We start from the raw sequence: 70,442 nt of genomic DNA, 5'->3' as shown, positions 1-70,442 counted from the left end.
ATTTTTATTTTTATTTTTATTTTTATTTTTATTTTTATTTTTATTTTTATTTTTATTTTTATTTTTATTTTTATTTTTATTTTTATTTTTATTTTTATTTTTATTTTTATTTATTTTTTTGTTACTGGTGGCAGGTTCTTTGGATATATACAATAATAGGATGTTAGATAGAAATGGCATTCACTGATTGTCTACAGAGTAGACAGAGAGGAGAATGTGAAAAGGACAAATTCAGCCTCCGCTTTGGAAGTGAGATAAATATGTAATATCCAGGGTTCCCTGGTAAGGATATGCAACTTGGAGATGGAACTGTCAATCTTTCTGCTGGGTCTGAGTTTGTGACACATTTAACGTACAAAATAAAAGTTTTGCCATTTCAGAGTACCCTCATTCCCATTCTAAGTACAGTAAGAATGTTATGAGTACATATTTTGGTAACTTTGAACTGAATTTGCAAATGGTTTTGCTCCTTCAACACTTAAGTGATTTGAATTGGTTTTGTTCAATTCTTTGACTTTGTTCTAAGATACTCACTTGATTCATTCTTGGACAATAATTGACTGCAACCTGGTGTCTTAATTTTAGCAGGAGTATCACAGATGGTACAACTTCAGTGCAGGCAGACTTTTCAGATTTACCTAATCAGCTCAAATATCTTGTAGTGAATGGAAACCAGAAGTTTCCAAAGGCTTAGAACCGGCTATAAAAGCATTGATCTACTTGTCAAATTTAATCCCTTCTCCAAAGATCAGAGAAGTTACAGATTCTCAATAAAACTGTCAGAAATTGCTTTTATTTTGTTTTAACATATTTTCCTCAATTGTCATTCTTAGAAGCAATGGAATTGTCCTTCCCCAGCTCCTAGACAAAGAAAAATGTCAGCTTACACAAAATTTTCAACGTGGAAAATTTCAACACAAGCTGTCACTCTCAAATAAGTTATAAGTGCACTGACAATGGGTCTTAAAATCTGGCATCCAGTACTTTATGTACTTTCTGGGTTTTGAGCAGCCTAACATGTTTGTACATTATCTTAGTATCTGAGTTGGAGGGAACCCAGAAGGATCTGAGGGACATGGTTTAGTGGGCGTGGTGGTGATGGTTGATGGTTGCACTAGATGATCTCAGTGGATTTTTCCAATCTTAATGACTCTGTGATCACTGAGTCCAACACCTGGCTCCACACAGCACCACTTAGCATGCCTGCGCTGCTCTGGGCTGAACAGACCAAGAAGCCTCAGTCACTCTTTCTATGTCTTATACGTCTTGCCCTTCCCCGTCTCTGTAGCTGCACTTTGGATGCTCTCGGATAGTTTTATGTCCTTCTTACACTGTGGCACCCAAAACTGCACCCAGTGCTGGAGATGAGGCTGCACAGCACAGAGTGGAGTGGGACAACTGTTCCCCTCATCGGCTGGCAATGCTGAGCCTGATGTACCTCGTTGGTTCTATGGCTGCAAAGGCACACTGCTGTCTCATGCTCATCTTACCATCAACTGAGCACCATGATCCTTTCCTGCAGGGCTGCTGTCCAGCCTTTTGTCTACCAGTCTGTACGTATTTTCACAGCTTTTCACTTCCTTGCGTAGAACCTCATACTGCTCTTCATGCCACTGGTGACTGCCCATCCCTGCGTCAAGATCTCTCTGCGAGACCTTTCTACCCTCAAAGGAGTAAATGTTGTCTGCCAAGGCTACTTAGTATACTTTGAACATACAGTGATTGAAAAGAAGAGGAAAGAGTTGTGATACCTTTGCAAAAAGTTGTGCAGGTCTCATTTCTTCTCTGGAAACGGTCTGAGGAGCTGTTGAAAGTACACCAAAGGCATGTAGCTGCCAGAGAAGCTTTTCTTGATGAGTCATTATCTTAGCCTGCCTTCAAATGTTGTTAATGAAAGTAGTGATTTTGGGCAGCCCAAATCTGTGTCCATCACAACAGTCAGCCTGCCAGGCAGCCAGTCAATAGGTGAATGTGACCCCCTGCTTGCAGGGGAGCTTGCTGTGGAGAAAAAACTTTCTTTCACTTGCCATCAGAGGTCATAAGGAGCAACATGTTTAAAACAATGACTCTGAAACACCCTTGTTTTAAACTCTCTCTAAAATTCAAGTAACATCACTAAACTGTGCCCTGAACTCAGCCATGATTTCCCCCAGCAGGGACTCAGCTGCTCATGCTCATGATGCTGCAGGGTGACAAGTACTGGGCTCAGTCTCCTGCCCCTGGGCAGGCTTCATTTGTGATGCTGGGGAAATTGCTGCATAATACTTGCTGCAGTCACTGTAGGAACAGTGATTCCTGCTGTCTGACTTCTCCCTGCCGTGTCCAGGAGCTTGTCCAGGCAGGACTTCTGTGGTGTGGGTACAGTGCTGGGAGGTTGGCATTGGTTGGTATCTCCAGTGTGGCCAAACACTGGCAGGAGTGCTCAGGCTGCAAGCAGCTGCAGGTCCCTCCCGTTCCGCTCCTAAATGCCTGCTGTTAAGCCACCGCTGGAGAGGAGCAGCAGATGGGTGATCAGGTGCATTCAGATTTTAATCTCTCTCTAAGAGGGATACACAGGCCTTGAAATATTCTGTTAAGCAAATGACTGCTAATGAGGTGTGAAGTTCCTGATCAGGATATATGCCTCATTCTGCCATTTGTAGTTTTCTCACCCCCCCACGCCCTCCTGACACTCCGTTTTTTTTTAATTTTCCGGTAGGCATCAATTAGGTGAGGTCCTTTCATTTGAAACGCTGAGATTTGTACTTGGCCTGCTAAGGCTGTCAGGTCTAGTTTGCTGCTGAACAGTTCATGCCTTAGTGCTGGACAATGCATGAATGTTTAAATTGCTTGAAATGTCTAATGGAATTATCCTCAAATTACAAATCAAAATAGGAAAGGCCGTCTCTGGCTCAGAGGCTCACTCACTTGGATGTGTCTGCTATACTGCTGCTTTTCTTTATATTTTCTTTTCTGCTTCCGACTGTGGCTGTGTTAAATGAAACCTTAAATACTGAAAGCATTTCTGTGTGCGTGTACAGGGGGAAGTGATGCCGAACTTAGAAGGAAATTAATTCACGTTCTGGCTCAGACTTCTTTTTGTGCTGTACAAAACCCAGTTCAGGAAATTTATACCAATGCTTAGGAAAGAAAATCAGCCAGCTGTTATTTACAAAGAAACTTCCTTTCTCCTTTAGCCACTGTGATATATAATGGAAAGTACTTTCAGGAAGACAAATATATATACCAATTAAAATTTTTTATGGATGCTCACAGATTAAGGAAACCAACAAGCCAGAAAGAGGAGTTGGTGTATCTAGCCAATACTTATAAAATCAGCTTGTTGCAGCTTTGCCATCTATACAGTCCGGCAGAAACTAAAGCCTGTAGGATTTTCTTTTGTAAATCATTGAGGAAAGCAGAGCTGGGTCTCCGAGGACTACATTCGTCCTGTCCAGCCACTGCTCCAGCAGCATGGGAGGCTGATCACAAACTCAGGTCAGTGCAACAGTGCATCTTTCACGGGTACAATATACATGTGTCAGAGGATAGTGTCATAATATGTCAGGATACATCATAAGGATATGATACTGCGCATTTTCTGATATAGAGTAAAGGGGGGAAGGGGAGGTTTGACTACTCACCCGCAACCTCAGTTGTGTGCTGCTATACCTTAACTTATTCAGTGACTGAAGTGGCAGAACAAAGGGGTGCTGGTGCTGCATCCTGTGTGCAATAGCTGCACCATCCCTCCCTCTCCCTAGAAATTCCAATTTCAGGGGCTGGATGCTTTACCCAGGCATTGTTACCTTTATTTGTGTCTGAGTAAGGAGCTGTTGCTGGGGCTTACACAGTGTATGGATGCTACTGGCAGGATGGACTGGGGCAGGAGGACACCGTGACAACTGCTCAGATGCTCAAAGTAATTGGAAGGATTGCTAGTCCACACGGTTATGCCAAATTGTGCTATGATGCAAAGCAGGAGCAACATGACAAGTGTTTAAATGCGGCGATGAGTGCTTTTGTTCTAACTCTGAGCAAAAATAAAACGAGTTCAAAATATGCCAGGAACCTCAGTATTAATATTCCCAGTACTTTTTTCCTGAATGCTAAAAAATTAACTAGATTCAGGTCATTTTCAAGGGCAACTCCTCTGTTAGATTGCAATTAGATAATTGTTTCTGTGCTATAAATCTGGTTGAGGATCTAAAAGCTATGAAAGGATTGTGAGGCCTAGATATTATCTTTATTAAATGGAAGATCAGCTTGGAGGGTGTATTTTTGATAGAAACGAGATAGCTAATTGTAATATTGACACATTAATAACCTAAGACCAACACATTAGGATTTTTAAACAACTGATAGTTTTGGTGGGCGACGACTATACCCATGTTAATCAAGCATGCCCAAATCAGGGCCTCTTTCTGAAATGGAGAAAGTTGTTATTTGAAACTAATTGTACTGGACATCTATTAAAATGATGTAGACCTTGGCAATGCGTGTGACCAGATGAAATCATTGAAATACACTTGATAATGATTGTATATTACCAAAATCACATAATACACCACATCTCCCTCATTATACTCCTCTTGCTCCCTCTCCAAATAATATTAAAACCCAGTAATTTAATTACCCTCTTGGTATCAGAATGCTGGTTCCTAGTGATGGAGCAATGAAGGAAGAACACACCAGACAACACTAGGCTTCACAGCATGGCATGTAACTTACTGTGTCTCCTATTTAGTAATATTTTCAGCAATGGTTGAAACACCTTCTCTTTCTCTTTTATTTTTTTTTTCCTTTTTTCCTTTTTTCGTTCTTTTTTCATTTGGAGCAATCCTGCACTGTTCCACTCTAATCAGATTTGCACTAAGTATTCCTGTAGTTCACCAAAGAGCACCAGTGCTTTGGTTATATTTTAAATGTGCTCATGACCATTTCAGAAGGACTAAAGCATAGAAACAGTCATAGAATATGACTGTTGACAGAATATTGATAGAATATGACTATTGACTATACGACATAGAATATTCATAGAACAGTGAATTCCTGATTGATGTTTTTATTACAAGAACTTGAGGGTCTTCACCTCAATTTCACCAGGTCTGTACCCTACCATTATCTGCTGAATGGTCTCCAACTATTCTCTTCCTGTAGTGGAAGTCTTCTCTTCTCAGTGCAGTGCTTCTTCCTCTGCTACAGGCTGGAGATGTGGATACTGAACTGGCAGCTTTGATGTCTTAAGTCTTTTAGAAGCATTTTCTTTTCCCGTGGTCACATGGAAATTCTAATATGGGTCTTTCTTTCAAAAAACACAGCTAATGATTAAGCCTCCTGGATGTTACAGTGTATCATACAGTGCTTATTGCTCATTTTATATTTGTGTTGGTTTGAGGTTTGTTCAAGATATCTAGTAAACGGGGTTGTGAAATTATTCACAAGGGACCTTGAGCTCTAGGAATTCTACAGACACGTCTTTGTACCATGAGGAAATCCCATCTCAGGAATTAAAGCTAGCCAAGATGATTCCATGCTTTGAATAAAAATCATCCCACACAGGGCTGTATACAGATGATCTTGTTCAGGAACCTGAAGGTACATGGGGAGTTACTTCAGGCACAGTTGTTTGAAGAAGCAAGAACCCCAGTGTGGGATAAGGGTAAGAAATGGACAGGACTAAAATCTTGCAGCAAGCACAGGACTGAAGCTGAAACTGAGGGGTGGATGAGATGCACAAGAACCCAACCAGACATCAAGAGCCACAAGCTATGCTGAAACCAGAGCAGAAAGCACATTTAGGTGAACAGGGTTAATTCAGCAGTAGGAGAAGTGCTTAAAGGGGCACCACAGTCATTCCTCCCTGCAGCATTTCTCTTCACCATCTCCCAGTGCTCAGCTACACAACCACAGGACACAGGAAACTTTTTACAAGTACGTTTTTATTTAAAATAAAAATTAATTATGGTGCCTTTTTAAAATAGGGTACTGCACAATCTGTATTTGCAACACAGTTTTTGGTACAGAACATACTTGTTGAGCAATATCCTTGAATACTAAATATACATTAATGGCTTGTTTGAGAAACATGACAACATTAATTGTTTTTTGTTGTTTTTTTTTTCTTTAGTCATTTAACCACTGTTACAGATTTCCTATAAATAATATTTGTTTTCATCTGTACATGTGGTACACAGTCAAGAAGGCAGATCTTAGAATATTTACATTCATGCATTGATTTAAACACTATTTTGCAGTTTAAAATAATATATTTTTGTTTGTACAGATGCAGGGAGCATTGTAAATACATATCTAACACAGGCCTGATTCTCCATTGCTTGGCAGCATCTATGGCCTTTACCTGGTTGGAGAAGCAGGGCCACGCTCGCTTCACATGCTATGCATGACCAAATGGCATGCAAGACTGGATTAGGTCTCTATCTAGATATATATCAACATATTTATATCTTAAACTTGATAGAATTGTACTTTTTCCTTCCATGTCTTTTTTTATTTTTTTATTTTTTTGCAACATCTATGCAAGGTGGAGATGCTCTCCTGGCCACAGCCCTATGGCGGGTCTGAGCCAGGGAGAGCTGCAGGGCTGAGGCTTCCTGCAAGACATGGACACCATAGCTTCACCTACCTGCTGAGTGCTGAGGAAACTCAATGCTTTGTAGCTCAGGCCCTTAAAGTGCAGTCTATGCTTGTGTTGGTACTTAAAAAGAAATGTTGAGTTAATGCTCACCCTCTGACTGAACAAAGTGTTTTTCTGCTTTGCAAAGCTGTCTGGTGGTGGTCAGAGGGGTTGGAGTAGAGCACTATATGCTTCTGCCTAGAAACAGGCTACCTTTGTAACTGCTGAGGATCTGGCTGTTTTGTGAATGGAGCTGTGCAGGACCTTTCTGCATCTAAAATTAAACTTGCAGTGCTTGTAAAACTGTATTTTGAATTGCCAGTTCCCCAGACCCAGGGGCACTGCTTAGTGGAGCTCCTATCCATCAAGACCTTTCCTTTCTCTTTGTATTTAACAATAGTACGATAAGGAAAAACAGAAAGCTGTTTCAGAAAAGCTTTCTATGCAGTCTGTAGAGTATTCAGACAAACCCTTAAACCACATAAGAAAACTTCAGAAATCGTTCCCCAAAGACACTGCCTTTCTGGCCTCTCTTTTCTGAAGACTTAAATTTGCTTCCAGTGTACTTTTCCAAGAGACTTTCTGAAGATCACCTTAAACTTTTGGTGCAGTGTAGTCAACTGTACCTAGATGCCCAGGATTCTACAGGCAATACTGCCTCACATGGAATTTTCTCTCTCTCTCAGCCATGCAGCCATGTAAGTGCTCAGAGCAAATGACTAGAGAAGCAGGGAGGAGCAGCTCCCAGCTTATTTGCTACTGTTCTTCTGTGACCAACAGACTAAGAAAACATACAAAGGAATGTCTATTTATGAAATGCTTTGGGCAGAACAAATATTATGTAATGATGTTCCCAAATACATTTATTTAATATCAGCATGTTCGATGTTATGGCATTGTAACTCTGCCTGTGCAAGTAAGGTGTGTATATGTCTCTCAAAATACTGCCCCAGAGCTGTTAAGTATTTTTATCTTGATTATACAGATGGGTAAATTGAGGCACAGAGAGGCAAAATTACTTGCTAGTAAACAGCAGATGAATGGCAGAGTCGAAAATAGATGCTAGTCCCCATGTGTGACTCCTTGAAATGTGCTGCCTCCCTTCTCCACACCAGGTTTGAACATTTCTGTTCCACTGAGAAGCACTCTGGGGCCAGCGAGAGGTTTGCTCATGGGTTATGTCATGTATCAGGATTTTCTGTCAACGAGGCCATTTTTACCACTGATATCACTGAAAATAAGATAGTATCCATTGTTCTTCTCTTTAGACTTGTTCTTGCAGAAACAGACACATTTTGGGGAACATAATGAGCTACAAGTCCCTTTTGTGATTCTGGCTTTACAGAACATGCCTTTAAAGCTTTATTAGGAAATAAATAAAATCAACATCCTTTAGGAGAAAGTGCTAATCCTGAACCTGTATCATGCTAAACTCATCTGCATTCACACTTACTTATACTCTCAGCTAAACATGCAACCAGTCTCAGACTATGTCACATTTAAGCAGAAAGTACTGGAGTAAAAAAAGGCAAACATAGGTAACTACCAAAATAAATGTTATACCTTAAAAATATTCTAGAAATATACTTGTAAAAATTTTATTATAGTATTTAGATGCTAAGTGCTTTAGGCAATCAACATTTGGGATACTAGACTCAAAATGTAAATTCTGTCATCTTAATCTCACTTTGGACGTAAGAGCATATCACTGAATCTTGTGCAAGCACACAATGTAAATATGGAAAGGAATGATCATACTCTTGGGCAAAGGGTTATTTCTTCCCCTTAACTTTTATAATTGCCTTCACTTCTCAAGAAAGTCTAGCTTTTAAAAAATAATTTTATGTAGCTAAACTTTTACATAGTGATGATAGGCCAAAAAGCTAAATGAGCAACTCCACAAATTTCTCAATGGCCTACATAGCAGCATTTCATTTTATCACTGAAAAGATACTTATAATTGCATATACTCTACTGGTTAACAGGTGATAGAAGATTAGAGATAGGCCTGAGCTGAAAATGCTGATTTGAACATCCTGGAGTTTTTTTCAGGGAAGGTCTGCAGAACGTTGTCTTCCTCTAGGCCAAATGCAACATCCTGGAGGCAGACCAAATGCAGACAGGAATGTGTTCAAAATCAAGATCTGGTTTCTGCAGTTCAGGCACATCCTTGTGTTGAACTGAAAGTATCGATGTGTTGCATTAACGACAGAAGCGACGGTCGAGGAACAGCCGTGTCCCAGAGCAAGACTGAGTTCGTGCATGGGAGTTACTCACAGACATGAAAACCAAGTGGTATTGGTGCTTGATGTCCAGACAAGGAGCAAGGTACACACTTGTCTTTCACTGTGTCGTTACTTTCAGCACAGAGGTAAACGAAGACGTGTGTGTTGATGGGACACAAAGGAAAGCTTTCAGGAGATGGGGAAAGACCAGCAGCTTGATCGCCTTTATCCTACGTGTTGCTTACTGAGTCTAACCTGAGATCCTACATGAAATGAATTTGGGTGGATTCAGCTTTGCTTTGCTGAAGTAGTCAGCAATCCATGCCACGAAAAGTACAACACTAAGCTATTATGCTGAATTTGGCACGATTGCCAGTCTCTGACAAGAGAGACTGAGACTGATTTAATGTGAGCATAGTCAGCTTACCAGGCCCTCAGCAATGGTCCTCCAAGCCAGATCTACAACATCCTCAGTGGATCAGTTCAGGATACTCCACACTTTCAGGAAGTAGAACTCATCAGTGAATGAAGAGGACTTCAAAGGGCTGTTCATCTTTTCAACACAATCCTGCCCAAATACTCCAAAATGTAAACAAAAACTTTCCTGTAAGGGTTTCTCTGGCAAATCAGCAGGGGGCAAACACAGAGAAATGTGTAGACTTTCACAAATAAGAACTTCTTGAAGATAAAGAAATGAAACATAATGCAAAAAAGGAGGCTGATTACAAAGTACTAATGTTGAAAGCGCCTCTTAGTAATATCTTTCATTAGCAATGAAAATGGCTAAACTAATGTTTTTTCTTTTGCCTGAAAAGTCTTCAGCCATGGAAATTGCATAGCCATTAGACCACGCACAAATTTCCTGGGATAAGTCACAACTTCATGCACAATTTTTGGTTCCTTGATAGCTTAACCCATTTTTTTCCTTTTTTTTTTTTGTGTGTGTGAGTGTGTAATGAAATTATAAGAATGATAAGAATGAATGAAGTATAATCATACAAAGTTGCAAGGCCCTAGGTGAAAACACTGCTCTGGCTGGAGAAGCATGTAGGTGACAGCTCCACCATTGACTCTCAGACTTATTTATAACAAGCTGCTTTCACTCCAGCAGATCAGCTTTTCCTCTAAAGACCCAATTTACAGATATTTTTATGGACACTCTATTCAGATTAAGAAATGGGGGAAGAAGAAACAGGAAGCATCATGATGTTGCTTTCATGAGATGCAGCATGTGATGCTTTGTGATGCCCTTTCTCTGGGCAGCTCAGATCTACATCCCTTGGAGATGGGGATTATCCTCCCTTGGAGAAGCAGTAAGCCTGAAGAGCAGCCTGCTTTTCTCTTCTGAATCACTGATACGTGCACTATTTCTGAAATGAAGTCCCTTGGCCACAGAGCTCTTTTCGTTGCCTTATTTCACCCACCTTGCATACTCCATGCTGTGCTTTAAAAGTTTACCACCTCCTGAGAGTCAGTGGGATCTCAGGGATTATACAACAGCATTGTTATCAACTGTTCTGTTGTTCTGGGAGGAGGTCATTGCATATTCAGCTCGACTGGTTCCATTTTCTTCTTTTCTCATGGGTTTCCTTAGGTGATCCCAAGTTCGATGATGTATAGGTAGGGTGAGAAGAGAAGAAAGGACAGAGATAAACATCTTATTTGTCAGTACACAAAAGCAAGGATTAACACACCAATTTAAAGGTGTGTTATAACACTGACTTTCTATTTTCCCTTTCTGAACAGAGATCAAATCAGCAGTTAAATTTTGTCAAGCCTGATAATTCACCTGGAAGGAGAAGGGTTTGGTCCTAAGCTGCATGCAGGGCAACCTCCCAGCTCTTCGCTACCTTCAGCCCTGGAATGGAGGCGCAGGCTGAGGCTCTGCATTGGGCCAACCCTAGGCCTTTCTCCTCAAAGTGCTACACCATTCAGACAGTGTCCACTGAGGACCCAACTCACTCAGTAGTTCAGCCACTCAACCGTCATCATAAGGACTCCTGTGAGTAGGTATAGATTTGTAAATCTGTGGTGACCACCTAAGCCTTCCTTCACCATCACTGAATACAAAGGGGTACTTTAAAGACAAGATTAAGTTCAACTGAAATGCATACCCAAAATTAGTCAGATGCTTTGTACCCAAGGCATCCCTGTTTCTCCACACTGCCTGTGAAGGAAACCTCGTTAACTAGCTCAGATAACTCCATGTAGGTGATGAAGCTACCAACCATCGGCACCATTTTGGTAACACATTCCAGGTTCAACAATACTAATTGTGAGGTGATCCAGAAAACGCCCAACAAATGCAAAAAACTACCAAGAATCTGTGAATCACTGAGCAAAAGCACCTTCTTTCTTTGGGATTTTAAAGAGAATCTGAAGGGGGAAGATCTGAGCAAAAGTCCTGTAACAGACAATGCTACTTCCTGTAAATGTTTCCCCCACAATTTCTCTCCTCAGAAGTGGTGTGACCTCTATTTTAAACCAAAGCTTTAGACATGGCAGGAGGCAAAAGCTTTGTGCTTTACAAAAAGGTATCTCACGCATTAGTGCCTTGAGTATAAGATGCTTGTAAGTGCAAAAAGAGAGATCCATAAACACGTAAAATACATTTCCTGCTATTATTCTTAACGTTACTTAACGAAGCAAACAACAATTGATACAAATAGTTAATGCTGTTTAATTTTAGCAGATTAAAGCATTAGTGAATGGTATATGGAGAATGATTACAGGAAGGTAAGTTTGTTTCTCTTGTAATCTTGCAGAAAATATGTTTGACTGAAATGTCTTACTCCCCTCTAGCTGGTGAGAGTTAAGGCTTGTTAAAATTAGCTGTTGGTCCAGCTGTTAGTGAAAATGGAAGGGAAGAGGAACTTAAGAATTCTGTTGAACTCCCTTTTATCTGTTTACATGCTGTGCCTGTCTCGTTTTAGAAAAAGCTCCTGTGGCTCTACTTATGATGCCATTTAAAACACCACACCCCACTCAAGAGACATGGAGAATCTGAGGCAGCACTTCCCTTACTTTCCCTCAGGAAAAGTGTTGCTGCTCTTTTTCAACCTTTCCTTTTATTTTCCAAATTCCTTTTATTTTCCTGTTCCACACGTGACAATTGGCTTTATGGACAGTCAGACAATGAAGACATTTTGGCCACTATCAGCTCTGTCTCCTGTTGGCCCCTTTTTTCTTCATTTTGTTGTCTTAAGTGTTTCTGCACCCTTCTGGCTACATTTGCTTTCCCTGTCTAGACTTCTTTCTTAATAAACTTCCTCTCATGTTTATCTACTTTTTTTTTTTTTTTCCTAGAAGTGATTTCAGGAATGAACTCTTCAGTCCTCCTGAAACCGCTTTTCCCTTCTGCCCTCTCCTAGCTTCTGTTTTTCCTGCCCAAGAGCAGCTGTTTTCTCTTTCACTTCCTCAGAATGTAGTTGAGCGATTCAGACTACTCTCTGACAGCAAGACCTGTCTGGAGAGCCTGCTGGAGAAGCTGCCCTTGATATTGTATGGCCTGCAATGGAATGAACTGGAAATTTGTTCCGAGCCTGAAAACAGTGGAACGGAGATTTTATCAGGATTCTGCTGCCTTTCTGCAGCTCCCACATGCTCCTCTGCCTTATCAGCCACTCAAGGTTAGTGTGAGTGAAACACAGCAGCTACCTTGGGGCTCAGTGAAATGGCAGTTTGAGGCACTTATTCTTGGCTGAACCAAAGTTCAGGCTTGCAGAATGCTCTGCTTTAACTCCCTCAATTAATTTCCAAATGCATGACAGATATAGATTTGGGGTCCCACTTGTCTCAGTTACACCATTTAAATCATGAGCTTGACCGTACTTCATGCATTTATTACACTGATTAAAACTGACTCATGCACTTAGATAACCAAAGACTTCTTAGTATATTGCTGCCTTTTTGCATTAGGGTTCTAGTTCTTTTTGTGTCTTAACTCTGTGTGTCATTATTTCTTTTTCCCCTAAGATTTTATTGACCCAACTACACAAGTATTTCTATTACACACCAAGGAGAACCCTATTACCCTATTTTCTGCCTGATAAGAAAGGTTATACACAACCTTCCTACAGTAATACTTGAAACTCCCTTTCAGATGAAATACTGTGGCCCTATATTTATGCATTTCCATTCCAGTGTTGCTCTTCACTTGCATTGACGGATGAGTCAAATTAGTGAGGGGGAGAGCGCAGGGAACTATTCATACCTGACATATGCACTTGGTGGCAGGAGAAAGAGGCTGTTTGCTAAGTGGTTTGCATTGCTTTGCAGTGTGATTTGCTACACACTGTGCTTTAGCAAGCAAATTGTTGCACTCTTCATGCAAAACAACTGTGAATGAAAGATAACTTCAACTCTGCAATATACGCCTGAAACGATGCACCAGAGTCCACAATGACCTCTCCACCATGTCTGCATTAATTTGAAAGAGTCCTAAAATCAAGAAATCATCAAACAGCCATTTACTAGAGCATTTCACATGCCAAGCTTCAATTTCTGGTGAGGTTCTGATAACATAACAAGATAAACTTTGTTTGAAAAAAAAAAAAAAAAGAAATCACATTGGCGTATACCAGCTCTCTGTAGAGTCCTGTGTAAAGGTCAACATAATGATGCACATTCAAACAGGATCTGTATGTTCTGACTTTAGAAAAGATCCCCCTCAGTGGGATTGGAGAGGGAATTAGTAAAAAGTAAAACTTGCGGGTTGAGATAAACACAGCATAGTAGGAAAGAATATACAGAATAACTGATGCACAACAGATATAGTTATATATATATAGGTATGTATATATACACACACACACACAGAATAAGTGATGCACAACACAATTGCTTACCACCTGCTGACTGATGCCCAGCCAGTCCCTGCGTAACATCAGCCAACTCCCCATGGCCAGCTCCTCCACTGTTTTATTGTTCAGCACTTTGCCAGATAGTAAAGAATATCCCTTTGGCCAGTTTGGGTCATCTGGCCTGGTTCTGTCCCTTCTCAGCTACCTGCGCTCCCCCAGCCCTTTTGCAGGCAGGGCTCTGTAAGAAGCTGAAATATCCTTCAACTTTGTGAAGTTGCTGACAGCAACTAAAACATCGATGTGTTATTAACATTATTCACATCCTAAATCCAAAGCACAGCACACCAAATCTAAAACACACCAGCTTTTATGAAGAAAATTAACCCTATCTCAGCTGAAACCAGGACAGCAAAACATTTCTGGGCACCTGATTGTATCTAATCAGTAAACTCAACTGGTATGTTTGAACAAAAAAATAACATATGTGACTTTTTTGATAAATACATTGAAAAAAAAAGTGATAAATTCACCTCCTGCTGGAGCTCTGATACTCAGCACTGCCAGGAGATACCTGCCTTCACTTGAGATTTTCTGAAGGAAATGCCTATTCTGCTTCCTACAAAATGGGAATGGAGCATCAGTTTTCTTTTAAAAAATGCCTTCAGGCACTATGCCTTCCCTGCTGTACATTGTTTGAGGAGATGTCCAAAGCTCAAAAGACCACATTGCATGTCTATTCTTTCCTGAATAGTGGTACAAAATTGTAAATTGTATTTAAAATGTACAATAAGGAAAGATAAATAGCTGCAAACCTGTTCTACCACAAGCACCACAGTGACTCTAGAGCTCTTTCTGTTTTTGTATATGCAATGACTTCAAGGCTGCTCTCCACAAGGATGAATATTTCATTAGCTATCAATACACAAAAATGAATGTTTTTCTGTAATACTGGATATCATACAACACACTCATATGCTTTATAGGATTGGTCTATCCTCATGTGTACAGTGGAAATACCCATGCTGTCTAGGTAGATGCAGTGATGCAATAGCAGCAGCATCTTCCTGGGTTAAAAAGTTTACCAAGAAATGGGGTAGATATCTGATATGTGTATTTTCACACAGTCATGCTCTCTGTGCTGGGCTGTTAGTAGTTCCTGTAGCATCTAGACTTTGCTGCTCCAGGCAAGATGATATGTGGGCTATAGTCATCAGAAACATCCTCATTTGTCAGATACAAGCATGGAAGAATAAATTTTACATTTTTTTTTATTCATTTACTGGACCATCTTTCTCAATAACCAGAATTTTTATAAGAATGCCAAGAAAGTAAATAGAGGGTGTTTACATTTCAGCACTGTTGGTGTTCATCAAACAGCAGCTTGATTCATGCTGGGCATCAGCCATCAGAGATGATTCTGTTCCCATAATAGCAACTGCTTTGCTAGTACATAGCACGCTTGCTTTCTAAGATTGGTTTGTGAGCAGGACCCTAGCTAGAGGGACTCAGTACACTAAAAGAAGTTGTTTTATGGGAAACAGCTGTCAAATCTAGAAAGCTTGTGCATGGCTGCCCATCAGGAGCCTTTCCTCAACCAATCTGGACTGGCCAGCCTGGTGGGATGGATCAGACACAAAGGGCTCATGCTCCGAAGTAAAAAGGAAGGTCACTTCTCTGAGATGGTTTTCAAGCCCATAGAAAGAGAGTCATATTCCGACTTCCTTTGACTGCCTCAGAGAGATCAGAAAAGTTCAGTCTGGATATTATTTATTTGACAGTGTAAAGGTAGAAACCAAAGAAGTTGTAAAGAAGAAAAATTTTTGAAACTTTACGTTTTCTCTATTCAATTAGTCATATATGGACCATCAGTCTGTCCACAGCACAGGCAGCACACTACGTGTAGGAAGAGGTTATTGGCTCAACCACTTCCCATGTACAAGGCAAATGATTTACAGCTATAATAACGAACAACTCCATCTGGACAAATTACTCAGTTAATCTCCTACATGGAGAAGGAGAGAAGACCTGTACAAGAGAAAACCTGTACAAGTGCATATGCTAGAACTGGTAGGAAAAATGGAAGAGACACTTTCATAGCGCTGCAAGTCACGTTGCATTAATAGGCTTTGATCTAGCCCTAAAACATAATCTCTTAAGCAAGATTTCTTCTTTTCCGGATGTTCATATGAGAATTTTCAAGCCTGCAATTTATGGCTAACTCAGCTGTCACTCACAGCCACATTTAGCTGACTGATGTCTGGAGTATATTTAAGCAAGCCCTGCAGGCATGTGGGCGATTTCCACTTTGGGGTGTTTCACACTACCCTGTGACAGTCAAATCACCCTCACTGTGCACAGATTGAATGCTTAGTCTTCGCTGAGTGCTTCTCTCAGGAAAAAATATTCCCATATGGAGCTGCTCTGCAGCCGTTCATCAGCACTTAGAGGCTCCCTGAGCTCTTGGAAAAAAAGCAAAATGCAGTGGGCAGGGCATCTGCAGCAGAAGCGTGCCTACCCCAGCCTACTGGAGACACTCAGAATGCATCTGATGGGAGAGTTTGGCCTCTTCAGATGGCAATTGCTGAGCCACACGTGAAGATTAAACAGTGGAGTTTAGTCTTCATTTATTTTAAGCAGCACAAAGCCAGTGTAATTCCACAGGCTTTGGTGGACTTCAACAGGATTTGTTCTGATGTACCAAAGGAAGATCTGTCTCTGGGAGCCTAAGGTGATGCAATCACCTTTCCTACTCAGCCTTCATTTAAGCTAAGTTCAGAATTATGCTGCTTATGTATCACACAAAACCTATCTTAAGAAGCATCTTTATTACTGGACTATTAACTGAGGTAACTGATACTTTCAGTGACCTCTCGTGTTACATCCATTCTTTGCACTCTCTATAATGATCTTTAAAAGGTTTTATTGACTAGTGAGATATGACAGCTGACGTTATCCATTGGGTGTTCTCACTGTGAAATACATAATCGATGTGTTTTGATGACAAAAGGAAATAAAATGAATGGGCCTAATGTGAAACAATGAGCTCATGCAGCTGACCTTTCAGCCTGGCAAAAAGCCACTAAATAGAAAAAAGAAAATAAAAAAAGGAAGAGATGTTTAAAGCATGAAATCAAGGCACCTTACTTTTAACAAAGCTAAAACACATCTGGAGTACGGCCAAGGCCATGGCCAAGCAACACAAAAACTGTCTGGTGTTGCCAATACGTATGTAGTGCTCTGCTAACTGAGATTGTAGGTAGCTGTTGTGTTAGTCAGAATCTGTCTTAGCAAGTCTATAATTAAAGAGAAAAACTAGCTCAAATTTCTGTCCTAACTTCTTACGGAAGACAATAAACATGCTTGGACAATTTAATCTAATGAGAAAACAATACAAAACAAAAAAACAGGATGGGAATGGTTTCAGGGAATACCAGAAAAGGAAAAAGGCTGTTTAAAGGGAGAAATAGGAATAAGTATGCTGCCCTCAGAAGAACTGGGACTGCAAGGAGCAAAAGTGACACAGGTTTAAGGAGACTAATACGTGTACAGAAGGGATTTGTTGTGGTTTAACATGGCAGGCAGCTATGCACCTCACAACCGTTCACTCACTCTCTCCCAAAAAGAGAATTGGAAACAAAACAGAAATTGTTGGTTGAGATAAAAGCTACTTACTAACACAGAAAAGTAAAATGGAAAAAAAATATGCAGTGCTATATGCACAATGCAATTACTTGCCACCCAGCGCCCAGCTAATACAGCACAACTGCCTGCTGACTGATATTCTGCTGCCAACACAAAGCTCCTTGCAGGTTTGGTCCTTCATTGCTGCATGTGTGTGACAGCTCCCTGTGACCTGCACAAAAATAAGCCATGCACATTCCCATGGGTGAGGATGTGAAGCAGCAAACCTGGCTCTGATCCTCTGCCACTTGCTAGTATGGAACCATGAATGAAAGCCAAAACTTCAGATCTTCTTTCAGTCCCCCAGCATTTTCTAATCTTTCTGGTATAGATTCATCAATCTTTATTACTGTTGTGTGCTTTCTGACCTCAAAGTGCTTAACATTAAGAAAATCTGAAGAAATGTGCTATTCAAATGTCCTCAGTATCAGTCCTGATTAAAACATTGCTTGTTTTATATAGACAAGACATCTAAACATATATGTTGAACAAAACATGAGAACTGCCTAATTGATCTGCTCAGCTGTGATGGCCAGTAAAACCAGGTATAAACTACTACTTAGCTAAGTTCCCAGGTAGAAGTTGTCCTTACAAAAGGATATTTATATGGGAAGTGGAGGAAGGGAAGCTGCAGGAATTGGACCCCATGTCTGCAATCTAGCTGGCTGTTGGTGTGCCAGGCCAATGGGACTGTAAATATAGGAAAAAAAAGTAGGGTTGGAATAGTAAGGATGAAAAAAGAGCAAGAGATCATTGCTCTCTCACAACCTCTGAAGGACATTACACCTCTCACCACCCAAGCAGTTATAGATACTGCCATTCCAGACACTGGACTTTTCCATCCCCAAAACACAGTTGATCTGTGCTACTTAGTACCCAGATTTTTTGCTGAATGCAGATGGTTATCTGCATATTGTTACCCTGCTATTTGATCCCTTGAAAATGTAGGCAGCAACCTGAATGATAGACTAGGTCCTGAAAGAAGAGTAGAGTTTCACATAATTATTTAAACAGGTGTATTCTGTGCACATGAAACAAAATTCTCAGCCTATTCCTTATTATGAAAATGTCTTTAATAGAAGACTATCTACAGGACAAATTAATGCAAGGAGCTGAGAAGACAGCTAAGATGTGTAAAATAAACTGACCTTAGCAGCTCTCTGTATCACTTTGGATTTCAGGCAATCTGTCTCTGTTACCAATTAGAGTAAAACCAGTGATTTCCAAGCAGCTTCTCCTCAATTTCTCCAGTCATCAAGAAAAGTCTGCAAAGCCAGATCCTTCTCTTTGCAAGAAAAGTACAAACTCCCAATGAGCTGACTATACACAGTGGTCTCAGCTTTTACATGTTCCAGGCGTGCAACTGGGAAAGTCTATCCAGAGGGAGAGCAAGCAGCAAGTCCTGTGCACCTTGATGCATGCACAAAGTTTTGGATTTATGTAGTTCAGGAGCTAAGTAGGTTCAGGTAAATGTAACTAAGGAAGGATTCAGTTCAGCCTGTCTCTTGGTCACAAGAGCACAGGGCTGTCAGGGTTAAGAGCAACTGAAGGGAAGATCTAGGTTAGCACAGTTACCACTTCTTGGGGATATTAATGCCTTTCACAATGTTTTGTACCACTGCCTCAGAAAGAAGACACCAAAGGTGGCACTGCACATCTGGGGCCTCTTTGCAAGAATGTTTTAAGGCAAAGGCAAGAAAAGGAACAACTTTATTTTCCTATTCTTGACTTGTAAACTAATGAGATCAGACCCTTCATTTCTCTCTGTGCTTTACTCCACTACCTGGCTTAAGCTTTGGGGTAATAGATGCTGGAATGCTCCTAGAATAGGCCATCTCCAAAAATGCCTTCTGACACAGATATTTAGCCAACAGCTCTCAAAGCCAGACAATCTGAAAGCATATTTTCCAACCTGGTGGTACTGGAGAGGGTAACCACACACCTGCTGACTGAGGAAACACTTGAGGAATGAGGCAAGTGTGTGGCAGCAGCAAGGCAGGACCATCCCAACAAGTGCCATCTTCACCCATGCTGACCTACTGCACATCTTTTCTTTGCAGCAAGGCCCTCCCCAAAAGGGAGTTGAGTGCTGCTTAGCAACCCAGGAACTTTATAAATATTTAGTACTGGGGTGCAGAGAAGAAAGAATAGTTGAGCAAGAATAGTTGAAATCAGACTAGGTGAAGAATCTGGCAATAGTTCTTGCTAAACTTCCTGGGGTTGTTGACTGCCCAGCCCTGTAACTTGACAAGATTCCTCTTTGAGGCCTGTTTGCCTCTAAAGGTGTCAACAGCTTGGATGAAAGTGATGGGAAGAACTGGTGCTTTCCTGTGCCATGGGCAGGACTAGCTTGTGGTAGCCCCAATGCAAAGCAAAGAGGTCCAGATAGAACATATTAGGGACAGTATTGGACCTACAGAGGAACTGCTGGGGCTTCCCTGGGGAAGGCTGGAGGCAAGGTACCCTTGCTTGTGGCTGGGTTCAATCCTGGCTGTTTTGGCTCCTATTTCCTTGCTGTGGCAAGAGGGAGAGTACCAGCAGTGAGGGCAAAAACTGGTTAGTCAGCTAGAGACAACCAGATATGGCTTGAAATTCAGTAGAAATAGTCAAAAAGAAACACGGGGTGACAGTGATGAATCAGGTCCATACTTCTCTGGCTTTCTCTTCCTAAACTGTTGGGTTTCAGAAGTCCTGCAAATCCTGTGTATGATGAGCCCATAGGGAGCTGCAGCTGTTCCTGCACTGGAGAAATCAGGCTCCACGGCTCTGACTCCAGATGCGCAGCAAATCCTCTGTGGAAAGGGACAGGGAGTGATAAAAGCACACAGCAGGTTCCTAAGGGATTCTCTTAGCGTAGAGGGAATTTCTGTGTAGTACAGTGCTGGAGTAACTGATTCTCACCCAAGCACCATGGGTACAATTTCCTTTGCTCCGTAAAACGGATTGTTTTGGGCATCCCAGTGTGCTACTACTAGGTTTTTGCAGACTGTAACAAACACAGACCTTCAGGTACCCTAGATAACCCAGACAAAAACTTTCCAACTTTCCACGTCCCCGCACACTGTGACAGGTACACCTGAGACACAGCTGTGATTTTTCATCTGCAGAGTCAACCACAAGAGCCCTCATATCAGCTTGCAGAAGTTAAAAAAAAAAATCAAATGAATTTCTAAGGAATAGAAATATATTTCTTTGCCTTGTGGAGCTTTGAATATGCAGGAGTCTTGAGTTTAACACTTGTTTTAAGAATAGTAGGTGAAAGGAGAAGATGAAGGGATGAAAAACACATTTTAAACCGTCATGTTTATACATATTACTTCAGAAGCTACAGCTTCAAGAAAAACATCATGTAATAAAAAGTTATTTTAAAATCATTCAAATTAGCAAATCTTCCATTTCAGAGCTCCAGTATCTGCCTGTATCTTTGACTTTGTGCTGGGGTAAATTTTGGGAATATTTCAGCTAGTACAACTAGATTAACATGAGCATCACACAGGTGAAATGCACCTGTAGTTCCAAGTTGTGCTAAGGCAGTAACTGTAAAATACTTTCATCTAGTGCAGGATTTCTGCCCATTTGATGTGCAGCCTAATCTGCAGCAGAAAACATAAGAATAGCAGGTGAAGAGATATGCTTCACCTATGAAGCGTCATGCTGTAGATATCCACTTTATACTATATAGATTAGACCACTCTTCTATATTCTCTCCTCATATTGAAAAGGACTGTTTTGTTGCAATTAATAATTATTTCAGACTAGACTGTGCTTGATCTCAGTACTTCTCACAAGACAGAGCCATACAGAAGACTATACAGTGCCTTCTTTTTGGGAGTGCAAGCAGTACAAAATGAGGAACAGAGGGCCATGGTCTTTACAGTAGGCCACACACAATGGCTCACTACAGATCCTGCCTCTGCAGGATGTTTTCCCTTTGCAAGCACCTGCCTTATTTTGTTTAACAAAGTCAACCTCCTGAAGCCTGCTCCAATTACCAAAACTAGACCTTGCAGTACACAGGGCCCATAAATCACAGGGCAGTGATAAGTATCCTAGAAAACACCTGAGCAATGAATTTTAAGACAGTGTGACTATGACCTATTATTTTATTTCAGCACAGTGTTTTCTCCTATTTATTTCTTGAAGGTGAACTCACTACCTATTTTAGGAATTGCATATGTAGGCATTTATGGTACCATTCTCTCAGGCTATAAGACACAGACTAACGTGTAGAGGCTTGACAAAGTTATGGAGTAGTGACATTTTATGTAAAATTTTGTGTGAAACTTTGCTACCATCAGCCTCCTTTATTTGCTGACTTAGCAAGAGATCTCTTTGCCAGTGAAGTCTGTGGTACAGCTGAGCACAGAGGTATCTGTCTCAAAACCCTGCACAGCCAATGAGTCACATCTCTAGGCACAACAAGAGGCTCACAGGCCATCTCAGACCATATGGGTGTTCTGGAGAAACTAAGTCCATGCTTTTCACCTATTGAAAAACACACTAAACATCTCATGTCAGGTTAGCCTGTGCATTGGCTGGCACAGAGACCCAGGTGCTCAGTGTTGCTGTCTTCTTTGAGACAGCTCAGTATCTTAGTTTCATATAGACAACCAGAGATTTATTTTTCTCTTTTATGTAAATGCCTCACTCCCCTCATGGTAAAGCACTGACACACCAGTGAGCTGCAGAAATAGGATTACAAAATGCCAATCCCTTTCTCCCCCATTTCAGCTGTTTATTTACCAAAATACTCTCATAGATCCTCTTTGCTATGTTTACTTCTCACTTCCCTCCAGTCTTACTGGGTTCAGGTGCTTACATGGTAGAGAGATGCTGAAAAAAATCCCAGGAGGCAGCTACCTCCAGAGTTGATTAAGAGGAACAGAGCTCCACTGATTGTTTTTTGAAGCTGCACTGATTTAAGCCAGTTTAAGATTTGTTAGAGCTGCTTGCATTCATGGTGTACTTGCACACATCCAGTCCACAAACCATGTAATACTGAACTAGCCTTTCTCCCTCCAGTCTGTGCTATTTGTCCTTGTTCTCCCTGGTTTTACTTCTTGGTGACTGTGCTCCAGGAAAAGGGAATCAGGTCTTTAGAGGGATTAATGCTGGAGAAATACCAGGAGGTAGTCCAGATTTAGAACCAGATATTTGCTTACTCATTCAGACATGCAAAGTGTTACAGAAAACCCTGACTTTGAGAGCACTTTCTTCACCCCTGAAATGAGAATTCCCACCACCTATATGAGTCTGAGATCTGGCCTATAGTTATGCCTGTTTTAGAAATCTGCAGACAAAAGGTGTTGCAGACAATGATGGCTGCCTGAAAGTGCAAGACATCCAACCAATCCTTAGATTCTTTTCTAACATTCTTTGAGAAAGTTCCTGAAGAGAAAACTCAGATTTTTTTTTATTATTATTTTTGAAGAGGAAATATCCTTCTATCATCAAGACCAAAGGGAATAGCTGTTCCTATACTGCAAAACCGGGGTTGCTGTCACCAAATGTACAACCACATAGTAGCACAACACAATTGCTTCACATTTCTAACCCATACAGCTACGGACCCCATTATCACATGCAGAAATTTAGAGCCTTTGAAGAACTGCTCCATTGATATCGTCCCAAGAGTTTAATATGTCGGGCAGTGCTCTGAGAGTTAAAGCTGATTTTAATATTTTGGTATTAGTTCCTTTGTGGACCAGAAAACACAGGAGTGGATTTCACCATTTCTTATGAGCATTTCATATCAGAGAATATAAGTATTTCCAGGAGAGATGTAGGGATGGAGATAACAGCAGGCTGGCTTGGTTTCACTAGTTATTTCATACAAAGAAGCAGCAATTTGCTAGGTTGTATTTCATGACAAAAATGGCTTAGTGCCAACAATTGTTGATAAGCCAAACTCTTAGCTTACAGAAGGGAAAACTCAGGAGAAATATTTTATACAGATCAAATAAAAATAGAGCTGAGTTGTGATACCTTGAGGACAGGTACTTCTTGTCTTCCTGTACCAGAAAAGCAGACAAGAGAGTTGAATTGGGTCTGGCTCTTTGAAACTGGAGATTGTAACTTAAGCACAATAGCATTTTTCTACTTATTCTTTCCCCTTTAAATTTGACTCTTACCGAAGAGAGGGATTAGTACAACAGATTCAAGTTATGTGCAAATAAATCTCTGCCTGTACTCTCCTGCTAAGACATTTAACACTTGCTACACCCTACAATCATATAATAGTTATTATTTCACTCTTCAGCATCTGTTCAGTGCTTTTACTACTAATTAAACTGAACCTCGTGTTTTAGGCTAAGTAGGATATAGACATCTCTGATGACCAGGCCATAAACCCCACTTCATTTGGAGGACTATTAAGCAGAGAAATATAGAATCAAAAGTTTGTACAGTTATGTTCTTTGCAATACATAATCCATAATACTTAAGGAATCGTCACTAGGAGATGCACACCATATGTTTACTATGGTTTAATTCAGACTGGCTGATAGTACAAGTTTTACCCATGTATAGATGTACTTTCCAAGCAGCTCATGTTTAGTGTCCTCTTGATATTATTATTATTTTAGTTTATTTCTTTTTTTGCTGATGGACTTGTGAGAATTTTTAAATGTAGGATCCAAAAAGGATATTGAACCATCTGCTGCTGGCAAGCCAGTTTTCATGCTTACTGGTGCTTTCAGTTTCTGCTGCACTGCAGCCTTTCATCACAGTGAGAGTTTCCACACATGAAGATGTGGACTTCCCCCCAGCCCTTTCAGGAAGAGATAGAAAATTCCTGTCTAAAAATTCTGGAAGGTAACACACAAGGTTTTACGAAGCATGTGCTTGGGTAATAATCCTTGCCACTTCTGCATTTACACTGCTAGTTGGACAGCAGGTGTTGAACCTAGCTGACACCCATGAGATGTAGGGAAATGGCTTCGTATCTGTCTCAGAGCAAGGCAACTAAGCAGGAGAGGGTGTCAAGAGTCAGTTTACAATGGGCATTGTAAATGGTTCCTGCCTAACAAGCTTTGCCACTCTCCTGGTCTCCTTTGCTGCCCTCTCAGAAGCCAGCTAAATGGTAGCAGGGAATCATAGAATGGCCTGGGTTGAAAAGGACCTCGAAGATTATCTAGTTCCAACCCCCCTGCTATAGGCAGGGGGGCCAACCACTAGACCAGGCTGCCCAGAGCCACATCCAGCCTTGCCTTGAATGCCTCCAGGGATGGGGCATTCACAATCTCACTGGATACAGTTGGAGGAGTGCCTGAATGGGATCAGTGTATAATAAGCAATCAGACAATTTGCTCCCTGGATGTGGGAGCCAGATCTGTCAGACACTGCAATGACAAATATCACACTTCCAGGAAATGCAAAGAAACCAGGGTCTGGGGGGACTGCAGGGGAGAGCTGCTGTGATGGAGGTGTAAGAAAGGATGGGGCAAAGCATGGCTACAGAGCATGAGACCAGGAATACACTGGAGATACTTGGTTTCAGTGTCACCCAGATTAATATCCTAGCTCCTTCCTTAGCCAGCTCTACCTCCCAGCAAAAATAAGAGTGAAGGATTTCTCACACTAGCTAAAACCAATTCAGCTCAACAATATGTGTTAATACTCTGTATTGAAGGCAGAGATGCTTCTCTTGTGAAGTGTCTTATCTCACTTCCCAGGGCTTATCAATAGGTACCCTTTACAATAGATCAAGGAACCTGAACTACTGAGGGATGCTGCCAGGCACTTCAAGGCATCTGTTTCAGTTGTTTCAGAAAGGACTCATTGATGAAAAGCAATGCTCTAGTTACTCCGTAAAAAAAAATATAATTAATAAGATTTTCCTTATAGCCATCCATCCCTCAGCTGAGCACTTTTCAGCTGAGCATTTGTCAACAGTGTGAATGCCAACAATAAGATAAAAGAGGAATTTTCACTTTCTGAGCCTAATACCAGCTCAAGCTGCAGACTTGTATGGTAATATTCTCACCACTGACAAATAACTGGTGTCTTCATCAAGCATCTGCATTATCCTTCACTGACATGAGGCACAAGAGAGTTGGTTATGTGAATTCCCATAGCCTTTTCCAGGCAGCTCTAAATTTGTCTGATTTAATTTCTTTTCTGTATTTCCCATCTACCAGCAGCAGAGAGCAAATCTGAAGAGTAATTTTTTTTGCTAAGCTCAAGTTGCCCTGGAGAGTTACTGCTCCCATCGGCATATTTTGCAGCCTTGGCAGAAATCATTCATAATTTGGCATTTGGCAGACAAATGCCATAACTGTTGTTGAAAAAAACCTCAACTTCCCATATGGTACTGGACCAATCTCCTTTGAGCAGACCAGGGTACATTAGGAATTACAAGCAAGAAATTTTGCTGTGTTACTTATCCAATTGAACCCTGGTTGCAGTCCTCCATAGATGATTTTTTTAAAGTGCCGTAGCCAGAATGAAAGCTTTCCAGGTCCTCAAAACAAATAACCATTCATTTAAGCTATACTAGAATAGCAAAGATACATATGTAAATTGGATAAGGTAGTAGATACAGACTTCTATTTTCTTGTTTGAATCCTCCCTTTTTGATGCTCTCAGATATACTATCCTCCAAATCCTGCATAATTTTTTTCAGACAACCAGAAGGTACATACAATTGTGATATCCCTGCTGGGGCTCATAGTCTTGCCATTGCCTTGCACACAAATAACTTTTCCACAAAAATAATTTTCTTTTCCTGTTTTTTCACCTCAGAAAGATTCCTTAAACATCCCAAAGCTGAAAAAATATCATTTTTCCAAATTGTAATTTGGATGTCACTGCAGCGTTGCATAAGAGTTATGGATTGTATCTTGCATGGTAAGCTGAGTGACCCAGCTGCAGTACAGTTCCTGCCTGAGACATCTACAGTATGAAATAGTGACACAATGAAAACCCAACTTTGTGGCATTCTCAGGGTGCTACTAAGACCAGAAGGAGAGAAAAGAAACTCATTCGCACAAAGCACTTTCTTTTCTAAATCTATGTGATGAACTCACAGACAGAGCCTTCATACAGAAGCTATCAAGTTTTGACTTTTTTTCCCCACCAGAAACTTGAAAATCCTTTTGTAAAGAGATGCTCTCCCATTCCATTTTTCTGCGTAACTGACATTAAAGCTTTCTAACTGCCTGGAGTGTCAACAAGTACATCCATTACAAAGCCAGTACAGAGGAACTGAGGTGGTTACTTCACACAGTATTGTTTGTAGGCCTCACATGGGCTTTTAAATTAAAAGAAGTAGGCTTTGATTTTGATTGTGTGTATCAAAGCAAGAATAAAAAATAAGAGAATCATCAAGAGTAAGTCAGAAGTTGAGTCTCCAAATGAAAAATTATACAAATTACCCTAGATTTTGGGTTAGAAGAGCTTGCATCAATTTGAAATACTGCAATTAAGAATGAGTTTGGGCCAAAAATCTCACATTCCATGTATGCATTTTGAATTTATGCCTATTGACATTATTCAGCATCCTACAACATTTTAACTTTGGGGAGGTTGACATTAACCCAAACACTGTGACTTTGTCCCATTTCTATTTTTTCCTCTCCTCAAGCCCATGTCTGTGCACTGAACTTCATCCTTTACACAGACAGGAAAAGGTACATAAAGTAACATTTTAATAAAAACACACATTGACCATTGGGTGCCTCAGTCTGCATTTTGCCCTTAGGACACATTTGAAGAAAAAAACCAAGCCAAGTCTTGGGTCGGCTTTTGTAGGATTACATTGCCCTAAGCACATTTAAAAGCATCTGTAGTCTTACCTTTTTATAGCTTTGTAGCAAATGATGACAACTACAAAGAGGAACACTAGTGTGGCGCAGCATACTGCAATGATAATAACCAGGCCTGGCCACCAGGTCTCTTCAGTGGGACAGAAGGTAGACTTGGGAGCTGTAAAAAGAATGTGGAAAAGCACATGAATTCTCTCACATAAGCTACAAATAGATCCATCTCAGTCACCCACACAGTAGCACCATGCCAGGGCCACAGATTCATACAAAGAGGCTGCTTCACAGTTAGGACAATTTATTTTTTTTCTCCAGGCAGTCAGTCCCCCTATTTGGTACTAGGTATTTCTTTCATAGTCTCCAGAGGACTAAGTTCTTGTGTGTCAGTGCTGCCCACAGCCTGGTGTTCAGCACAGAGGAGAAATCCCCAGCTCTGTTACCTGCAGGAAAACTCTTCCTTCCTCCAAGATTGTCATCTGCTGCTGCATCAGCAGCAGACATCATGCTGATAAGGATAGGCTTTCAAATCATATTAGGGTAGGTTTATAAGGGAGCAGTAGCAGTGCCTACCAATCAGTATCGCAGCTGCTATCATTGTAACCTTGGAGAATGGAAGGGGAATACATTTTAAAAGAACAGGAATTTTGCTGCATTTATTAATTGCTCTTAGAGGACTGTGGCTGTCAAGCTTCTTTCCTATTCTGTTGCTGAATAGCTAAGAAACGTTAACATTAAGAAATGGTAACTCGTGAAAACAAGCAATCATTATGTTTTTCTTATTCAATTTAGGGCTAGAACTGTGCATTTAATTCTACTCAAAACAAGCAGTATTTTTAATCAGACTGGTGGCATTTAGCTCAAACTTTTTTCTCTAGGGCCAAATTCCTTTTCCCACATTTTCTGGGACACCAGTTCCTTGAAGGATGATGAGCAGTAAACAAGGCCATGAGCTGTACTGGTTATTGCAGAGGATGAGGAGATCCTTTCCACAGTGCACTTAAGCACACAACCATCACGAGATGTTGGGTCTCCCTAAAGAAAGTTAATCAGTTAATGGGAATGACTAAATCTGCATTTTCAGTTAAGCAGAGGAAATAAATATAGCAGAAGGCACTTTTTGAATCTAATTATGCAATCTGATAAATCATATATTCTGTGCTTCCTTTTATACATATTACAAACAGCTGCACAAATTAAAAAATGGCATAGCACCTGTATCAGTTATTGTGAAATGAAATCCTCTGCACTTCTGTGTTTGTTGTTTAAAAGAAACAGTCACATACTTTACTGGGTAGAATACTGAAGTACACAATTACTGCCAAGATTTTTTTTCCCAGTGATATGACTTATAGAAGAACTGGCAATGTGAACCCTGAGAAATCTCCAGGAGCACCTTAGAAAGGGAATAGGTAAAGAAATCCTGGTTCAGCGAAGAAGCAGTCAAAAACTGATATGGAGCCAGGAGTTATCGTTTTGCCAGAGAAAGTTTTGTCTTCTTCTCTGGCCTCACTCTGGCAGTTCAATCCTTCAGCTTAGTCAGTATCAATCAGAGTTGATGGTTTGCCCAGGTTCCAGGTATACAGAAGGATCACTCCTTTCCTATCCCAGAAGACAGTGTGCATCACTTTAGCCAGTCGAGGACTGCAGCTTGAACTTTATTTTGTATGGAGAATTCACATGTGGCCAGTCCATGGATTGTTATTTTGACAACATCTTGTAGTGGTCACACCATGTCTTGTCTCTGGTAATGATGCAATCCAGGAAACTGTCACCTTCAGTCTCATATTGGTACAGTGGGTCCTGACAAACGTGCATACAGTGTTCTTCCTTCATTTGTATGATCCTCCTGGTGCAAGCTTTGCAGTATTCCAACATTGTCACCATTGTTTCCATCATGTTGAAGCTGATATTCAGCCCAGTACACAGTTTCCTGGCCTTAATCTGCACTGTTCTTATGTATGTGTGTATTGTTTTGTTTTCTTCAACAGAAGTGAAGAAAGAAACTGAGAAATCAAGTGAGTTTTAGAATGAATGGTTCCTGTTTCCTCTTCTGACAATCAGTCTACTTTCAAACCATTTCAGCAACTAAATTTTTACTTTCTTACTATGATGCTAGCTGCAGGGATTGCACTATGTATTGTATTGTGATATGACCTGATATTTTATGAATGATTTAAATATTGTTATTTTCTAACATTCCAGAACAGAGAGCATTTTAAAGATAAGAAGGTGCTGGCGTGCAGGAACATACATACTCAGGGCCAACTCTACCCTCCTAATATTGCCCCAAGAAACAAAAATAGTTCCACTGACATAAAATGAAACAACCTGAGGAAAATGTTCTTTTTCTCCTAGGCCCTGAAGTGTTGTTCTGCACACTGAATAAACCACTGGGTATAAAATAGTAGGAAAGTCATGATGTTTTAAAGAATATAAGCAACATAGGCTAAACAACTGCAGGCCATCATCCTGACAGAAGTCTTGCTAAAATATTGAGTATTTCATTCAATTAATAAGATATTAAAATAAATCACTGATGCTAAACAGCAAGGGTTTAAGAAAATACATCTTGTCAAACTAGCCAAATATTTTCTGAGGAGATTACTAGTTTGGTAAATACATATATTACTGTTGGTATGATAACCTTAGACTTTGGAATAGCATTTGATGCTGAGGCTATGAAACTATAAAGCTATACAATATGTTTGGCATACATAAATTGAGCTAAAAGCCAGGGGTCTGGTATGCCTTAAAATCTTAACTATTTTACTGAGAAAGTTTGTTAGCAATTCCTTTCTTCCCATCAAAATACAGGAATAGATACTGTTACAGTTTGTAAATGATTCAGGAATGTACTTCACTACAAGTGGAGATAAGCATATTTAGGCTAGAAATAGGATAATTATTATCATCAAGGGTAATTATCCATTACAATACCCTATCAACTCTGGTGAAATATTTCACTGAAAAATTTAGTTTAAGGTAGACTGTTCATTTCTCCTAAAATAAGTCTAAATCCAGCTGCAGAGATTGATTTAAAATAACAATCAAGTCAAGAAAATGACAATGCCTTTTATTCTTCTGATCTTGAAAGTCAGGATGTACTACTTTCGGTTAGGTTTACTCTTAGAGGGACTTCATTTTCCCTTATTCCAAACAGCACCAAAGACTAAACAAAGACAGTATCAACGCCATGAATCAACAGACCCATTTCAGACCAACTGTGGGTGGCTGCAACCAACTTCTTGAAAACAAACCAATGAAAATGTACACTTAGTGTAAAGGCATCCTGAAAATCCTTCAAGCACCAGAAAAATCTCACATGCTCTTTCTTTGACTAAATTTATCTTGAAGTCTCAGCATTAAGACAGCCTCAGTTCTACTGTTAGCAAGCATTTATATGTATATAGGTCTAGTCAGAAATGGGAATATCAGGGAAGATTAGCTCAGCTACAGAGGGCTTCCCTGAATGTCCAGACACAAAAATAATGGAAAGAAAATGGAAAGAATATTTCTATGAAATTATAAAGAAACGTCTACTTTCTTTTTAACAAATCTCAGAGTGGGTCACTCTCAAAATTGTCCTGAGCCGCTTAAAACAAAATAAAACCAACCAACCATACAAACAAAAAACAATAATGAAGCAATTTTTAGTCATGTCTTCTGAATCACCATTAAGGGGCAGCGTGTACGATATAAAAATGACACACACTGTCTGCAACAGCATATAGAAACAGGACTTGAAATCCTTGAATATGTCCTCAGTATTCATCTTCAGTGCTCATGGCTGTGCTTTACAAAGCTTAGATTTTGGAAATCCTGTTATTTATTTTGATGAGGAGTGTAACTTCCCATTGAATATTGCATGTAGGCTAATTGCTCTTTGCGTGGGAACACCACTACGTCAAAAAGCAGCCTGCCAAGAAGGAGTAAGGGCTGCTTTCCATCACAGAGACCACGTTGAGCCTCAGCTCTCCACAGCACCAGTGAGAGAAAGGAGGCGGGCAGCGCTCACCCCTCCTGCCCTGGCCATCACTGCCAGCCAGCCTAACAACACAAAACAAAACAGGGATGAGCCAACAAACAGACAAGGGAGCAGTGACCTGTCTCCCATGTGCAGTCCCGGAGAAGTGTCTCTGGCTGGGGTCTGAGTGTGTCAGTCTGCCACAGGCTCAGTCCCAGGCAGCTGGTGAGTGCACGCTGACATGATGTGGAAGGGTGACAGTGACCCCCTCACCTCCCTACAGCAACAGTGACTTCATGACTAAAAAAGGAAGAACGCTTTCAAGATAAATCAAAACTGGTTATTGTTTTTCCTCCCGCTTTTATTTCTGTTCTTGCAGAAAGGTCAAGAGTGCTGGTGTAATCATCTTTATGAGACATCTGCCCGTTTTTAATATTGTATATTCACCACAGACTAAGCCCAGCTATCTCTACGCCTGCAGCACTTCTTTTGCTCCTGCAGGGCTGCCTGAATCAGCCATGCTCTTTAACTTTGCTGTCTTGAAAGCACACTGGATTGTGTTTTGAAGGCAGGCTCGTATTCCAAGGGTCTCAAGTGTTTTATCAATCTTGGTTGGAAACTGAAAGTAACTGGGGATGCAGGCCTTGTGTTTCTGCTGACCCATACATTATGTCACATATGTTAGGGACCTGTTGATCTGCTGGATTAGGCAGGATTAGGTTCTAGCTTCATCTTCACTTTTATTTGCTTCTCATTTTGATAAATTCACTAATCTGCACTTTGGTATCTCCATTTATAAGACAAGGAGAAGCCACTAGTTCCTACAGCCATTATGGCACTGGGATGCAGAACATCTCTAGCTGCTCTGGGCTCCTCAGATGAAGGATTTCTTACCTAACCTGGGGCGATGCAGAGAGATCTGTGAGTCAGTGTAAGCTCAAGTGTCCCTGGCTTGGTTGCTGCATTTTGTCACGTAGGAGCAGTTACAGATGTGTTTGGATAGCCTACGTGATAGGAATACACTATGTGCACCCAGGGCTGCTAACAGGGAGAGGCAGCCAGCACGGAGAAAACAAATCTCTCACAAAGAGCCATCTAATGAAATTTGTGGTACTATTATTCTTTGATACAAAAATAGACCTTCAGCTGTTATTTTTAAAATGGATTACAGGAACAGGAGTAGGTTGTGTCCTCTTTGGGCTTTATCCAATGAAAATCCTGGATTTGAGGGAGAACATTTCCTGGGAGGATGAGGGAAATGAGTCTGAACAGAAGATGAGGGCCTTTGTGCTCCCTCCCCAGAGCAAAAAGCATTTGTGCAACACAGTGGGTCTTCTGCTTTTATTCCCACTCCCTCTGCCCTGCACCAGAGATTCCTTGCACAAGCTGAGCCTGTCAAGGCAAACATTCACATTTGGGATACTGCATGTGTCTGAAATGATTCATTCTGAAGATACAGAAGCTATAAGATATGAATGGATGCACTTTGCTGTCTCCCTGGCAGGTCTGAAAATCATCTCATTGACTCAATTCACTCACATCAACCTCCTTATTGCCAGCAAATGCTAGCAGGCTATGCTTGAGCAGCCAGAGGGCAGGTGAGGGAGCACATCAAACCACAGGCCAGCAGCAGTGCCGGGATCAGCACAGGCCTGCAGGCTGGGCCAGGCCCTCCACAGCTGGCTGGATGTAGCCTTAGGGACAGCCTGCAAATAGCCATTGCCTCCTCTGCTCTACCACCAGACTGCTCAGCAGAAAGACAACCTGGACTTAGCCACATCAGTCATAAGGCCATCTCATGTTCATAAGCAAATCCATCTAGGTGGTGGCTGGAGATTATCTAGTCCGACCCTGTATGGGAACTGCTGAATCACGGCCTGAACCACTGATTGGTCACCTGAGGTGAGCACCGAGTCAGCCACAGGGCCACGGGTGAAGGTGATATACCTGTGTGATTGGAAGGGGTGGAGCCTGGCTCCACCTCTCCCAAACCCCATTTAAGGGCTGCCCACCACCAGGGAAGGATCTCTTCTTGGAGATCCATGTGGAGTCCTCTGCAAGCCTTGTTGTTCTGAAGGTCAGTCATCCTCTCTTTTGTATTATTTGTATGCTGTCTATACAGAACTACTCAAAATATGCCATCATCTACACTATTTTTTTTGTGAATTACCATCCTTGGGAGTTATTTACCCCACAGACCCACTGCTAAAGCAGGTTCCCTACAGGTGGGTTCCCTACAGGTGTAATGAAATGACATAGAGAAGATGCTGCAAGCAGACTGTCTTGGGAGAACAAGATGGTGCATGGATTTTTAAATGTCCAGTGTTGATGTTGAGGGGTGCAGCACTCGGGATGTGGCCACTCAGCCCTGTCACTACTTCTCTTGGATAAGCAGAAACTGCAAGTTCCAAAAGAGAGCACTACAGTAAAGTACTAAAATCAGTACTTAAAACAGTGAATAAAATCCAGCAAATGCAGTAAAATACAAGACTCCCAGAAAACTGTGAATCTGAGGACTTTTCTCCTCAAGCTGACAGACATGCTATAGCATACTTGAAGAGTTGGAGAGGTAAACTGTGCAGGATGATCAGCACAGAAAGCGAGATCCATTAGCAGCCATCATTAATTTGAGAGACTGGGCCAACACAGCAGGAACGTAAAGCAGGAATGGATGACAACTTCACTAACAGATGAAGTCAGCTTGGGACAAGTTCATCTCCAGTAAATCCAAACACCATGGAATGGATTTGGATTATGTCAGTCCCCAAAGAGCACTGACCTAGAAAGCTGCTATGCTGTATCTGTTTCCTGAGATGCTGCCATAGAGAGCAGACATCAGAAGATGCTGCCCAGTGAGGAAAGACTGAAGAACTCCTTTACTTCAGCAGTGTCCTATCCCACCATCCTCACCTCTGGATTATGGCTGCAACTGTATACAATATGAATAGACTAGCTTAAACAAAATAAATTTGCAGTAAATTTTGATCTACACAAAAATTCCATTTTTTTTCCTCACTTTTCTTTCCCTTCTTTTTCCATTCTTTATAGTCCTGTGCTTTTCCTGCTGCTTGTAAACCAAGGGCTATTTACAGAGAGCCATGAGTTAGCCTGGTAAACAAGTGCTACTAGGCAGTAGTGGTATTCTCAGCAGAAAGCCTGTCCTGATTTACTGCCTCCCCCAAGAAGTTAGGTTAAATAATGCTGGTGGAAAATCAGCTATTCCTGGAGCAGATGATTCTTCTGTTTATTGCACTATGTTGCAGACAACTTTATATCACACAGCTGCTAAGTGCATATGTTCCTACTACAGTTTTAGGGGGGATATTGTTATCACTATGCAGTGGGAACTTCTGCTATAATAAAAACATGTGGGATAATGCTGGAGAAATTCCCTTCCCTGCAGTTTTCACACAGCAGATGCTTTCTTTCTGCACTCCCAGTACACCTTTTTGTTTAGTTCTCTCCCCCTTTCTAAAAATAATTTCCTTCTGAAACAAGAATCATGCTGAGTTTTGTGCATAGTTTTGGAGGATGAAACTTGATGGAAGAAAGGAGCAGTTCTGCAGGAGCTTTATGTAGGTTGTGGGTGATAGAGGGGTACATGGCTCATTGCAAGAAGTAGGACTGTAACCTCAGGAGGAAAAAAGCTGAGCCTGAATGTAGCCAGGAACAAGAGAGGAACTGTGTAGGATTTCCAAGCATGGAGCTTGATACCTGAGCTTTAGAGGTCATTGGACATAGATGCATTTGGGTTTGGGTTTTCCAGTAGATTTCAATAAAGCCTCATGTTGCTATGCTGTCACCACTGGTCTCATGTTCTCCTGCTTTTCTCTTGAAGATTTAAGAGCCCTATGAAAAATGAACTTGTCACTAGTAACAAAATAAAAATAATACCATATGAATATACTGGTTGCTCAGGCATAAGTGAAGCACACTGAGATGAAGCGGCTTGTCCAAAGTCAGTACAGCTTGGTGAAAAAGCCAGAAAACAGAATGTCTTTTGACTCCTGGCCAGCCCTACATTCTAGACTTCTCCTTGGGAGTCAGATGAAAACACTGGATTTAGTCATAACTGCATTATCGGTGGAAGCAGCCAGATCTCTGCCCCGCTGATGACCTGCCCAGAACTTCTGAGTGGTGGAGACCCGTGGACAGCATAGCATCCAATAGATTGCTCAGGAAGGACTCATGCTAATCCTGTAGAAAATTTGTACTGGTTTTAGAATCACTGTAGTGGAAGAATGGCTTTTCAGGACAGAGTCCTATGTGCTTATGGCAATATAATGATGCAGAAAGCAGAGCAACCAGAAGAATGTTAAAAAAATTAGGGAAAGTCTGTGCTCCAAGCAATTAACAAGCTGAGGACCAGATCTGCCAACTTTAATCTTATTAGGTTGTTGATGAAGCTGATGACCCCCACCAGAAGTGAAGCACAACCCCACAAATAGGAGCTAAACGTGGTTTCAGATGCCAAGGTCCTTTGGAGAAGAGTAGAGTTACTGAGTATGGAGGAAGAGTCTGTTTTCTAAAGCACGATCTAGAGAAGCAGTTGCACTTAAAGGCCTTGTGGAAAAAAGGCTTTTAAGGAGATTACATCATAGCTACTTTCTGTGTTAACACTCTGCTCTGGCATTTATCTTGACAATGGGCGCTCACGTCAGCTACTGCCCTCTGATCTTACTCTGTCACATGTTTTTCTAACCAGCAGTCTCCTGAAGAGATGCTGTTTCTCCCTCTCTGTCTGATTCTCCCTCAGCAAAAGGATGGAATTGTTTTTACCCTGATAAATCACACACTATCAGTTTCTGTGCTAAGCAAATTAGAATTGAAGTCTGTGGCTTGCATGGCAGCCTCCTTGCAACAGTACAGTCATTCTGGAAAGCCATATGGGTAGCATCTCATTTCCCAGCTGTCCATGACTTAGATCAGCACCAGGATGCAGGATGACATCCTATATCCATGACCCCTATAGAGTCCTAGTGCATGACAGCCATCATTCAGGCAAAAGTTGCTGTACATGGTGGTCTGCTTTTTGAAATGCAGGAAGAGTCAACCAGATTAGTGGGTATCTAGTGCCTCCAAGAAACAGGTCACAAATGTGTGAACATATTCTGTTAAATTAATATTCTGGAATTTATTTCAGAAGGTGACCTGATTTCTGCAGGTTCTGAGCACTCAGGTGCTTTAACTTGGGTGCAACTTAGATATGCAAGCTTCAGTTTAGCCTTCTGAGTTTTATAACGCAAGAGTCAACCTCTCTTTTCTTAGGTATTGACCTATTGGAACAGAAATCCCTTTAAGGATGGATCCAGCCTCAGCTCTTTCCTTCCTTGTTCAGTGCTTTTGTCCAGATCTTCACCCTGATTCTCATCCAGGAACAGTAGTCCAAGCTCTCCATACTGTTCCAAGGTGTAAGAATAAAAAGTTGTATGTTTGCGCAGTTGTTATTCCCTTCTCAATTCTGTAATAGGGTAAATACTTTTTTCCTTTACAAGTGCTACCCCAGCAACCAGCTGCATTTCCTCGATTTCTTCACCAACCACTTATTCAAGCGAGCACAGCAGTGAGGCAGTGGTTTAGGGCAGAACAACAACAGAACAGCCATGACCTGAAGACAGTGATTCTCAGTTCTTTAGAACAGAGGCACTGCTGAGAGGCACAGACATACGCCAGTGCAGTACCATCCACTTCATTGCACAAACACACAGCCCAGCTCTCCAGTGGCAAGCGATGTGCAGAGAGCATAAGCTGTGCTTCAGAAGGAAAAATCAGTGCCTGTGATCAGATGCTTGCCCTAGCAAACTGTGGGATCCCCTCACATTCAGGAAAGAGGCCTGAAAACACCAAACCATCGTGCTCAGTCTGCCTTTGCCACTTCAGTGCTTTGATACCTGAAAGTGTATTAGCAGATTTCCACATCAGTACTCAGCAGCCACACAGGCATGTAACAATAATAATTTTCAGTGTTTGACATCCATCTCAAATCCAAAGTTTACAGAGTTAAGTTTCACACATGATAGCACTGAGAGTTTGACGGGTTTAATGCCTTCCTGAGATCCAACCAGCAGGTTGGAGGTGGAAGGAGAACAGTGTTCATCTTTCAGCTCTTGCAATGAACAAGTCTTCAAAGGAAGGATGATGTACACTGAAAAACAAACAGCTGAAACATGGTTTTAGAAGTCTAAGCCCTTACACTGATGACCAGTCTTTTGCCAGAGAATGATAAATGAGATACTTCAGGACTGGCGGATTCAATCCCACAGAAGAATGACAGATTTTCTTTGTATAGTGTTCTATACATACAGGTTAAATTAAAGACAAGATCTGCACAAATTCTTCAGGCTGAGCAGTATTCACTTGAGTAGTGCCATCAAAGACACTAAGGCTATGAAATACGAATAAAATTCAGTGTTACTGTTATGATTAAGATATTATCTCATTGATACTGTCTTTTTAAAGAGTTCAGGAACCCACAGACAATAGCAAAGATTGGACAAACCTCACAGCTTGGAACTGATGTAATCTCAAAATACATGCCTTCAGGGAAGTCAGTTAGAAAACCACCTTCAGCCATGTGCAGACTCAATTTCCTATCACAGACTGTAGAAGACTTGGAAATACTTGGGATATTTCCCTCACATATTAGGAGCAACAGTTTCTAAGGCACTGGTTTGTGTCCATCTCTAAAAAAATAATGGATTGTGTGTAGGGCACTCAGACACTATATGGAGAGTGGCTATATGTGACATATACTTTAGATTTATGACTACAGATGGTTTTAAAGAGTTTACTTAAAAAAAAGACATACTGCAAGTTATGTGTCTGAGTTTTAGGGAACATCTGATTGACTATATAGCAGATACTTCTGTTATTGTACACCACTTATATAAACGTAGACCTCCTGGTACACATAACACAGTTCATTTCTTTTATCACTTCAGTGGCTCAGTTACTGCTGGAAGGGCTACAACTGTCACTTGACGTTTTTCTTTGAGGAGACCAGTTATTTCCACACCCAGTGCACTTGAGTTCCTTTTCCAAAGTGTGATTGCATTTCACTTAAGCTAAAACTGAATACTTGATCAGAGCAAAATGAAACTAAAATATAAAGTGCTTTCCAAACCAGAAGTAAACTTAATCTCAATAAGATAAAATTCCATTTATCACCTGACAGACTCTCACTGAGTATCCATAAAATCAAAGATAGTTAAAACGGCGTTTACAGCTTGTTAACAGATCAGGTCATTCCACCATGCCAAATGGCCAACAGGAAATCCTCATATATCACATGGAGCACCCTGAAAGCCAAAAGACAAGGCACAGCCTTTCTCACAGTCACAAAAGTAAGTAAATTGGTTACTGCTCACTGTCTGCACTTTATCTTCACGCAGAAATCTAGACCTGCATGAGTAGGCAAGCTCTTGCAGAGATGTTGTTGACCATCACTTTATAATGAAGCATACAGAACTTGGCATCTAGTGCTGAAGAATGAAGACAAAACACCTACAGCTTGCTAAATCAAACTGAGGGTTAAACTGAAACCTCCCTTTGCTCCGCTGACAGTAACTCCCCTTAACAATGGCTATGAAATAAGATTATATATTACATCCAGAAGGAAGCAAAAACGTCCAGTGATAATTCAATAGAATTTGTCCCACTAGCACCTTAAACAAGTCCAATTTGATTTGCCAAATAACAGACCTATGAGTAAAATATTTTTTGCTAATGAACTGATGAAATATCAGTCCCATTTGAAAGACATTCTTCAAAATGAAAAAATGATTCATTTTTATAACAATTAAGTGTTCATAATTTACTAGCAATAATATGCGTGTATGGGAACTGCTGAATCACAGCCTGAACCACTGATTGGTCACCTGAGGTGAGCACCAAGTCAGCCACAGGGCCACAGGTGAAGGTGATATACCTGTGTGATTGGAAGGGGTGGAGCCTGGCTGCACCTCTCCCAAACCCCATTTAAGGGCTGACCACCACCAGGGAAGGATCTCTTCTTGGAGATCCCTTCTATGTGGAGTCCCCTGCGAGCCTTGTCATCTGGAAGGTGAGCCATCTTCTCTTTTGTATTATTTGTGTACTGTCTATATAGAACTACTCAAAATATACTGTCATCTCTACTATTTCTTTTGAAGTACCATCCTTGGGAGTTATTTACCCCACATATGTGACCAGTGCAACTGTTAAAACTGTCTCATACAATTATTAATTATAACTGTTGGCACTGGTATCAGTTATTAACTGATGTTTTTATTACATTAATGGACACTATGTACTCATTCTAGTATATCAACCCAAATATCCAGACTGCTGCTTCCTTAATCTGCTATCCTAACTTAAAAATTACTCATAAGTTGCAATAATATAATAATATATATAATATTATATAATATAAGTAACACAAATCTTAGTTATCAATTTAGTAAAAAAGAGAATGCACAAAAACATTATGAGAACATACTCTTCTATAGATCTGCTTTACCAAGGTCATCTGCTTAGCCTTTGCTGCCAGTATAGCTTGTGCTAAATAAGAGTTAACTTCTAGCTTGACAAGATGAGGCATAACACCAGATTGCCATGGGCATGGGAACTTACAATTACTTGTAACTTAACAGCCTCTGACTTGTCAATAACTTCACTGAAGATTTGTTATCTTCTTAATCAATGAAATGGTTATTGGTCACGTACAAATGGACCGCCATCCAGCCAGGGAAATAATGTTTTCAGTTTTGCCAAGTCCTTTTGCTTAAAAAAATATTACAAAAATCAGGCTATTGGAGTTCACATCTTGAAACAGAAGGGATTGCTCTCCTGCAGAATGAGTTTAATATCTACTGCTTCTTGTTTCAAAATTAGACAATACTTTTAATCTATAGATAAAAGAACTGATTTCTGCGCTGCAAAATCTGTCCTGAGGCTCTTACTTTTAAATACTGGAAGATGTATGAAAGAGTACATTTTCAAGAGAGTGGATTTTTCCATAACATGGATTTATTACTGCATGAAAAATTCAAAACAAATCTGCAAGGTCCCAGAGCAGCAGGAAGATTCATCACTTGCCTAAATAAAAATTAGTCTTGACAAAACATTTCAGAATTTATTGTGGTGAAAAAACTCTCGAGTTGGGAAGGGAATGGAAGCTGGAAATAAGTGTGATCCAACCAGTATTTTACAAAGAGAGTCAGAGTTTACAACAGCCCAATATGAGATATTATGTATACAATTGATAGGAGAATCCTATTAATAGCATAAGCATTTTCCAGTCTTACCTGCTTCCTAGTCACTTCAGACTTAATATAAAATCCCAGATGTCCAGACTATATCAAACAGAATATTTCACTGCTGCTTAAGAAATTTGCTAACCCTGAACATTTTTGTTCATTTTGTCTCAGATATGAGAACTAACTTGTATTCCTACACTAGAAATACCTCTACTACATGCAAAAAAGATACTAGGATTCTGAAATCTTTGTCTTAGATATTTGAATGACCAGTGCCTGCACTGCTAGGCAGGTGTCCTGATTTCAGCTGGGACAGAGATGATTTTCTCCACAGTATATGGTATGATGTTATGTTTTGGCTTTGGGAGAACAGTGTTGATAACACACTGATGTTTTAGTTGTTGCTGAACAGTGCTGCACAGAGCCAAAGACACTTTCATGCTGCCCTGCCAGTGACGGGCTGGGGAGGAGGCACAAGGAGATGGATCAGACAAAACCAGTATAGCTGACCTAAGCTTGCCAATGGAATATTCCATAGCATATGGCATCGTTGAAAGGGGGGGCAAACTGGTTGTGCACTGGTCAGCAAGTGGTGAGCAACTGCATCGTGCATGACTTATTTTGTAAATATGTACATAAAAATAACTATCTTTGCTATTGTTTTTTTCCCTTCCTTTTCCCTGCAGTTCTCTCTCACATCCCACTGGGAGCAGGGAGTCAGCAAACAGCTGTGTGGTACTGAGTTGCTTACCATGTTAATTTTCAACAGCAGGAAATCTAAGCATTGCATTTCTGATTTAGGTGGGTGAATTCTTCTAAATTCTACCTTAGTAGCTTAATCGTTTTGTTCTCTGTGCTTCTGGGGAAGGCAGTGTCTGCAGTGTGAAGACAATATGATGGAGACCTGGACTTGTGCCATCATCTGTGTCTTCAGGTTGTATGGCTGGATTTCAAAGCCTCAAAATCCTACTTCAAGTTCTTAGGATCGTAACCCTTCAGTAAACTAAAAGTGTATCTGGGAGAAGACAAGAACTGAATTTGGTTTTGCACTGTAAATTATAAACAAAGCTCTCACACAGGAGTATAATTCACAGTATAACAGCTGTGTTACCAAAACTGAAAGGGCTTCCCTGTTTCAGCATCCTGCTTGTATTTAAAATCACTACCTACATCAATGTGCTAGAAGAATGTTCTCTCACAGTAGCTATCATTACTATAAATTTTTTGGTGTAGGAGTCTGTGCACCTCTGCACTTCTGATGTTACTGTAGTCTTCTTCCATTATTGCTCAGTTTAGCTAATAGGCATGTTGTATGCATTATAGACAAAAAGATCTTTCTCCTGTTAGGAAATTTTTTTGTTGTCCAAAATTATATTTACATCTGCTCTCTGCAAAAGTGCAAAGCACTCCCTAGACAAAATACCTATACGGAAGGAAACCTCAAGTCAGAACTGTCTGGGATGCAAGAGCTGCACCCAAATACCTGCAGCAAATTCTTTGGCACTTCATGTTTTAAGCCATGACATGGTTTTAAGTCATGACAGGAGGATTTCAATGAAGCTTTTGCAATCATGACTTCCCCTCAACTCCAGATGTCTGCCAAAGCCAAAGGGTCCTTTTGGCACTGTGTAGGCAAGCCCACCTGTGTTTGTGTTCATGTAGTACAAGTGATGTTGTGAGAACCAGGATCATGTTTAGCAATCCTGCTTAAACAGCCATTTGGAGAGAGTGCGTAGTTTGAACTTCAAACTCATACTTTTGACCCACGGTGACTCTGCCTATTCTATCACCAGGATTTAGAATCTTAGATCACAGAAAAGCCTAAGCTAAAGCCATTTCTTATTCTTCTATGTTGCAGATGTATATGGTTTTCATTTCTATGAGAAGTTCCTGCTGTGAAAAGCTGTGTTGCTAGTGGTCAGCAAGTGAAATACTTCAATACTAGTTGCTTTAAAACTTACTCAAAGTTTAAGAAGTTCCAGATTGTTCCTATACTTCAGACTCCTGCCTATTACACACGTGGGATCACCTGTCCTTAAAAATCCAAATGTCCTTGGCTTTTCTACTTGCACTGGAGGAACACTGCACATTTTTTGAAATTAAGCGATACATTTCTGCTCATACAGTTGCCAAAAAGTTGCTCCTTGACACAGTTGGTCATTTTTGTTTTGGCATTTTCAACAGTCCAAATAATTAATTAATTAGGTGCATTAATTTCAAGATAGAAGATTTCACCTTGAAAAGCCAAATCGTACAATTACAGCCTGGAGATTAGAGTCCTCTGCAATGACATAATTTACTTTGGCTTTGCAGTGCAGCTTGATTATGCTTTATCTCAATTGAGAGCTTAGGACTTTCATGATGTTCAGAATTGGTGTACGTATTTCTACATCCAGCAAATCAAAGGCTGGTTCACATACAGACTCAGTTGTGCTAGTTCTACTCGCATTTCCACCACTAAATTTCAACTGAAACAATATTTGGTCTGGTACTTCCATCACCCAGAGAGGTGATGGCAGTGCCATGGACACCTCCACCCAGTGCAGGAGATGGATAGAGCGGTGACAGCAGATGCTGCCTACCAACAAGTGAGGTGTTCATGCTGAACTTCTTTTCCCTTCCCTGATTCATCCTCAGTAAGTCACTTCTGAACTGTTTTTTCCTCAAAACTTACACAGACTAAAACTTATACTGACTGCAGTATTTTTCTCTACTTGGATGTCTACCGTCAATCCTCTCCTTTGAAAGCCTGGCTTTTTCTTTCAAATTATGTCCTTTCTTCTTTTTAGTGGCCCTGGAGAATCCTGTGTGCTCACAAAGTATTTAAAGGTTGACATCTGCAATGTTTTAGATTTGGAAGGGTCAACTTCATTTGAACTAGCTTAATCTCATGGGTCTGAGAAGCTGGGTTAGAAATGCTGCCTAAACAAGTACTCCATCCACCTTGTCTAGCCTTGGCAAACAGCCAGGAACCAGGAGGAAAGCAGATGAAGGGAAATAAGAAACAGTTAATTAAAAGCCAGATTCTGAGAAACTTTAGCTTCTCTAGGTCATCACAGCCACATCTAAGGAATTTCATTGGAAGTTCTTATCTTCTTTGCTGTCAGCATCTAAACTTGGTTGGCCTTAGGCCACTCACATTCACATGAGCTTTCCCTTCACTTCATTAACCAGCAGTTTTGTAGGCATGGGTTAAAGAGCAGGCTGTTGCTTGCATAAGGAGAGAGACTGTGGAACTGTGAGGATGCCAGACTGCTTGGTGGAACTGCAATTGGCTCAGCTCTCCAACAGTCCCCACTAGTTTTTTGCACAGCCCTCAGCATCCTAGCTACTTCTAACATAGGCTGAGGTTCCTCAGCTTGAAAACTCTCAGGAAGGCACACTCATATATATACTGAACAAGGCACCAGAATCTCAGTGGGACACCAACAAACTGCACCTGGCATGAAACTTAGGAAATTCAAAGCTGAAAGACTCATGGTGAAGACTCTTGTGTACCAGTGTATGGAAAGAGATACTGAGTCCCAGCCTAGCAATACTGAAAGAATCAGCATCCACAGAGGCTAATGTGGCCAACACAGCCTTCATTTAGACACTGAAAAGCAGAAGCATTCACTTCAGTAGATCAGGATTCCTCTGTTTAACGTAGATATGCTGCTGCAGAGCATGGGGAATGTCCCATGAGAGCTGCAGTGCAGGTACAGAGAAAGCAAGAACAGGGTTTGGAAGGGACATCAGAAATGTCAGTGGTCTGTATGAAGGTGTTAGAAACATGGGAAAAGGAAGCCCATGATTGTGGCTGAGGGAAGACAAGAACAGCTTGTGTTTTCTTTCCTGAGACCAGGAGTCTGGGTGGCAAAGTAATTATCTGAATTCACCAGTCTGTAATTCAGTTATCCATGTTGGGAAATATATGGACCAAATGATCTAATTTAATTTCCCGTGCTCATATTGCTGTATGAATGATATGTCTCCTCAGGGCGCAATGAAACACAACCCATACATTACATACAAGCACGTTGGTGTTTCCACCATCTCTCATTTATTTAGACTGACTGCTAAGTTGCATGTGATTCTGTTTATCTTTTGTGAAAGGAATTAGCTTACTATATATCAGAATAAACATAGAATTTATCAGTAATTATACATGAATTCTGGAATTAGTATTTAACAGACTTTGTATAAATATATCTGGAGGAGGCAGAGTTGAGGTTTGTCACTGGATGAACTCGTCAATACTGATATGTCTAAAGAGATACTAAATGCACTGTAATGGCTCCCAAAAGTTCTGAATTCTTCTCAAGCACAATAAAACCCTTTCAGGGATGAATTCAGCTGCTCACATACAATGTTATCCTGTACATCCAAGTATCATTTGCTGAGGTGGGATTAGAATGTGTGGATGATTGCTTCCTGACTCAGCTGGTGCAAGAGCCTACCAGGGGAGATGCCTTGCTTGACCTACTTTTCACTAACAGGGAAGGACTAGTAGGGGATGTGAAGGTTGGAGATTGTCTTGGCCAGAGTGACCATGAAATGGTGGAGTTTGCTATTCTGGGTGCCGTCAAGAGGGTGACTAGCAAAACTATTACCTTGGACTTCCAGAGGGCAGACTTTGACCTGTTCAGGACACTTGTTGCAAGGGTCCCTTGGGACTTGCTCCTGAAGGGTAAAGGGGTCCAGGAAGCCTGGATGCTCTTCAAGATGGAAATCTTAAAGGCACAGGAGCAGGCAGTCCCGGAGTCCTGTAAGTCAAGCCGGAGGAGCAAAAGACCAGTGTGGATGAACCGGGATCTTTTGTTGAGACTCCGAGAGAAAAGGAGAGTCTATGTCCTCTGGAAGATGGGTCAGGCTACTTGGGGTGACTACAGAGAACTGGCCAAGATCTGCAGGCAGAAAATTAGAAATGCTAAAGCCCAGCTTGAAATTAGGCTGGCTACTGCTGTAAAGGAGAACAGGAAACCCTTTTACAAATATATTAACAGCAGGAGAAAAACTAAGGAAAATTTCCCTCCTTTACTCAACGAGGCAGGCAATATAACCACAGATGATAAGGAAAAGGCTGAGGTTCTCAATGCCTTCTTCACATCTGTCTTTAATAGACAGGACAGTTATCCAAATGGTACTTGCCCTGACCTGGAAGTCTGGGACGGGGTGCATAATGCACCCCCTGTGATTCAAGCAGAGACGGTCAGAGATCTTCTCCTCCATCTGAACTGCCACAAGTCCATGGGGCCAGATGGGATCCACCCAAGGGTGCTGAGGGAGCTAGCAGAGGTGATTGCCGAGCCACTTTCTGCCATCTATCAGCATTCCTGGTTATCTGGAGAGGTCCCACAAGATTGGAGGCTTGCCGATGTGACTCCCATCTTCAAGAAAGGCCGTAAGGAAGACCCGGGGAACTACAGGCCTGTCAGCCTGACCTCGGTATCAGGGAAAGTTATGGAACAGATGTTATTGAGGGAGATCACACGACACGTGCATGGCAATAAAGGGATCAGACCCAGCCAGCACGGGTTCACCAGGGGCAGGTCGTGCTTGTCCAACCTCATCTCCTTCTATGACTGGGTGACCAGACAGGTAGATGAGGGAAAGGCTGTTGATGTAGTCTACCTGGACTTCAGCAAGGCCTTTGACACGGTCTCCCACAGTATTCTCCTAAGGAAACTGGCAGCCCGTGGTGTGGACAGGTTCACTCTTCTCTGGGTGGAGAACTGGCTGGAGGGCCGTGCCCAGAGGGTAGTGGTTAATGGAGTTAAGTCCAGCTGGCGTCCTGTAACGAGTGGTGTCCCCCAAGGGTCAGTTTTGGGGCCCATCTTGTTTAATATCTTTATTGATGACCTAGACGAGGGAATTGAGTGTACCCTCAGTAAGTTTGCAGATGACACAAAGCTGGGAGGATGTGTCAAACTGCCTGAGGGTAGGGAGGCCCTTCAGAGGGATTTGGATAGGCTGAACAGCTGGGCTGAGCAAAATGGGATGAGGTTCAATAAGACCAAGTGCCGGGTCCTGCACTTTGGCCACAATAACCCCATGCAATGCTATAGGCTTGGGGCAGAATGGCTTGAAGAATGTAGAGAGGAAAAGGACCTGGGGGTGTTGGTTGATGCTCGGCTCAACATGAGCCGGCAGTGTGCCCAGGTGGCTAAGAAGGCCAACAGCATCCTGGCCTGTATTAGAAATAGTGTAGCCAGCAGGAGCAGGGAGGTGATCATCCCCCTGTACTCAGCTCTGGTACGGCCGCACCTCGAGTACTGTGTTCAGTTTTGGGCCCCTCACTACAAGAAGGACATTGAGGCCCTGGAGCGTGTTCAGAGAAGGGCAACAAAACTGGTGAGGGGCCTGGAGCACAAGTCTTATGAGGAGCGGCTGAGGGAGCTGGGATTGTTTAGTCTGGAGAAGAGGAGGCTCAGAGGAGACCTTATTGCACTCTACCACTTCCTGAAGGGGGGTTGTGGTGAGGAGGGGGTAGGCCTCTTCTCCCTGATAAGTAATGACAGGACGAGAGGGAATGGCCACAAGTTGCGCCAGGGAAGATTTAGATTAGACCTGAGGAAGCATTTCTTTTCTGAAAGAGTGGTCAGGCACTGGAATGGCCTGCCTAGGGAGGTGGTTGAGGCACCATCCCTAGCGCTGTTCAAGAAGCGTTTAGATGAGGTGCTAAAGGACTTAATTTAGTAGTTGGGTAGAGATAGTGATAGGAGGATGGTTGGACTAGATGATCTTATAGGTCCTTTCCAACCTTATGAACTTATGAACTTATGAACTTATGATGGTGAAGAGTTGTATGCTTTCCCACCACAGCAGATGGAGACCAATCAGAACATGCCAAAGACACCTGTCAATGTGTAGTAATTGCACGGGGAAGAGATATGTACTTAATGGCTTTCACCATTAGACTCACACCACGACATGTGGAGATGATATAAACCTCCAACAACTTTCAAGGCAATTAAAAAATAGCTGCTAAGGGCTGTGCCTAGGAGACCGCATCCTTTTGTGGCTGACAAGGCTCTAAGGGCAGTGGCAGCACCTTCTCAAATTGCCTCATGGTGCAGACCTTGTACTTTGTAAAAGTAACAAACTTGTGGCTCCTGGGCTGATGTTTCTTTCTTTTTTGTTTTTTTTTAAGGTCTTTCCAGTACTTGAATCACTGAAGAAGTGCAAAGTGCAAGCCTAGCATCAGCCACCTTAATGGCTCGTTCTGTCCCTTTACTGCTTATCTGAATGCTGTTTAAAAGTGGTGTCCATAACATCAATATTAAACCACAGGGCTCCCTCATCCTCACAAGAATGGGGCTTGCTGTACACATGGGCTAAATCACAGCGCCTAGACAGCCAATAACAATTAAAGCTTCATTCAAGATGAGGCACTTGATTGCTACTCTAAAGCTTACTGGTGAAAGATATGCGTAATCTATTTTTTTTATTGCATTTGAAATGAAAGAGCTTGTTTAAACATTAGTCATCTGGATTTATATAGCTCATTTTTAGAGCTGGGCTAGCACCTGGCAATCCAGCCTGAGTAAGCATCAGGCTATCCCAGTCGCAGGCCCGTTTGATTTCTGTTTCCTCTTTTTGCAGCATGTGACAGCCTGATTTTTTTTTCTGGGATGATTTCCTTCCCACTCACAGCAGACAGCTCCACACACGCAGAGCAGCTGCTTGCTGGGCAGAGCAGAGCACTGCTGAGCACCATGCCCAGGACCTGACACTGATCTGCGTATGGGTAAGAGTGGTTCCCTCAGAGCAACGAGTAGCCCAGGTGCAAGAAAACCGTGATAAAACATTATTTTCTGACTATGAGACAAAGGCAGTTTTCACTATTACTGTCCACATTTTTTTTAATGAAAATTGAAAGAGATTTCTCCTGCTATTAAAAACATTCATCTCTGCTTTTCAAGCTGTCTTTATATTTCCTCTCCCAAGTGTTTCAAATTACTGCTATTTTTTCTGCCTTCGCCTTACATTTCTGCAGCCTGGCACAGATACGAAGCTTGCTGCTGGCAGAAAACACTGCAAAATTCTGCCTGTCCTCTGTCAGGCTGAAAACTGTGTGCGAGCCTTCCTCATGTCTTGCACACATCTGAGGACAGAGCTGATAGAGACAAACAGCCAAATGACGCTGCTAATGATTTCTTTTCCCTCGGGGGAAGCGCTGAGAAAGATAATAGATATACTTTGCAACACTGTTCCCAAGGGACTCTATCTAAGCAGGGAGAAGAATTAATAGGCAGCCTTTCAGGCAGAGACAAATGCAAAAATATCACTGCACTAAGGGGTTCTGCTGACATAGCAAGCACCTAAAGGTGTCTGTGCAGGGCTCAGCTCATGTCTTGGCACTGAGGTGACACAGGCAGTGCCAGAAAGGTCAGCTCACTGCTTGGAGGACTTGCCCATGACTCTCCTTCCACTCAGGCTGGTCTGGGCAGAACACTGGAATTTTTGCCCGCTTGTAAATTAATGGGTCTTGGACCACACAGACCTCCAGGCTGTGTACATGGTGAAACAGGAGGTGATGTAAGTCCAGGAGAAGCACAACACTTAGTCTGCATGGGAAAGAATTTCTCAGGGCTAGGACATTAGTGAACCATTTAAAGCCAGGGAATCATATCTAATACAACGAAAGGAGGGAATTTCTCTGGCTTTCCTCCAAAAGCCAAGTATTATTCATTGATCAGAAAACAGATCTCCATCTCCACTGAGAACATTTTTTCCTCCATTTGCTAAGTGGAAAATGACAAACGAGCACGTTGTGCCCTCTCCCACATCCCTCCCCCTCCCATCTGCCCAGGCATCCCTGTCCCTCTGCCCACTTACCTGGCACCACCAGCAGCCTGGGGGGTGGTGGGGGAGGAGGTGGTGGCGGTGGTGGTGGTGGCGGTGGTGGTGGAGGCCTGCATTGACAGATCCGGTGGCAGCTCTCCGGGACTTCATCAGCTACAGGCTTGGAACATGACTTCTGGGGCTCACCCTGAGTGACCTGTGGAGAAACAAGTCATGGCACAAGCAACAGAAAGAGGGAAAACTGATTTTCCATGAACATGCTTCTTGAACTTGGGTTCCCAGTTGGCACTTCAGCCTCTGGAGAGAAATGCGCTTCTGCCTGTTCCTCACTGAGGACACAAGGTCTCTTCCATGCGAGGTCTCAATTTTATGTTTTACTTAACATAGTATCTTCAAGACCTCTTTACTTCAGGCTGTGGCTGGCTGGTTTCTAAATTACCATGGGGTAGGGAGCAGGCGGGTAGTGGCAGACAATGCGGTTGCATAAGCCCTCTTTCCCTAGGAAAGCCTATCTAATAGCATGCATTATTCACAGGGTCGTTGCTGCAAGCCAAAGAGAGCTAATAAAAATTGCAAGGTATTTAGGGTCAGGGTTATTCTCATTTTCCTTATGCCAGAACCAAGAGCCAGAGCTCTCTCCTGTTTTGCCAGCTTCCCTTTCATGTCTGGAGACATGCTTCGCTTCCCGCCATGGCGAGGTGCAGGCTCTCTCTACTCTGCAGACTGCATGAAAGACTTGGTCAAAATGGAAATGCCACAATCTGTGTCTTGCAGATTCAAGTCAATTATCAAAGAAGTTGAAGAGAAGGAACTGCAGAACCCAAGTGTAAACAGTGCTGAATCCATACACCAGTATTGCTTGGCCCTGTCCAGTGACTTAGCCAGGATGCATACACTCACAGCACAGTGATCTAGTCATGACAAGGAGTGCACGTTAACAGCATATTTTTCTTACCAGAAATAATATTCGTATGCCTAGGACCATGGTAATAAGGATATTCAGTAACTGTAAAATTCCTAATGTGATGCTACAAAATGAAAGGAGTATGTCCCTAATGAAAAGGAAATCTATGGAATATTGTAGTAGCTTCTCACTCAGGAGGAGAGCCCTCAGGGATCCCTAAGTCAACCTTTTTTGAAAGGATTCAAAAATATATGGGATATTCACAACAGACCTTTGTCCCACTGAAGCTAAGGAAAATCACACTAACATTCAGCTGTTGCCTTGTAAACTTGGCCTTGGGAGGGTTATCATCCTAATAGTTTTGCCCTAATATCATCCTCCTTACTCAGCTCTCTTCCATGGCATGTTGGTCATCACACAGAGAAGGTTTCACTCCAGCCTCTCTGACCTGTTTCAGACGGCCCCTTCTGCCCTGCTGCCTGCCTCCATGGTCACTCACGGCTCACAGAACCTCATAACAATTTGGGTTGGAAGGGTCTTCTAGCAATACCTCGTTCTACCCTGCCCAGGTTGCCTTCCCTTCCTTCCCACCCAGGCTTCTCCTCCCTCCTCCAGCCAGCTTTGGGGAAGAGACCATCCCCTCTCCACTGCAGGAAGCCCACAGGCCTTTGTATTTTCAGTAAAAAAAAAAAGAGATGCGGGTAATTAAAACAACATCACTGCACCAAGGACATATTCACATGTGTAGGAGGTTTCTAAACGCAGAAAGATGCATTGCTCTGGCCTCAGGGAAATAGAGGTAGGGCTTTGTTGATGAAATATTACAGAGAGGGAAGAAAAGAATAGAAAGAGGTATGCGTAGCTGAGGCACAAGTCAGGAGGATCAGTTGTTTAAACAGTATGTCAACATCTATTACCAAACATAGGGAGAGACAAATTCAGTAGGAGTGCTTTCCAACTTTCCCTTCACCACCAGGTAACAGTATGAGGCTGGTTAGAGACCATCCCAGACAGCTTCCAGGAACTTACACAAACTCTCCAAACACTCTAATGAATCAAAGTGACTTGGGTTCATAATCCCTCAGAGCTGGTAATAAATCTGTCTGCTAAGTAGGTGCATTTATTTTTAACATAAGTGATCACAGGCAGCAGAATTTTCTCTCTGTACCACTTTGGCTCCTGTGGGGCTGTCTGTGCACTGGGCCAGGGTGACAGTGGCTCACACAAAGAAAGGACACCCTGAGGTGGGGCAGCAGCTGCAGCACTTACACAGCAAGTGAGGCAGCATCGCTCTGCCAGCGTCAACTGCTGATCAGGAAGCAATACCGACCCCCAGCTTTAATTATCACTCCTTACTTGGTTCTCTGGTTGATAAACGCTATGGTTCCCTACAGTCTTGTGGGAGCCAATAAAATGGGAGAGAACAGAGTCAGGGTAGAATACCATTCAGCGGTCTTGGAGCCAACCTCATATGCAGACCAGAAGTAGCTTTGTGTATGTGAGTTTGAACATGATGCTGGTATGGAAGAGATACACTACATTATTGCTCTAACTTAATATCAACCAGAACCAAAAGGCTTGCTCAGTTTTTTTTTAGACTATTGACTGTTTTTAAATCCCTGGAGGCTCTTCTACCTTAGGCTGATAATAGAGTGTCCTCGGAAACCAGTGGGTATTTTTCTCAATTACTTTGCAGACAAGATTAACCCTGTGCATGTCCAACTGCTCTCTGCTCCTGTATACTTTTTTGATGACATTTCTGAAAAAAAGAGTTGCTTGGTCTCCACATATCTCACTCTGAATCATTTATCAAGATTCCCCACAATGATTCTGAATGCTTGGGAAAGAGCTGAAATTTGAGAGCACTCGCTTCAACCCCTATTTGGTTCTCTTCTCTTTTCACTTGATACAATGTCCAGTTGATGGAAGACACCTACAGAAACATAGATCTTACCTTCAAAGGTTGGTAAAAAAGAACAAGGATATTGTAAGCTGGCTGAAAAGACACTAATAGAGGCTGTGGCCTTGAGCAGAGAAATGGTCAAGGACTGCTGGAATAAGATTAACTAATGATAACAAGATGGATTTGAGAAAAAAAGAAGACATTTGGCTTGTTTCAAGAAAAAAACAGCCCACAGTATTGATGTCTCTTAAGTCTTCTTATGAAAGGAATGAAGGCTATTACTTATATCTTGTAAAGGTAAAGCAGAACAAATCACTGGAAAATATGCTTTGGGGAAAAATTCTGTCCTCATGGAGGATGATGAAATAAATTACTCCATGTTTCTTTACCACTGTCTGTAATTCAAGGTAAGCTGTTTTAACAAGAGCTGGAAGGAGGAAAACAGATCCACTGAGAGAGCTCCATCCCTCTCCAGGGAGGCTCTGGACCCTGGGTGCACTCTCTGCTCTCCTCCCGAACTCTCCAGCCCTGCTACTGTAAGCACTATGGACATGTCTCCTTGGTACTTGGCTGCTCATCTAACCATTTGTCAGCTTGGGTGCACAAGTTGCCTGGCTTTCAAGGGGATGTAATTTCTTTTCCTGCTCTGAAAATAAATGGAGAGTTGACTTTACTGTTTTGTACCTTTGATATGAATGTGATTTGCGAAAAGGCAAATGTTTTTAAGCATTCTTGGCAATGAAAATCTGATCCACAAATGCCCAGGGAAAAGCAAGCAAAAAGTGGAAAACGTTGGTTTCCTTTTGTAGTTTCTCGGAGGAAGTCTGTATCTCTTAATCCAAGACTTCCTGCAGATGCAGTGGGACTGATCCTGCCTCGTTCAGGATGGGAAAACCAATCTGTGTGTGGCCAGAGGAGCTCGGTACTCCAGTAGAGTCCTGCAGGGCTGCAGCAGTCCATGAGCACGCTGTACAGAGTGGGATGGGTAGAGTGGTTCGGTACAGTCTCCTGACCGTGGCCCTCTGGTGAATGCAAGCCAGGCAAAGGGAGGAAAGCTTGAAAAGAGAAGTGCCACTGAGACCTCTAAGATCCTGCTGAGGCGGTGAGAGCTCTGCTTCTTGGAACCAGTCTACAGAGATGAAATCTCAACAACACCGTGTAAATCCCAGAGAGGCTCTGCATAATTCACATCACGGTTAATCCAAATCCATGTTTATAAAACCAGAAAAGGCATGACACTACAATTTATCACTGCACATACTAATATATTTTTTTAATTATGTCAGAAACTTCAGACAGAATCGTGCCTGCCTTCCTTCCTGTTATGTTGGCTATTAAGCTAAGAAAAAAAAATATATGCTTACATGCATATTTTAATAATGCTGCTCCTCTGATTTGTATCTGACTGATTCTGTTAAGTGCCTCAAGGCAGGGTCCAAGGAATGAGCACTGAGACGTGGTGAGGGAGGCCATGCCACACACACAGGTCAGAGCACAGCTGATGGGTAGAGAGGGGCCAGGAAAAGTGAGAATCCACAATGGCTGCTGTAGATAAGGTAAGAAATACAATGGGACCCCTGGGTCAGTCATCATCAAAAGAAGACTTTGATGATAAGAGCAATGGTTACAGCTTGACATGGGGAAAGAAGCCATGGGAGGGATTCAAAGAGGAGTGAGCTCCAATCCCAGCTCGTCAGTGCATCGGTGAGTGCTGAGCACCATCCTTCCCTCTGGTATCTGCCAGTTTGTCCTGGGGTACATCTGTGTTTGGGTAAAAAGCACGGGTCTTACTGATTACCCTTAGGTAGAGCAGTGTGTAATAGCACAGACAGAAATGGAGAATGGGACAACAAAGATTGGGAAGTACAGACTCCTTGACTCCTTGGCTTCTGCAGTTCTTAGAGACTGTTTCAGTTGTTATAAACGTAACTACTATTGAAAGATTTGAAAGATTGCACTAGGTCACTTAAGTAGTTTGCTCTAAAGATGTCTATTGAAGTTTTTTTATTATTATTATTTTTTGCGGTCTGCTTGGCTGATGGATTGATTACAGGAGAGGGATTTCCAGAGGCATCTCTTCTTGCACAATTGTGTTTCCTTTAAAAAATGAAGCTTTGCCTTATGGCCAGCAATCTGCACACCTGAGCAGGACAGCAGCAGGGTGGTGCTGGCTGAGATTTTTATGACGGAGGCATTAGTTTGAAAGATGTTGTTTTTGCAGTGTTTCTGCTCATTTTAATCTGTGAGGTGCACAGATCCTCTTTGTCACTCACAGGCAGACACGAGATGCTGAAACATCTCTGTTTAATCTCTGGGGAGTCACTAAGTTTAGAACAAGGAGTGAAAGATGCGGAGTCTCCACCGTGTTTTCTCCAAGAAACTGCAATTGTGCTGTTCTTGAACAGCACTCAGCCGCCTCATCAGTCACTCGGCTGAAGACATATATTATAAATAAACTTTAAAATACCCAAGTGACGCATTCAAGTCGAGCTGTGCCTCCACTCTGCTCGGGTTGGATGGACACTGTCCCTCCAGACACACTCCTGCCTTTGGGGCACCTTCCAGCTCACCCCACACCACCACCAAGGTCACCCACCGACACCCGGCGCCGAGTTGGAAAACCCTGCTTTGAGATTTAAGCAAACAGCTCTCAGATCTCAATCAACACCAAAACCCCAAGGCGGAACGCTCCCAGAATTGAGCCCTCCGGAGCATCGCATCTTCCGCGCACGTCGCCACCGAAACGCGCTCGCTGAAGAAACTCCGCTCCGCCTCGCTCCGACCGCAGCAAGTTGGGCTCTCCCGGGGCTCGAGGCGGGCCCTGCCGACCCCCCACCCTCTCGGTCCCGCAGCCCGAGCCGAGCCCGGCAGAGCTGCGGATTCCCCCGCCCGGGGACCACCGCCCGCCGCCTCCGCGGTGCCGCCCGTCGCCCCCGGCCCCTTGAGCGCGGCCCTTACCTGGACGGAGCCCCAGACCGGGTGGAGGGCACAGTGCAGCAGCAAGGAGGGCCAGCAGCAGCGGAGCAGTCCCAGCAGCTCCCGGAGCAGCATCCCTCCTGGGCGGGCGGGCGGGGGCGCGGGCTCCGGGCGATCTGGGGACGGAGCAGAGCGAGCCGGCGGCACAGGCGTTGGCTCGCACCCATCCCCGGAGCGCGACTGTCCCAACTTTAATTCTGGAGGAGAGGGAGGGAAAGAGGGAGGGAGGGAAAGAGGGAGGGAGGCAGGAGGTGGGCGGGGGGGGGAGGAGGGGGGAGGGGAAGGGGTGGTCGGGAAAACCCAGCGCCTTGCCCGGCGCGGCTCTCCCCGGCCTCCGCCCGCCGCTCCGTGCCCGCCCCTCCGGCTCCCCCCACCGGGGCGCTCCGGGGCCGCCGCTCGGCCCGGCTGGGAGGAAAAAGTTTGGAGGGTGGATGGGTCGGAGCCTGCGGGGAGAGGCGGAGGAGCGGGGTGGCACCGACCCCCCTCCCGCTGGCGCTGCTACCGCAGCGATTTTTCAGTCCCACGGAGCGGTCCCTGCGCTCTCTGCCCACGCCGCGCTGCTCCACGACGGCGCTCCTCCGGCCGAGCTCCGCTCCGCGGGGCTGCACACGAGGATCGGCTCTCGGTCCCACGCTGTAGCCGCACGTGGTGGGGCTTTTAATCTAATGTTTTTCTCTCTCTTTCTTTTAGTAAAAAAATAAATACAATAATTAACATCTGTTTTGGGTATTTGTTTGTTGCTCTATTTATCTATTTTTTGTCCTAGAGTGATGGATTGTCCTGTTGTCAGCTCAGTATCCCCAGCCTGGTGTCCGTGGGATGTCACAAGGAAGACACTTCCCAGCGTTGGTGTTTCTGTGTAATAATAGTGCTTGCAAGGATGTGGATAAAGAGCCCACATGGCTTTGCAGGGAGGAAGCAGGCCAGGTTTGGCTTTCACTGAAGCAACTGAAACCTCTGTGACTGATGGCCATGGCAGCTGGTTGGGCTTGGCGTGCAGCAAGATGCTCATAAGTATCTGCTGTTGGGCTGGTGGCACTATCCTGTTTTCAGTGCTTTGAATGGAGAAAACAAGTGGGTCCAAATTAAGCGTTGGGCTCAAGGTTTATATTTCATACTTGGAGATGAATGGGGTTTAGGATATGGATTTTATTTTTTTCCCCTCTATTTCTTGCACCCACTGGGCAGAGTTTCATGAACAATTTCATAAAAATCTGCTCCATAAAGCAGGAATGAAATACATCAACACATGGATAGAAGTCTCTTTCCATGCCACCAAATCTCCATTCATTTCAATCCCAAAAGGCACCAGTTTCAATGTCAGGGCTCAGCAACATCCTACAAATGAGGCCAACACACTGAAATTCAGTGGAGTGGCACCTGACATGAACTTGGTCCATTGTGGCAGTCCAGTTATTTGTAAATCCCCTTCTCATATGTTTGTAAAGGCCAGGTACAGCCAGACAGACATTATGTTGGGTGCAGGCAGTAACTGTGTGGCAAACATATTTCTGTAGTGATTCTGAAAAATGATGGCATCCTTTTCTGTAAGTCTACTGTGAAACATGCAGTGCTTAATATACTGTGCTCATTCAATTATAGTCTTACTGAGCTGGAGTCACAAGAGGCAGCAAAGCTTTTCAGGCTTTCTGGTGATTTCCTGAAGGTATTTCAGCACTTGGTCACAGTACAGAACATAATAAATTGCACCATCTGTATACATACTCCTTGGTTCCTGACAGAATGAGAGATAAGGCTTTAGGCGTTGTATGCAAAAAAAAAACAAAAAAACAAAACAAAACAAAAAAAACCCACAACACAGATTTCTTTTCTTTCAGTGTTTATAATGCCTTAATGTCAGAGAACCATGGATTTTCCTGCCATTAGCAGTGCCCATCCCTAAGTGTTGTTCCTTCTGCACATAGACAACTCAGGGAACTAAGGACACGGGGCTGCGCTCTGCCCTCAGTTGCACAGAAGTGGATGCCATCAGGAAGGTTGTTCCCAGACTATCTGGCCCAGGTACTCAGCACTTTCCCTCTTCGTGCTGGTAGTTAACAACTCCTTGAGCAAAACTATTGGTCTGCTATACATAAAGCTCAGGCTTTGGCTCAAGTCATGCAATCTCCACATGGCATATTTCCCATTAGACTGGATGCCTGAAGAAAGAGCTGAGTATGTGCCTTGTTCTTGTTCACTCAGTACTAGTGCGTTTTATTAATTTCATTTACTTCAATTCTGTAGTTTCTATGGAGAAAAAAATAGAATCCAGGAATTTTTCCCACTTAGAAGGAAGATAAATGACACAGTGCCTGTAAGACTGCAGGCTTTGGATCAACAACAGGCTTGAAATATGTTTTCCTTAATAAGTAAGTAAGTATTTTATAGCACTGGGTCTGGTGCGAGGAAAAAATGGTGACTAGCCTGCAGCAGTCACTGCTCCAGTGTGGAGATGGGTGTTGGCTGTGGGTACAAGCTCAGAACCAGAACCTGCATTTCTCAGTTGTGATCCTACTGCTAACCACAATGCTGTTACCTTGCACACATTTTTAACATGACCTGCACCAGGTTTCCTGTCTGTCAAAACAGCACATCCAAATCCAGCTGCCCCAAGGCAGTGGTGTGTTTTCTGGCTGAGGCAGGAATGGGATGCCAGCTTCCAAGGATCTAGCACAACACAGAAATGAAGAGCAAGGCCAGGTCTTTGCTGATGGAATAAGCACAGATCTTTGCTCTGGAGATGAAACGTACCTTATAAGAGACACTGCTCAAAATACAAACTTAAGCTACTTGAAAATATTACTATTTTGTTTTCAAGAAAAAAGACTGTACAGACAGCATCATTCAAGCAGTCTCTCAGAACATTTCAAGAAAAAACTAACAGTCACCACTATGATCACCATTACATTTTTTTCCTTTCAGTTTTTGTTTGATTATTAGAACAAAGTATTTATCTATTTTTCTTTATTATTATTATTATTTTAAGAACAATTCCTGATCATCAGAACAATCATGATTAACACTGCAATACAGTAACTACTCAGGAAACATTAGTAAGGGCTGCAACACTGATTAGCTGTACAAACACATTATCACACTCTTTTCATCTAAGTAGCTGTAATGGTTATAATTGACTCTAAGAGGCTGTTTATTTTGTCAGAACAGATTGAGTTTACGACACGTATTCACGTGTTCAGAGGGCACAGGAGAAGGTTCTTTTGACTCATCAAAACTTCATCAAAATCGACAGACATTCATCAGTCTGACTTCAGGTAGGACTTTTTCCTACACCTTCAGACTCAGTGGGATGGGTTTTTGCTGGAGATAGAGGCAGGGGAAATGAAGGTGACCACTTCTCAAGGCAAGGCTTTGTGATCAGTCAGGCTGAGAAGGATCCTTTATAGTTGTTTGTATTTTTTTTTTCCCACTAATGACATTTTTGGATGCAAATCAATGTACTCAAGAAGAGTTTCAAACCTGGGGAAACACCAGCAAGAACATAATCAGAAAACATTTCAGCACTGGTATCTCAAAGCCTTCTGCTGCCTGAAAGCACTGTCTCTCTCAGACGAATTCTTAGTTTTGAGTCTAGAATACCATCAACAGGCCAGTAAATGCACAGCACCCATGTACTTTGAATGCTACATCACAATAAAAATATTTTTGTTTCTATTCTTTTAAATGCATTTTTATCACTCCGTATATCTAGAGTAGTGCTTTTAGCAGTGGAAAGCAAATGTATTATTTGTGGATTTGAAGTCTCTACATAGGATTCCACACCATACTGAAAAGTTTTTAGGCGTTCACAAATTAAGAAAAGTCACAAGAATGAAAACAGTGGAGGGATTCACAGTTCTCCAGTCACCACCAGCAACTCTCAGGGAGCAGAGAGGATTATTCCCAATGATCTCAATTATTTTAAAGAACACAGGAAAAAAAAAAAAAGTACACATTAGAGCCCCTCTAATTACATTTATGCATACAAATATCAGATTCGATTTTCAGACTTCATCTTTCAGTTGTTCAGTAGTTCTTGTTTGTGAGAATAGGTTCCCAAATTTGAGCACATCTAGAGTCAATTGTTAAATCAGATAATTGTCTTTCTTTCTTTTTTTCTTTCTTTCTTTCTTTCTTTCTTTCTTTCTTTCTTTCTTTCTTTCTTTCTTTCTTTCTTTCTTTCTTTCTTTCTTTCTTTCTTTCTTTCTTTCTTTCTTTCTTTCTTTCTTTCTTTCTTTCTTTCTTTCTTTCTTTCTTTCTTTCTTTCTTCTTTCTTTTGCTTCTCTATCTATCTATCTATCTATCTATCTATCTATCTATCTATCTATCTATCTATCTACATCCTCTTCAGCAAAAAGATGTGCTTAGCAGCATCGCTGTTTTTTTTTGTTAATAAATGTAAAAGTAAAATATGTGCTAACAGTTATTAAACGTGTTCAGGAAAATCTCATGTTGAGGAAGAGCTTCTATACTCCCAAACAAGTCTGGTTCTTTTTCCAGCAATATCAATCCCATTACTTCTTATTACAGATATTACATTCCTAGTCCATTGTGGCTATTATAATGAAATCTCTACATCCTGAGTGAACTGCAGGTTGCAGAAATCATTTAAGTGCTATATCAGATTTACACTCAATATTCATTGTGGCTTAGATTTCATCTATTTTTTTCAGAAGATTAAATACTCATTATTTGAATGTGTAAAAGATAGCATGAAAGCACTGCCATCCCATTTAGCTTTGGACTCCATTTGGTTCCCCTGTGGATCAAATGTAGGTGGCAGTGTTTTTTAGACACTTCCAGGAGGAATTCCTTATCCACTTTACTGCAGGAATCCAATGTGTTGCCTAATACATTGTGGTCTGTAGCTGCTCCCCTGGAAAATGTCTGGCTGGATGTTAAGAAGTCACCAAACTTACTAACTCATAGTGAAGCACCTCTCTGTTTACTCCATGCTAGTACAGAAGATGTGTTTCTCAACTATCCATGAGGTAGTTATGGATAGATAATCTTGTAGGTCCTTCCCAACCTAGGGTTTCTATGAATCTATGAATCTATAAAGAATGAAATAAGAAGAGAACTATCATGGAACAGACTGTTGTGAAAATGGATGGGGGACGAGAATGAGACTGTGAGACTGTCAGCATACAAGAGTGTATGTAGTTCCAGCTGAAGATCAAGGGCAGTTAGTAGCAATTTTTAAGGAAAAATACCCTATCAACTATCTCTGATCCTTTTTTAAAAATCCCCCTGCAAGTAGAAATCTGTGCATATTTTGTTCTAGTCATTTTATTGTTATTTCTGATTGATCAGTTTAAAATAAAACTGAAGTTTTATTTTACAGACTTGTGAGTGAACCCCAGAATCTTCCCCAAAAGTACAAGTCAGAGAGTCCCGCCTAAGTCTGGTTGAATTGCTCTGTTGACTGTATCTGTATTTCTCTATCCTGGAGATGTTTCATCTAAAAATGCTTGTAAAGATGTTCCACTTTCCAGAGCACTGCTTTTCTTTCTGCCCTGTCTCTCTCATCGCTTACCTCTATTTCTAATAGACATGATACCCAGTCTAAAGAATTGGGATCCAGATTCTAAAGAGCTTTCACATCTCAGATGTGGTTCTTCCAGCCCATCTCTGTGGCTGTGTCCTCTCAAACCATCTGGATTCATGTCTGGATTCCAAACCATGAGGATGCCTTGACTTGAGCACTCAGGTGAGACACCGAGGAACATGGCACAAAATCCTCAGGGAAGATTAGTTGCAAGACAAAGGCTTGGTTCCTGCCTATACCTCCTGCACCTTATTTGTGCTGCTGTGGTGTGAGATCTGGAGAGCAACTGGAAATAGACCAAAGCAGGATCGCTCCAGACAGAAGGCAGCAGGAGAGGTAGCAGTCAGCAGGAAAGACCTGGAGCCCAGCAGTCCTCTCTACTTGTCAGCATGCTGCTTGCACAGAAAGCAAGAGCACAATGTGCTGTCTGGCTGCTTCCAGGCCCTAAGGGGTCTGCATGATAATATAAACTGCACAAAGCTTGAATAATGCATGATATTATTCAATAATTCATAAAAGTGATCAGCAACACTCAACTGAAAAATGCATTTGTAAATAATTTCTAACTGTTGTTTTCTTTCTCTTTATTATTTTGGTCAGTTGGGTACATTTAAAACCCAATGGCAGTGGTCTCTCCGTTTTGATTTAGCACCTTTTCTTGTATTTGTGTAGAGAGGTGTGGATATGAGAGATTCACTCACTGTCAGGCAATTGCTACTTCTGTTAGGAGTGAGTGGAAAGAACAGAAATCTGCTACAGGAAGTCAAGCAGATGATTTGGCCAGAAAGCAGTTATGGGGAGATGGAGGGAAGGAGCAACTGCATTCAGTGAGGAGCTGAGCAACAAGTTACTGTGCGAAGGAAAAGATGGAAATTGTTCTTGGTGCTTTGCCTCTCAGAGTTCTTCTCCTGCCACTGCGCAGAGGAGCATGTCTTGGGGAGGAGGCTGACTGAAAATCCTGTGCCAATTGCACTGGACCATTCCCTTGCTTGAAAATTACCTGCGGGAGGCTCTGAGAGCAATGGCCTGTGGATTGTCACTGAGAGGAGCAAAACACTGATAGAAACACGTCTCATTATTTTTGTTTTTCTTCACTACCCATAAGATCCACAGAGGATTTTTGTAAGCATCAATTATTCCATTCCTTTAGTAATACATCTAGCAAATGTGGCATCTATTGTCATGAGATGGATGTGGTGTACAGGCTTGCAGCCTGACATTTGTTAATGTCAGAGAAAGAAAAATGGGGTTGTGCCAATGTCTAACACAGAATTTTTGTGAATATTTTATTCTGGCCAAGGTTAAGAGTTAAGAGCCAAACAGTGAACATCTCTGGTTGTAATGGCCCCATCTGTCTCACAGCAATGGCTATTGATCTGGTTATTATTCATAGCTGGTAGCAGGCTATCACAAAGATGCCACTGGCGTCACAGCTCACCACTGAGACCTGCTGCAGCTGGATAGCACTACGGCTAACAGGAGAGTTCCCCTCCAGAACAGGCATGCTGAGGACAAACTGCTGCCCTGCGATAAACACCAGCAGGTTCCAGTGGCAGCAGTGGTAGCAGCTCCCACCCAGCCTCTGTTCAGTAATACTGGTCTTTGTATGGGTACTAATTCAAAACTGTCCAGTACATCTGTCCTCTCCTGAAAAATAACTGTTTTTTTCTGTATCTGTGAAGGAAGCTGAATCAGTTTGTCAGTGGTTTCTAAGCTTTGATGGGTTAAGACCTTGTAAATCTTTCGTGTCTTGTATCTGAAGTCACTGTGAGGACTGCATGTTTGGCCACTGCTGTCGTTTCCTAGTTCCTATGTTGTCTGTATCTATCTAAAGAAAGAGACAAAAGACATTTAAGCTGGTGCCTTTGCATTCTGGCATGCAGAAAATATACTGAAATCTGTGATGTCCACAGGGACAAGTTACCTGCAGGCCTGGTGAGATGCTGTTATAATGTCTTAGACTGAACTGGCTTGAAGTGCATGGCTCTTTGCGACCCGGGTTGGCTATCAAAAAGCCACATACATACATTGCCTGAAAGACCTTACTACCTTTCTTATGCAGAAGAGAGACAGGTCTTTCAGAACTGGCTACTATAGTAATCATTATTTGGCCTTTGAAGACCATAGATGAAAACTGCTATGAAAGTTCAGTAGTCTACATTATAAAAGGTTTTAGGAACTAAGGTTGTGCAAAGCATTTGACTTTCCTCAGCATCAACCATGTTTGTATTGCTACAGTAGGCAGTGTTCAGTGGGTTCCTGTTGCATACTCAGGCTATTTTCTAGGGTCTGAAGTCATATTATGACACGGTGGCATAAATATTTCAAAGAATTTTCTCAGCTAGACTTAAACGAAGGGCAAAAATACATTTAGAAAGTAGCAACTCTAAGAAAAAGAAATATGTTTTGAAATCCTTTACTTTTAGCTGCTGTTGTGGATGTCTTCATGAGGCCAAACACTAATTACTGTTCCTACAGGTTCTTTTATATCACAGGCATCACTGTAACTCCAAATTGCTGCCCTTATAGAACCTAAGTCAAATCACATGTGCACTAGGTAAAAGATAAAAGCTCTCCAGGATCTGGCAGTCTGTAGCTGTTCCAGCTGAAGAACGTCCACTTTGGAGTCTGCTTGAAGACTGCTGTGACTCACCAAACTGTGAGATCTTCAGGAAGTCCCAGGAAGATGGTGGTTAAGGCACCCATTGCCAAATCTGCTAACCTTAGTGCCAACACTCTGTTCCACGCACTCCTGTATGTGCCCTTTCTTGCTCTAACTCCAGAGATGGTTCATGTCCAATAAAGGTATAGTCACCTTTACCTTCAGGAGTCACAGCTTCCCATCATCTCTGCTCAGCCTGTGTCAAAAGACATAAATTAAAACGCTGCAAAATTACTGTCCACATTTTGAGGAGGGGCTTTCTTCTTGTGATGAGAGTTGGGCCTCATGATGTTTTCACTGAGTAATGATACTTCCCTAATGAGGAAATTTCCAGTATGATTTACGATTCACAATGTATTTGTTTGATATGCTCTTGTAGGCACTGTCATATAATCAAACACTCTGACATGTGGTGCTTATCATGTTGATGACTCCCCCCTCTCAGTTTCCTCTCTCTTGTTTGAAAGTCCAGACTCTTTTTACTGTTACGCTCCTAGTGACACTTCCCATGTCATTCAGCTCCCTTCTCATTTCAGCTCTGGAGTGCATCACCCCCCACCAGCTGCTAATTTGGAAATAAATACATCCAAAGCCCCTCTGTTAGGCTCATTCTATTTTGCATTCATCTCAGTACCTCTCAAGCATTTCAGGATCCTCTGATAAGAGTCATTACATAAATGCAAAGCATTGTATTGTTAAAACTGTAAATCATGACAGATTTTGAATACATACTTCTTGTGACTCAGTCATGAATAATCACAATTTGCATATAATATTTTCCTGTGTTCAACATATTCTCCTTCTCATTTAATCCTTCTGCCTTGCACTGCTGTAATAAGTTTTAGCCTGAATCACAGAAGCTGCTGTGGATCACCTTGCTGTAAAGCTGGTGATGAATAATCTTGGTACACCTGTAGGCTGCAATAGTTGACAATTGTTTAAATGAGCAGGAAGGAAACCCGTCATCAGAGGAAGCATTTCTCTGTTTATGAACAAGTGCAAGCATTTTGCTTTCTTCGTACCCAAAGCTATAGTAACTATTTATGTATCTGTCTAGTCTGTATATTATTTCCTTGTGCTTATTACTGCAGTGCTGAGGGATGGGCTCATATTGGGGCTTCACTGAATGAGACCCTGGGCAAATGCTGGGTAACAGACAGCACAGCTCCAGTGCTCTTATGTGGGCTTAAGGAGCAGAACAGGCACCTGGTGAGGGGGAATCAAATGCAGGAGTTGAGAAAAATGATAAGCAATTCTCTGTTTCTGAAGTATCTTCTACAAAGGACAGCTTAACTCTTCTTGGAAACACTATGCTGTTTATTTGTCCAGCTTCTTGGCTGCTGTGGTTTGATTTCTCTTAAATAAATTGGCCAGAGGAGTGTGGTGGCAGCCCCAGAGAATTCCAGCTGAGGGAGAGGAACCAAAGTGCCCATGTGTGTGCACTGTATAGCACTGTCCAATGAACTGAAAATACAGGCTACACATCTACACAGTCCCACATGTACAGGAATGAAGTTCTGCTACTGTACACTGGATAATGAAGGCAGGAGCCTGCTGCCTTTATATAAGCCTTCAGAAATGGACTTTAGCATATTTAGAACCTTCCTGACCAGGAGAAGCTTTGTGCCTTTCCATGCTGCTTCCATAACACAGCTCCTCTCTCCATTAGAAAGTCTTTGTAATGTGTCCTCCTAACAGAGAGAAAACAGCCTCCTGAAGATGGTATATCCTGCAGCTCCTTCTGTTGTGGGGAATTTCAGTTTGAATGATTTCTTGCTTGACGGAAAAAATGTTTATACTTGAGTAAAAGAATTGTCTCAAAACAAAGCTGTTTTATCAGATGCTGCTTTGCCCCATCCCTATCTTGCACTAGGGTTTATTCTCATAATGCTAATTTTTGCTGGAATAATCCAGCATCAGCTACATTGACAATCCCACACAGAGCTATTTAGAGCTGCTAAGAGCTGTTCTGTGTCCCAGAGCAAATGGTCTGGTTCTCTTCCACTTTTTTCCTCCTTCTTCATCCAGTGAGTTAACACTCTGCTGACCTCCCCTCTGCCCAGCTTGGTGCCAAGGCACCCATTGAGGTGTGACTCCAGAGCCACAGCACATTTTCCCCTGCACTATTTCTGGTGTGCTTTTGAAGCACTGCTCAGGGCGTTTCTCTCCCGTTTTACAGTACTGGAGCAGGATAAGCCCACAGCTAATGAAAGTCTCACTCTTCTCATCTTCGCAAATGTAACTCAGTCACCAGGATCCTTCCCAAGTACATTTTACAAGCCATTATTGGATCCCATTTCACTATTTGAATCTGGCAGCTGGACTCATGCTGCCAGATTGGAAAATTAGGCACTGCACAGCTGCAGAAAGAATAATTGCAACTGACAGTTTTCCTCTTGCTTGAAGCTGTCAGACTCCCTGGGTGCATTTTTTGGGTGCCCTGCCTGCAGCAAGCACCAGTGTGCAGAGGTTGCAGCCACTTGCTACCTCTGCCAACATCTCCCTGTGCCACAGTTCAGACACATTTCTGCAGATAGCTTGAGTGGAAAAAAAAAATGATTCCCCTCAACTCACAGCCAATTAGGTAGAACAAATTTCTGGGTAAGATTTAGCTTTGTTTTGGTTATTTGTGCCCAAAATCTTTCCTCAGCACACTGACAGTTTGCTTTCAAGAATGTTTCTGTTTGTGCTATTTCCTTTTTGAACTGAGGGTGAGGTTTAGCCTTTTTCAGACACTCATTCATGCTTCCTTTTCATTTGTTTGAATTGCACTCATCTGTCATGTCCATCAGTCTGTTGCCTTGCATACCACAAAGGTAATAAACTCCTGTGCCCATTAACACTTTGGTCCATGATTTCTCTCACATATATATGCTTGTTAACTTTTCTACAGGATGACTTGCATGAGGAAGATGACATATGTGCTTACTGGTAGGAAGATAAGAGTCTGAGGTAATTGGATTAGCTGTAATAGAAAAATGAGAGAACTGCAGGAATGAAATTTGCTCAAGACTGATTGGAGCACAGAATATCCAAGTACTGCAAATCTGATAGCAATGGCTTTCTAAGCGCATATATATATAACAGGGAATGAGTGTATCATCTATAGGACTCAGCAGACAAGCTCACAGATAAATGGAGAAGTACTCTTGGATGAAAAAGGAGTCCTAAAGAATATATTTGGGTGAAGAAAACTTTAGGTACTGTATTTCATAATACATAAAAAACAGTAACTCCAAAACTCTGGAACAGCAATGTATTCTGCCAAGAACTGTGCTGCCTGTGATGGAGCTGCTGATTCCAAACCCACTTTACAGTATTTCACTTTCATTCAATTTATAGTTGTCTCTGTTAGTTGAGATTAATCTGGATTTCATTTTGTGAGAGTATGATGTTCATTTACTGGGTATTTATTGCTCCAGACACATAGAGAAGATGAATCATTTTTGAAAGAAAATGACCCGTTGCTTCCTATGAACTCATTGAGTTTGTCTAAACTCTTAGAAAGTTCCCATATAATCCCTACTTGGGGTTAATTCCTGCAAAACTGGCACTGAGCTGTAAAAGTTGGGCACACACAGGACAGGCGATAGCATAAGAAGCCAGTTGGTGCTGCCTTCAGGTCCATACAGAATAGCAACTTAATTCCCTGCTTGTGTGTTCATATGTGTATTTGGCTTTTGAACTTTTCAGACTGTACTGATTGTGGCACACTTTTATGCAAAAAAAAAAAAAAAAAAAAGTTGTTTTAGTTCAATTCCTGCTTACCCCAGCACCCATTCTTATCTTTGGATATTTATGAACACCAAAAATACTTGCAAAGAAGAGAATACTGTAGCATCATTGCTCAGTACATACACATTGAAGAATATATCACCCTGTGCTCAGCAGAAAAGCAGAAAAGTCTGCTGAAAAGTCTGCTGCTTTACCAGACACGACAAATAGCTAAACACGGGCTGAAGCCCTCTGGTAAACATCATAGATCCAAATCTCTGATGAGCTTACAGTAAAAGCTGGGAGAGCAGAAAGCGGAACAAGTAGGAGCTGAAATGATAAATTATAGATGACAATATGTAGAGAAATCAAACAAATCTCCCTCAGTATTTTTATTTTGAGTAGCTCAATGGGAGCTCAGCGATCTCACCTGGCATTTTATTAGCACTGCACTGACTGGGGGTGTGTGCAGCAGTAGAACAGCACTGGTGTCCTGGTTAATCACATCTAGGAAATCATGAAAAGGACACAGGAGATACTTCAGAAACGGTAAGCTGAGATGTTGCTGAAAAAAAAAGTTGTTTTGCTCCACAGTAGGTGATCAATAAATCTAATGCTGTTACGGATCAGAGCTATAGGACATTTTCCAAACGCTCCCAACCTTACGTAGCATCTGTCTTACTCAGGAGTCTGATCACAAACAGTCCTTGCTGCAAATGAAACGTAGGATTTCTCCTGCATTTCAGCTTTCTTACTTCCATTTCATTTGAGATTCTTGAGCCCTTCTTTAGATCCTGATACTTCAGAAAACTATTTTGATCAATATAATCCTTCTGCAGTGCCTAGTGATTTCCTTATTTTGAACTGAAAATCTCTTTCATAAGCATTTCCCTACAGAAATGCTCCTTTTAGCCTTATGCACTACTTGGATTTTTTCTCAGGGATGGAATGTTATTTTTCCTTTTAATTCTCTTTAAACTGCTGACATTAATGCTCTCTATAAAACTTGTTGTGGGCCCTGCTCTGTATCTCATATATATTTGGAATTAAGGAGAATTTATTATCATGTGGTCTTAAAGCAGATTTTTCATGAGTCTTGAATACACTCTCCTGTCAGGTGAGTGCTGATTATATATCATGGGAAAAAAAGGCTGTAAAAATAGATCCAACTGTGATGAACAGTTAGGAGATAGAAGACTGGGAGGAACTTGCAGCAAAACTAAAACCTCAGCTCCCACAGAGGGTGCTTGAGTGGATGGTGCCAATTCGTCTGAGCAGGAGTTGCTGTGGCCTGGGATGTGTCCTAGTGATGCTGGACACTGTGACAGCCAGATGGGACAGGATGCCTGAGCTCATATTTAACCAAAACACAGGATTTAGAATCTGGGATTTTGATTCCATTCAGTGGTGACTGGGGACCTTTGCAGCAGAAACCGGATTTGCTCACTCGGAGCACTCGATGCATAAGTGAATATGCTGCACGTGAATACACACAATCTTCTGGAATACATATCAAGGTGGAAATGCACTTTTAAAATCAGGCTCTGTTCAGACACTTCATGATGGAAATAACCCTAAACCAAATCCATTTTGCATACATTGGGCTGGCATTTCCACTGCTTCTGGAAGAGATGTCAAAAGAAAGAAGGAAGCATTACATGCCTTGCACATAAAATGATTTCAAAGGCTGTAACTAGTTGAAGAACAGAAGACTCTATACTGTTTCTCCATGATTTCTAAGCCACACAAGTAAAGGACAAGTCCTTGTGTTTTATGAAGGGAGCAAATATCAGAGGTTAAAGGTGCAGGTTTCAAGGGGAAATGCATTTCAGTGCAAAAAGAAAGGTTATTCTGAATATCGTCATCCTAAAATCATTACTACTCACCATAAACTTGGGAACTCAGAATTTATAACCTTGAGAATTTCAACTACTGCAGTATATGTGTAAGTGGATCAATTTTTTAATATGTATAACTGCAAATCAAATACTTCAACGAATCACAGGCTCATGTTCTTGCTTGAAGTTAAGTAATTTTATTAGATTTGGCTTCAAAAATGCACCTTGTCATGATTTAATGTTATAAACTACAAAAAATTAAAGTTGCTCACTGAAAACATATTATTGAAGATGCATTTTAAAGGTAAGCAAAATGTAAGAAGGTGGTATATTTTACAGGTTATACACTTCATTCCCAGGAGACCGTTTAACACTAGAATCATTACTCTAACTAGGCAATGTGTTTTGCTGGCATGAACAGGAAAATAGAAGCTGCTGGTTCCAAGACAGGCTCTGTGTGATCTTGAGAATGACATTTCACCTCCTTATTTTTTTCACCTGTAAAGTAGAGAGAAGAGGTCTTCTGGGGACTGCCCTAAGTTAGAGTTTGCCAAGTGCTTTGAAGTCTGCAAATGGGAAAGGTGCCAGATAAGTGTTCTAACTTGATTTAAATCATTTATAATTATTATTTCTTTCTAAACAGGGGTCAGATCCCTAGATTTAGCCTTCCCAGGCTGCTTTTGTTTTGCAAAGAGACTATAAATCTGTCCACAAAAGGCAGCTGGTGTGGAGTCCTGTGCTTTATAAAGCAGCCATCCTATTTATTTCTGCTGCAACTGAATACATAAAGAAATATTCATTTTTAAAAAATTTATTTAATTTTTTTAAATTTTTTGTAACTTTAAAGTTAGTAACAGACATTGTGGAAGTAGAGAAACAAAATATGAGAAAGCCAGAGTTTCTCAATTCCTGCAAAAACTAACCTCCCAGTATACCCGTCATACTGGCTGCTCTCGCCAGTTTTGTGGCTCACTCATTGACGTTGCCATACTAAAAGCCCCAAATCATTCATTTCCATTGCTGTTTCTTAACCCCTTGAAATAATAACTGGGACTAAGAACTTTACCAAGGGTTGTCTTCTTCATTGAATTTGATTCATGCATATACATACAACCCTCTAAAGCATTAAACCTTTTTAATGTCGCCCTTCCCAGCCTTGCAGACTCCAGTTGTGATTTCTTTTCTCGACTAGGAAAATTCTTTTCTCCACCAGGAAAATTTCCACCTTAAGTATTCTTTCTCTTTGGAGACAAATTGCTGCACATCATCTTCTGGTAAAATGTATATAAAATTTAGATCCACTTCAAGAAATTATCCAGATCGCAGTTTTATGTTTGCATTTATATGACTGTTCATAAGGCAGTAATCAAAAATGTGGCAGAACAAGACTATGACACAAAGAGCATCCTAATAGAAGGAGGATGTTCAAACACCCCATGTGAGATTTGTCACCCCAGGGCACTGTACTGCTAAATCCTTGTCCTGGCACTGGCTCTTCCTTGCTATAGCTCCTGGGGACCTGATGACCCTCTGGAGAGCCTTGTACCATCCAGGATGTTGCCCCAGGAACATCTCCATCCACATGAACTGGTTGATTCTGATTTATATTCTCCTCCTCAGGAAAGGTTCTGGTACAGTCTAAATAAAACATTCTGAGCTTGATCAGTGCTGGCCCTTGTGAAACCCAGACTATTGGGCCAGATGTTTTGAGTCTGCCACCTCTTTTTCTCTTGCAGTCACAAAAAGCCTTTCAGGGAGGCAAACTTAATATGAAAAAGGTTTTGAAACATGGGCTAACTCCCTCTGCATAATTATAACTTTTATCTCT

General features: G+C 41.9%; 1 protein-coding gene across 1 annotated transcript; it reads right to left on the bottom strand.

Annotated features, from left to right (window-relative positions):
- Positions 1–9,726: 9,726 nt before the first annotated feature.
- PRIMA1 (proline rich membrane anchor 1) lies at positions 9,727–55,078 on the bottom strand. The gene is made up of 4 exons (XM_065751344.1): positions 54,838–55,078; positions 49,106–49,268; positions 27,119–27,248; positions 9,727–10,430 (listed from the first exon to the last, which is right to left on the bottom strand). Exons 1-4 carry the CDS (start codon positions 54,928–54,930, stop codon positions 10,331–10,333), a joined length of 486 nt encoding a protein of 161 aa, XP_065607416.1. The 5' UTR covers positions 54,931–55,078; the 3' UTR covers positions 9,727–10,330.
- Positions 55,079–70,442: the final 15,364 nt, after the last annotated feature.

Source organism: Cyrtonyx montezumae, unplaced genomic scaffold (genome assembly GCF_038088225.1).
Source record: "Cyrtonyx montezumae isolate F1298 unplaced genomic scaffold, pur_monq_1.0 scaffold_10, whole genome shotgun sequence".
In the NCBI taxonomy this organism is placed as follows: Eukaryota; Metazoa; Chordata; class Aves; order Galliformes; family Odontophoridae; genus Cyrtonyx; species Cyrtonyx montezumae.
The sequence above is the reverse complement of the archived record's forward strand: the minus strand, read 5'-3'. Positions and strand labels throughout refer to the sequence as shown.

Excerpts from the sequence above, each read along its gene's own strand:
- PRIMA1 (XM_065751344.1), bottom strand. The coding sequence starts at position 54,930 with ATGCTGCTCCGGGAGCTGCTGGGACTGCTCCGCTGCTGCTGGCCCTCC. Across the intron at positions 49,269-54,837 it reads CGGTCTGGGGCTCCGTCCAG|GTCACTCAGGGTGAGCCCCA; the intron begins GTAAGGGCCGCG and ends GTTTCTCCACAG. Across the intron at positions 27,249-49,105 it reads CAGGCTGCTGGTGGTGCCAG|CTCCCAAGTCTACCTTCTGT; the intron begins GTAAGTGGGCAG and ends TTCTTTTTACAG.